The 72089-nt window shown below is 38.6% G+C and overlaps 3 protein-coding genes and 2 non-coding genes across 6 annotated transcripts; 3 read left to right on the forward strand and 2 right to left on the reverse strand.

Moving 5' to 3' along the window:
* Positions 1 to 2092: 2092 nt before the first annotated feature.
* On the forward strand, positions 2093 to 2164 carry TRNAC-GCA (transfer RNA cysteine (anticodon GCA)). The gene has a single exon. It is a non-coding gene; the product is annotated as a tRNA-Cys (tRNA).
* Positions 2165 to 2459: 295 nt separating this feature from the next.
* LOC107630796 (serine/threonine-protein kinase BSK7) lies at positions 2460 to 6774 on the reverse strand. 2 transcript variants are annotated; one of them, XM_088508389.1, is made up of 12 exons: positions 6619 to 6774; positions 6339 to 6510; positions 5921 to 6000; positions 5612 to 5832; positions 5008 to 5143; positions 4730 to 4863; positions 4390 to 4495; positions 4111 to 4196; positions 3836 to 4024; positions 3573 to 3725; positions 3273 to 3386; positions 2460 to 3126 (listed from the first exon to the last, which is right to left on the reverse strand). In XM_088508389.1, exons 3-12 carry the CDS (start codon positions 5991 to 5993, stop codon positions 2884 to 2886), a joined length of 1455 nt encoding a protein of 484 aa, XP_088364515.1. In that variant the 5' UTR covers positions 5994 to 6000; positions 6339 to 6510; positions 6619 to 6774; the 3' UTR covers positions 2460 to 2883. The 2 variants fall into 2 exon arrangements, with proteins under 2 accessions (XP_088364515.1, XP_088364516.1); XM_088508390.1 differs by having other exon boundaries at positions 5921 to 6008; positions 6619 to 6745.
* Positions 6775 to 18192: 11418 nt separating this feature from the next.
* Positions 18193 to 18299, forward strand: LOC148572164 (small nucleolar RNA R71). Its single transcript, XR_015908282.1, has one exon. It is a non-coding gene; the product is annotated as a small nucleolar RNA R71 (small nucleolar RNA).
* Positions 18300 to 45463: 27164 nt separating this feature from the next.
* On the forward strand, positions 45464 to 46613 carry LOC148572165 (uncharacterized). The gene is made up of 2 exons (XM_088507388.1): positions 45464 to 45845; positions 46522 to 46613. Exons 1-2 carry the CDS (start codon positions 45464 to 45466, stop codon positions 46611 to 46613), a joined length of 474 nt encoding a protein of 157 aa, XP_088363514.1.
* A 6210-nt stretch (positions 46614 to 52823) lies between these two features.
* On the reverse strand, positions 52824 to 55531 carry LOC148572166 (uncharacterized). Its single transcript, XM_088507389.1, has 4 exons — positions 55410 to 55531; positions 54257 to 55036; positions 53281 to 53964; positions 52824 to 52998 (listed from the first exon to the last, which is right to left on the reverse strand). Exons 1-4 carry the CDS (start codon positions 55529 to 55531, stop codon positions 52824 to 52826), a joined length of 1761 nt encoding a protein of 586 aa, XP_088363515.1.
* Positions 55532 to 72089: the final 16558 nt, after the last annotated feature.

Genomic DNA, 72089 nt, shown 5'->3' on the forward strand with positions numbered 1-72089 from the left:
GGCCAGCTTTTCTATCACATTTTTAAGGTCGTAACAGTCGTTTGTGGAGTGCCCATATATCTTATGGTACTCACAGTAATCACCGCGGCTCCCCCCTCTTTTATTTTTAATGGGCCTGGGGGGAGGCAGCCTTTCAGTATTGCAAATTTCTCTGTATACATCCACTACAGGAACTTTTAGAGGAGTATAAGAGTGATATTTTCTTGGCCTATCGAGGCCGAGTTCTTCCTTCTTCTTGGCTTCCCTCTTCCTCTCTTTTGTCGAGGGAGGATGACCAGGTCGCCCACTCAGGTCTCTTAGCTTAGCATTTTCTTCCATATTGATGTACTTTTCAGCTCTTTCCTGTACATCACTTAAAGAGGCGGGGTGTCTTTTTGATATGGACTGTGAGAAGGGACCTTCTCTAAGACCATTGACTAGCCCCATGATGACTGCCTCGGTGGGCAGGTCTTGAATCTCCAAACATGCTTTGTTGAACCTTTCCATATAGGCTCGTAAGGACTCCCCGACCTCCTGTTTTATTCCCAGGAGACTCGGTGCGTGTTTTACTTTGTCTTTCTGGATGGAGAACCTCATCAAGAACTTCCTTGAGAGGTCTTCAAAACTGGTAATCGACCTCGGAGGGAGGCTGTCGAACCACTTCATCGCTGCTTTTGACAAGGTTGTCGGAAAAGCTTTGCATCACGTAGCATCAGAAGCGTCAGCCAGATACATCCGACTTTTAAAGTTGCTCAGATGATGCTTTGGATCAGTGGTTCCGTCGTAGAGGTCCATATCGGGGCTTCTAAAGTTTCTCGGAACTTTTGCCCTCATTATGTCCTCACTAAAAGGATCTTCCTCCCCTAAGGGCGAATCTTCTCTACCGTCGTGGGAGTTCTGACCTTTGAGGGAGGATTCTAACTTTAAGAGTTTTCTTTCTAACTCTTTTCGTCGCTCCATCTCCTCTTTTAGGTTCTTTTCTGTTTTCTTTTGTCGCTCCCGTTCCTGTTCTAGCTGCTCGAGGCGACTGTGGACTAATCCCATGAGCTCAATTGCGTGGGATGGTCCTTCTTTTTCTGATTCGCGCCCCTCCGAAGAATTTACCTTCGGGTTTTTGATTCCGGAGGTGCCTTCCCTGTGTTGATCATTGGCTTCCTGGTGAAGGGTCTGGTCTGCCTCATTGTTTCCAGTGTTCAGATTCTCTTGTTCAGAATCTGTCTCCACATGACCCTCTTCAGGGGATCTATCCGCCATCATTGGTTGATCTCTCGGGTCCCCGGCAACGGCGCCAATGTTACGATGGGTAACCGGAGATTAATGGGCTGGATGGCGTTGGTTGGCCCAAACGTATGAAGGAGGTGGCTTTTGAGTGAATCCGTTACTCGGTGTTCCTCCGTCCGACTTGTTCGTGTGAATGAATGGGGGGTGGTACCTGCAAAGACACTCCGATGCCTAAGTTAGCAAGAGTGTGAGCAGGTTAGAGAGTATTGGAACTTAGAGATACCTGAATGGTGTAAGTGTATTTATAGTGGTGAACCAATAACCACCGTTGAAGTAGTGCCACCTTTTTAGGTGGATAACCGTTCCCATATCTTAGGGAGGTTAAGATATGGCTCTATGAAGTGGTTAGAGAGTTTCTAGGGGCAGTTACTCATTCGAATGAGTGTTATCTGCCAGCTAACCCTCGTATCCGACTTCTTTGGAGCAGGTCGTGTTCAGTACCGACTTCTTGGGATGAAGGCTGATACTGGGTGAGGGCCAACCCTTTGGGTTGAGCTTCTTTGCTTGGATCCTGGGCCTTTATTATTGGGGCAGGGTATGAACAATTGTTATTTTATAAATATTATTTTAATAATATAGTTATAAACTATAGTTAGTCGAAAAAATATTATTCTTTCTCTTCCTTTTAAATAAATAAAAAAGGATTATTACTATGATTTGTTTAATTAGTAACTCAAAATAATTTATGATAGAGTAGCATTTAAAATTATTAGACATTTAATTAAATTTTCAATTTCTTATATATTGAAACATTTAATTGATTACGTTTAATGGTACTCACATAGTAGTGAATTGAAAACATATATCAAAAAACAAGAATTTAAAATAATATGGGTTCTTAGCTCAGTGGTAGAGCATTTGACTGCAGATCAAGAGGTCACCGGTTCGAACCCGGTAGGGCCCTTTTAAATTGCTCACTTTCCGGTTCGAACCCGGTAGGGCCCTTTTAAATTGCTCACTTTCCTTCTACATTTTACGTGGCCCCTATTTTCATTCTCCAGTTAACAGGTGCTACCATAAATAGAAAAGAACTAATGCCTTCAGCACAAGTGTTCCTTCAAAATCAGCCTAATAGATATTGTATCGCTATCATGACGATCCTTTATTCACATTTAATAATGCACGTTCAATAAAATAAGGAAGAAGCAAAGTATGAGATTCTCTAAGATAAGAAAGGTGCTATCATAGAGTTTATAAAGTAGAAACAAAGACAGTACTAATTTCTGATTAAATGTAACCGAATAAAGATTCAAAGAATATCTATATGCATATATTAGATACAAAAAGAGAGCCTATTTCATGTTGACACGATAGCCATGACCAATTGTTCTGTACATTAAATTACAAAAAAGCATATCAAATAGCATTTGCCAGTTACCCAACAAATGCCGACATAACTCACAGAGTTACTTCTAACCATGACTCTTTATAAACACCAAAATAACCCTAAAATGCAAATAGACACTATAATTCTGTGGTGACCCTTAAGCCTGTCTGTGCAAAAGAATGACGAACCAGTCATGTCATGTTGCCCAAACATTGAGAAACCAGCATGTGTACTATATGTAAGGAACCTATCATCAGTCACAGGGAAAACAACGGTTTTTAAGGGAACATTGTAAACTAGTTTGTGTTCTTTTTGGTTTCAATTGAAGAGGCCTCTTTAAGGGCTACTCGAGCCTCCGCTTCCCTGCCCAGCGCAAAGAGACAAGCAGCTTGTAGATAGGATGCTATGTGCCAAACAGGAGATATTGATTGTGCCTGTGATGCATCTTTAAGCGCCTCCTCCGGCATGCTGCTAATGAGATAGCACAGACTACGTCGTGCATAGACCGTTGGGGAAACCATGGTTCCAACATCAATGAACTGCATTACAGAACCAAACCATCAGCTTCTAATCTTAATTGCTCCAATGTGTATACATAGAGAGAATATTTAAAATATCCATACATCAATATATAAAATACATATTCTTCAGTGTAATAAACTTCAGAACCAAGCAACTTACTAACCTGTGTATAGCTATCAATTGCGGTTCTAAAATCCTTTTGCCGAAAAGCAGCATCACCCTTCTTCTTTGAGTTCAATGTTTCCTGCATCTGGTTGGTCCACATTTGAAACGAAAGCTAGTTGATAGAAAAACAAAATTAAGTTAGTGATGGAGAAAGTTGGAAAGTGGGCAACTCAGTCAATCAATCTAGCATCAAAAGTTAGATCAAGCACAATACATACGTGAAAAGCATAATGAAAACCAATACATTTCAAAGACCAGAAATGACGAGAATTGAATATCAAAAGACCAAAAGCTATACCTCAGTTGCTGCACCCTCGTCATCTTTATACCCAAGTTTCTCCAACACCTCATGTATGGCAGTCAGATCCATTCGCTGACATGCTTCACCAAGTGGAGTAAGGGGAAAGGCAGCAGCACCATCTGGTATGCCCATCAGCGCAAGAGAAGAAACCTAAAAAAATAAAAAAAAATCCAGGGCCAATTTCAGCTTACTAGAATAGGATCTCAGTTCTAAGTGCTGGAAAGGGGAAAAAAAGGCTTCTAAGACAATTGTCAACTTACCTCGGAATCTTTCTGTAGAGGTATTAAAGCAGCAACCAATGACTTTGGATTAGGTCGCTCTCGCGGTTCAGCTTGTAAACATCGAGAGGCTAGACGCACTAATTCCGTCCCCTCATCAGTTGAAAATTGTCCCACTAGACAAGAGTCTGTTAGTGTCGTAACATTCCGGTCCCTAATCAGATCAAGAGCCTGCAAAATTTAAAAAAAATTTGATGAACAAAAAATATCATAATCTATACTCACTGCTTCAGACTTTTGCAACATAAGAAACTTACATGGCTTGGAGGAATATGTTTTCCACTAAGAAGGTCAAGTAAAAGGGTCCCAAAGCTATAAGTTACACTCTCTGGAGTAACTCTACCTGTATAATCAAGGAAGCAGAAGGCAGACACAAAGTGAATACAATGACTGACAATGAATACTCTCTATTATATACATCGGTCATACTAAGCTAGATGATAAAACCGATAGGGTCATGACTATTAGTACCACCCAACAAGGTCACAGACATGATCAACATCCTGAAAAGTAGCATATTTTGTCAAAGAAAGTACCTGTCCTCAGATACTCAGGCGGCGTAAATGCCAAATTCGTACTATAACTTTTCCCATCTCGACTGTTTTTCATCAGACCAAAGCATGAAAGTTTAGGATTGTATTCCTGAAAAAGGGAAAAAAAAAAGGAACGTCAACAGAATTCATACTATTCTGGCTCGGAGAAAAGGGTTTTGGTCAGTTCCTTCCATCTTCCAGTTGTATACTTTATATATACTCTATATTGTATAAAAATAAAGCTTTAAATAGGATTACATTAATATGTGCATCTTTTAAGCACCATCCCCAACATCCCCTTAGCAATACCAATTGCAACACAAACAAAGGAAAATAAACTTACATCATCAAAAAGAACTCTGTAAGCATTTAGGTCATGATATAGTGCACGTCCCCTGCTGGTACAGTACTCCAAAGCTTGGGCAAGGTGAAAGGCAACTCTCAGTCGCATTGCCCATTTCATCGGCTGAGTTTCCCCTACATACATGCACAAACAATTGTCAAAAGAAAACTAGTTGCTTTTAGGTCACTACTTGGATGAGAATTGCATTTAGAATATAACCTAGGGCATGCTAAAGCTAATCCAGGCAAAAGTGAGTTGGTTGCTAGACAGTTACGTACAATGAAACAAGTGCTTTGCCAAAGTCTCATTGGGCATAAATTCTGCGACAAGCAACCTTTCATCACCGTCACAGCAACATCCAAGGAGATTTACCAATCTATGGTTCCTTAGCTGACCTACAGCTCTGGCCTCCCCCTGAAGGATATAAAGAAGGTTCTTTAGCAAACAAATAATTGAAAGCGCATTTCAGAAGGGGGAAAAACACATCATTCACCATGTGAAAAATATAAGTTTCGAACGCAAAATCTCTGGACAGGTTAATTTTGTTATTTTGATAGATCTTGTCTGTCACACAGGTCACATATAAAGTGTCTATGACAAATGAAAAATCACATGCATGCAAAAAAAAAAGTTTCATGGATGATAATTGTGGCACTGATTCATGTCTTATATTTATTTATCCAAGATAAAGAAACATTCCTAAGCAAAGACAACAAAAGCCTGTGTAGAAAGCAAACTAACAATTACCACCATTCTGCTGAAACCAGAAAGAGAAAATGTAACTTCGTTAAAATGCAAAAGGGTATCACTTATAACAATAACTTATTAAAAATCACACTTATTAAAAATCACATAGTGTAAGCACATAAAAGGACAGATTACCATAAATTGCTGTGCATCTGGCCAGGCTAATTTGTTGAACCGTTTGACAGCTATTCGCATTTGGTTTTCAAGTTTCCCTTTATAGACCACATTTGGTGCCTTTTCTCCATGCTCAGAAACTATATTTTCTACTGCAAATCCGGATGTAGCCTTCCTGAGCTGATCAATTGTGTACTCTCGAAACTGCGGCAAGTCACTGCCCTCAATTCTATCTTCATTTTCTGAGCAGGAAATACAAACTCAGAAATTACAATCACTCCTAAGAATAGCAAGAACGTTAAAAAGCAGAGACAAATGTAGATCACTTACGAACAATTTGTGCCTCTGGAACTTGATCATCTCGGGCGCCCCAGCAGCATGCTTTCGATATTTCACAGCCCATCCCAACCCTACAGCTCTTTAGCAAACATAATTAGCATCGACGAAGTCGAAGTTATCCTAAAATCCCCCATAACTCCATGAATTACAAATAAAAAGTAAAAACAGGTTTGCAGGGATTCAGTTACCAAAAGTATAATTTTTCAATACCCAATGAACCTTCACACCAATAAAACAAAATCCAATCAAAGTTAGGTTCCTGAAGATTCTCAGCAAGGCTTCACAAAATTGAACGCCCCTTGGAAGCTTGTTTCAGCTTGGTGGGAGCAAAACCATAGCAACCACGGAATAAAGCAATTACCGGAAATAAGAACTAATAATCAGCATTAACAGAACAACAAGACCAAACCTTTATTCAATTTTCTTTAATTTCAGTATTGAATCTGTGCAAGTGCTGGGTCAAACAACTTCAACGGTGCTTGCTGAATTGGTAAAACCAAGCAATCAAATCAGCTCCAAAACATTCATTCGCCCTCAAAAATTCAAGAATGCATCAAAATCAACAAGCAGAACCAACTCAACTGCAAAATCAACTAATCCAGGATCAGAAATAAAAGGAACAAGGGGAAGAGGAAGTGAATTGAGAAGGGAATAGGGAAGAAAGGGGAAGAGAAGGCATTGAAGAAGACCTGAAGAAGCGCAGGGAATGGTCGTCGTCGTCCTCGTAAACAGTCAAAACTCAAAAGGCACACCACACGGTTTGGAAAGTGAAAGGACTTTGGTTTCTTGTTCTGATTTTTCTTCCTTCCTTGCCTTATTATGTTCGATTTATACGCTATTATTTTAATATTAAATTAATCATATGTTAAGATGTAATAATAATAATAATAGAGTAACAAGATGAAAAATTAAATGAAAGTCGCATATGGGAAAACGGAAGTTACAAAATTGAGGGCTGGTTCAATTTCAATGGTCATCGCCTTCTAGTGCTTCCATGCCGAACCAGAAAATTTAAGCCTTTTAAAAATTATTAAAAATAATAATAAAGATGACATCTTACCAGGACACAATCTGTGTAATGTAATAATCTTCCAAGGTTGTATTAAAAATTTTAATTTAATCTGATTAAATAATCTGTGTTTTCATTTTTGCATTAATTATAGATTTGTAGTAATCAAATGAAATTTAATTGAAACACCAATGCCAAGGGTAATAATTAAAAGGGCTTTTTCTCACATGTGTCATAAGATTACCAAACCTCTATTTGAAAGCTGTAAAAATAATTTTTTTGAGCTATTGATTTATAAAAAATAATAATATTAATATTTGGTATAATTTTTAAAATTAAATTATAATTTTTTAAGAAGTTATTTAAAAGTTTATAGAGAAGTTTAAAAAAATAAATTCTCTCACAATACTATTATTTTTTATTACATTTCTATAAAATAAATACTTTTAGAACTAAAAATTCAAATACAAAATAACTTATTTATAAGCTATTTTTAATATAGTCATTATTGTTTAAGCTATTTTTTAAAAAAGAACTTAATTAAGCTCTTTACCCAAACTGAGCCTAATAATATAAGTTATTAATTTTTTTATCATAAATATAAAATAAATATGTTAAAAATTTAAATTTTTTAAATTTTTAATAAAAATTTTCTTAATTTAATATTACATGTGTCTTCGGAATACAAATTAGATAAACCCTAATTAAAAGCACACATGAAAATAAAGCACAATTTTATACATTTTTAAAAATATTTAGGTTAAAAAAATTTAACTATATTATATTCTAAAGATATAATTTATAAGAAGATAAAATAATTTTTTTTAAGAGAAAAACTTTTAAATGGTCCTTAATAATTATCCTAAAAGAGAACGAAGTCGTCAATAAAAAAATTTTTTTTTAGGTCCTTGATATTTACTCTCGTGAGACTGGTTAGCTTCTCTGTCCTCAGAGCCTTCAACTTTTCTTTCTTTCCCCCTTCTTACTTAATCATGGATTTGTGACTTTTGCTTCTTCAAGATTCTAAACAATTTGTACAAATTTCATAAAGTTTTTCCAGCATAAAATCTCAAACAATTATGTTCAAATGTGATGAGCAAAATAGTTATTTTAGTCTCCCAATACTCTTATAACCATGCTAATTTCTTCTTTCTTTAATCTGTGTTTGTTTTCATTTTTTGTTCATGATTCCTGCTTGCCTTGACTCACAAATTTTAATATAGTAATTATGATGAAATAGCAACATGATACAACTCACAATAAGACTTCTAATGTACTCATACTAGAAAGAAAAATCATACATATATACACTAGAAATAGAAGACAATCATGCATGCAATTGAAAGTAAAGGAAATAAATAAGAGGAAAAAGAACTTAACCACCTTTTGAATTACTCATCATCATTGTTATTGTTATTTTTCTCATTATTTTCTTCTCCAACACTAAACTTAGAATGGTTAATTGTACTCAAGCAACAAATAAAAATAGTGGTGATAAAATTATGATTAATCATGAATGTCTTCAAAAAATGATGTAAGTAATGCATACAGCAGGAAAAATTAAAGACAAAATAACAAAATAAAAGAAATAGATAATGTGATTGCATAAAAAAGTGGGTTGTGCATGCTACATTGCATGAAGAATACGTGACAACACCAAATTTGGTGTAACACTTCCATCTTGAAATTGTGCTAAGTACCTCAGTGAAGATTAAAATTCATATTGTTGTATGACAACACTAAACTTGTTCTATGCAATCATATACCAAATTATTTGAAAGTTAAACAAGTATAGCAAGAGATTCAGTTACCAATTGTTGAGTTACCTCCCAACAAGCGCTCTTCATTAGCTTGGTGGTTGATCCTTACTAAGTTGGGGATGTATCATAATGCTTTACTCGTCCCCTTTTACTGCAAACTTCCATTCAATGTCCTTACTGATGATCTTATCTCCTGGTGAGAAGTCACTTGTAGGAATTGTCTTATCCCTCCAATTTCTGGGCTTCTTTAGATTCTTCTCTGCCTCCTTTGGTGGTGGTTCACATTTAATACCAAACTTTGGCTCAATGTTAGGAGAGCTCTTGTTGGTTGCCAAAAATGGAGGCTTAGGTTGTAAATTCTTGTTAACTCCTTTGGTGCCTTCAACTTTTTGTACCACTTCTATTTCTTCTTTTACTTTCAAACATGGAAGTGGAGTTTCTGGAGATAGTTCATTAGGTGCTTCTTTTAAGTTTGGATCCATGCACTCAACCTTCATGCAATTATTCTTTCCACTTGAATGGTGTATAGTTTTGAAAACATGAAACACTAAGTGTTTCTCATGCACTCTCAACATTAATTCACCCTTCCCACATCAATTGAAGCTCTATTGGTAACTAAGAAGGGTCCCCAAGAATGATGGAGGCATTGTCATCTTTCTTCATATCAAGGATGACAAAATCAGCTGGAAGGAAGAACTTTTCTACTTTTACCAAGACATTATCCACCACTCCTTGTGCATGTTTCACGGATTTATCAGCCAATTGTAGAACTATTTTCGTGGATCTCATCTCATGAATTTGTAACTTCTTCATCATAGAGAGAGGCATTAGATTGATGCTTAACCCTAAATCACACAATGCTCTTTCAAAGATTGTGTGTCCAATGGTGCAGGAAATTTGGAAGCTCCATGGGTTCTTCTTCTTTCTTGGCAAATTCCTTTGAATTATGGCACTACACTCTTTAGTCATAACCATAGTTTGACCTCCCTTCAAGGATCTTTTCTTGGAATAACAATTCCTTCATAAACTTAGCATATATTGGCATTTATTCAAGTGCTTCTATGAATGGAATGTTGATGTGGAGTGTCTTGAATACTTGCAAAAATTTGGAGTATTACTTCTCCTTGATCTCCCCCTTGAGCCTCTGAGGGTATGGGATTCTTGGCTTGTATGCCTCCACTACTTCCTTCTTCATTGGAATTTCACTTAGTACAGAGGTCTCTTGATCTTGCTCTTGCACTTCTAACTCCGCCTTTGTAGCCTTAGTTTAATCTTTAGTCTTCTTGCTAAGCACTCTTCCACTCCTCAAACTTATGGCCTTGCATTCTTCTCTTAAATTGATCTCAGTATCACTTGAGAATGTGTTAGGGGATTTTACTAATTGTTAAGCAATTTGGCTTACTTGCACCTCCAAATTTCTAATTAAAGCCTCTTGATTCTGAAGGTTGGCTCTTGTTTCATCCACGAAATTTTTAGTTTGTTGCATGAAGTCAGAGGTCTGTTTCATAAAGGTATTTGTGTTTTGATAGAGTTGTAGAATTCACAGTGGGGGTGAGGATGCTACTGCCACAATTTTTAGAATTTGGGGTGATATATGAGCCTAGTGTTCTCTTGGCAGGTTGAGCGTTGTTACCACTAACATTGATGTTGTGATTATGATTAGGATCCTCAACCATATTATGTTCAGATTATTCTTCACTTTTCTCAACAATTCTCTTGTTCATGGCTTGTTTTCTTAGCCTACAAAGAGTTTGCTCGATTTCTGGATCGAAGAGGAGAGATTCCTTTTCTCTACTTTCTTGCATAAAAAAAAGGAAGATTGAAATTCCTTCCATCAAAGTGAAAGAAACTTCAAGTGAGGCAATAACACAAACAGTTAAGTGACTAAAGAAAAGAAAGAATTTTAAAAGCAAATGACTAGAACAAGAAAAAAAAGTGTCTAATCTAGGTAATCAATCAACTGGTAGTTTGTTAATCATAATTAATCACCGACAATGGCTCTAAAAACTTGATAGCATGAAGTTAGATTTCTATGCTTAACTCATTGGCAAGTGTACCGAGTCACATCAAGTAATACCACAGTGAGTGAGTTATCGTTCCCACGAGAATTAATGGATTAAGCAAGCAATGATCAATTGATTATTTTAGTTAGACGATTCAAATTTGCATGATGATTAAGAGTAAACTGAAACTTAAATGACTTGATAAAGAAGTAAATGAAAGCAATAAATGACTAGTATGTAAATGACAGGAATGTAAACGACTGAAACTTAAATTGCAAAAATGTAAATAGCTGGAATGTAAATGGCAAGAATTAAAAGCAATAATAAAGTGCAAAGAAAAGAATCAACATAAATACATCAATTAAAAGTAATTCTAAAGCAAGATAAGAAGATAATGATGGGAAGAATGTTGGGGTAGAGAGATGTTGAGTTCTTAGGATCAATATCTCTCATCTCCACTTCAATAATGTAATCATTGATCTCTTGGCAAATCATAAGTAATTGAATCCCAATTCCTTGGTAATTCAATTTCTCTTGACTTGATCAATTGCCAATTCCTTGATCAATTACTCATGAGAAGAGATGAAGCACATTTTCTGACTTAACACCACACCATTTTTCAAGATCTAGATAGGATTGATTCAATATCACATATCAAATCCAAATCCATAATCATGAGAATTGAGAGAAAGAGTTTTCAAGTTTGATTTCATGAATCTACTTTTACAAGTGATTATAAAATCCAATTTGGGTCTGAATTATCTTCCGATATATTTAGATCTTTGATAAAGAACGAATACTCTTTCTAAAGAAACAATTGAAATTAATTAAAGTTGAAGAATTAATCACATTAATCTATTAAAATTCAACAGAGCTCTCTTTTCTCAATGAAAAGAAGATTAGCTACTCATAACTCAATAATTACAAAATGGGTATAGAAAGTGAAGTGAGGAAAAAAAAAATGAGGATGAGCCCTGGTGCACGAAATCGTGATCGTTCATTCCTTGGTAACGGCGCCAAAAACTTGGTACGCACGTTCATAATCTTAGTTCTTTTTCACAACTTCGCACAACTAACTAGCAAGTGCACTGGGTCGTCCAAGTAATAAACCTTACGTGAGTAAGGGTCGATCCCATAGAGATTGTCGGCTTGAAGAAAGCTATGGTCACCTTGTAAATCTCAGTCAGGCGGATTCAATTGGTTATGGAGATTTGATAATTAAAATATAATTAAAATATAAAATAGGATAGAAATACTTATGTAATTCATTGGTGAGAATTTCAGATAAGCGTATGGAGATGCTTTTGTTCCTTCTAAACCTCTGCTTTCCTACTGCTTTCATCCAATCACTCATACTCCTTTCCATGGCAAGCTGTATATTAGGCATCACCGTTGTCAATGTCTACATCCCGTCCTCTCAGTGAAAATGATCCAAATGCACTGTCACTGCACAGCTAATCATCTGTCGGTTCTCGATCATGCTAAAATAGGATTCAGTAATCCTTTTGCATTTGTCACTACGCCCAGTACTCGCGAGTTTGAAGCTCGTCACAGCCATCCCTTTCCAGATCCTACTCGAAATACCATAGACAAGGTTTAGACTTTCCGGATCTCAAGAATGGCTGCCAATAATTCTAGCCTATACCACGAAGACTCTGATCGTAGATCAGGATGCTAAGAGATATGCATTCAAGCTTGCTTTCATGTAGAACGGAAGTGTTTGTCAGGCACGCGTTCATAAGTGAGAATGGTGATGAGCGTCACATAATCATCACATTCATCATGTTCTTGTGTGCGAATGAATATCTTAGAGAAGAAATAGGCTTAAGGTGAATAGAAAAACAATAGCACTTTGCATTAATTCATGAGGAACAGCAGAACTCCACACCTTAATCTATGGTGTGTAGAAACTCTACCATTGAAAATACATAAGAACAAGGTCCAGGCATGGCCGAATGGCCAGCCCCCTAAACATGATCTCAGAACATAAAATTAGTCAAAGACTAACCAGAGATGTAAATACAATAGTAAAAAGTCCTATTTATACTAAACTAGTTACTAGAGTTTACAGAAATAAGTAAATGATGCAGAAATCCACTTTCGGGCCCACTTGGTGTGTGCTTGGGCTGAGCGTTGAAGCTTTCACGTGTAGAGGTCTTCCTTGGAGTTGAACGCCAGTTTGTAACTTGTTTCTGGCGTTTAACTCTGCTTTGCAACTTGTTTCTGACGTTTAACGCCAGAATAGGGCAAAAAGCTGGCGTTGAACGCCAGTTTGCGTCATCTAAACTTGGGCAAAGTATGGACTATTATATATTGCTGGAAAGCTCTGGATGTCTACTGTCCAACAAAATTGAGAGCGCGCCATTTAGGTTTCTGTAGCTCCAGAAAATCTACTTTGAGTGCAGGGAGGTCAGAATCCAATAGCATCTGCAGTCCTTCTTCAGCCTCTGAATCAGATTTTTGCTCAAGTCCCTCAATTTCAGTCAGAAATTACCTGAAGTCACAGAAAAACACACAAACTCCTAGTAAAGTCTAGAAATATGATTTTTAATTAAAAACTAATAAAAATATACTAAAAACTAATCAAATCATACTAAAAACTATGTAAAAACAATGCCAAAAAGCGTATAAATTATCCGCTCATCACAACACCAAACTTAAATTGTTGCTTGTCCCCAAGCAACTGAAAATCAAATAGGATAAAAAGAAGAGAATATACTATAAACTCCAAACATCAATGAAACTTAGCTCCAATTAGATGAGCGGGACTAGTAACTTTTTGCCTCTGAACAGTTTTGGCATCTCACTTTATCCTTTGAAGTTCAGAATGATTGGCATCTATGGGAACTCAGAATTCAGATAGTGTTATTGATTCTCCTAGTTCAGTATGTTGATTCTTGAACACAGCTACTTTATGAGTCTTGGCCGTGGCCCTAAGCACTTTGTTTTCCAGTATTACCACCGGATACATAAATACCACAGACACATAATTGGGTGAACCTTTTCAGATTGTGACTCAGCTTTGCTAAAGTCCCCAATTAGAGGTGCCCAGGGTTCTTAAGCACACTCTCTTTTTGCTTTGAACCTCGACTTTAACCGCTCAGTCTCAAGCTTTTCACTTGACACCTTCATGTCACAAGCACATGGTTAGGGACAGTTTGGTTTAGCCGCTTAGGCCAGGATTTTATTCCTTTTGGCCCTCCTATCCACTGATGCACAAAGCCTTGGATCCCTTTTACCCTTGCCTTTTGGTTTTAAGGGCTATTGGCTTTTTCTGCTTGCTTTTTTCTTTTTCTTTCTTTTTTTTGCCTTCTTTATTTTTACGCAAGCTTTTCTCTATTCACTATTTTTTCTTGCTTCAAAAATCATTTTTATGATTTTTCAGATCATCAAATAACATTTCTCCTTTTTCATCATTCTTTCAAGAGCCAACAATTTTAACATTCATAAACAACAAATTCAAAAGACATATGCACGGTTCAAGCATTCATTCAGAAAATAAAAAGTATTCTCACCACATCAAAATAATTAAACTAGTTTCAAGGATAAATTCAAAATCATGTACTTCTTGTTCTTTTGTGATTAAAAGCATTTTTAATTTAAGAGAGGTGATGGATTCATAGGACATTCATAGCTTTAAGACATAGACACTTAAACACTAATGATCATATAGTAAAGACACAAACATAAATAAAACATAAGGCTCAAGAACCGAAAAACAGGAAAATAAGAACAAGGAGATTAAGGAACGGGTCCACCTTAGTGAGGGTGGCGTCTTCCTCTTCTTGAAGAACCAATGGTGCTCTTGAGCTCCTCTATGTCTCTTCCTTGTCTTTGTTGCTCCTCCCTCATAGCTCTTTGATCTTCTCTAATCTCATGGAGAATGATGGAGTGCTCTTGGTATTCCATCCTTAGTTATCCCATGTTGGAACTTAATTCTCCTAGGGAGGTGTTGATTTGCTCCCAATAGTTTTGTGGAGGAAAGTGCATCCCTTGAGGCATCTTAGGGATTTCATGGTGAGGAGTTTCCTCATGCTCTTGTTGAGGTCTATGATCTCTTGTTTGCTCCATCCTTTTCTTAGTGATGGGCTTGTCCTCATCAATGAGGATATCTCTCTCTATGTCAATTCCAGCCGAATTGTAGAGGTGGCAAATGAGGTGAGGAAAGGCTAACCTTGCCAAAGTGGATGACTTGTCAGCCACCTTGTAGAATTCTTGAGGTATAATCTCATGAACTTCCACTTCCTCCCCAATCATGATACTATGGATCATGATGGCCCGGTCTACAGTATCTTCAGACCGGTTGCTAGTAGGAATAATTGAGTGTTGGATGAACTCCAACCATCCTCTAGCTACAGGCTTAAGGTCCGGTCTTCTCAATTGAACCGGCTTGTCTCTTGAGTCAACTTTCCATTGAGCTCCTTCTACACATATGTCCATGAGGACTTGGTCCAACCTTTGATCAAAGTTGACCCTTCTAGTGTAGGGGTGTGCGTTTTCTTGCATCATTGGCAAGTTGAACGCCAACCTTACATTTTTCGGACTAAAATCTAAGTATTTCCCCCGAACCATTGTAAGCCAATTCTTTGGATTCGGGTTCCTACTTTGATCATGGTTCCTAGTGATCCATGCGTTTGCATAGAACTCTTGAACCATTAAGATCCTCACTTGTTGAATAGGATTAGAGAGAACTTCCCATCCTCTTCTTCTAATCTCTTGTCGGATCTCCGGATATTCGCTCTTTTTGAGCTTAAAAGGGACCTCAGGGATCACCTTTTTCTTGGCTACAACTTCATAGAAGTGGTCTTGATGGACCTTTGAGATGAATCTGTCCATCTTCCATGACTCAGAGGTAGAAGCAATTACCTTCCCTTTCCTCTTTCTTGAGGTTTCTCTGGCCTTAGGTGCCATTAATGGTTATGGAAAAATAAAAAGCAATGCTTTTACCATACCAAACTTAAAAGGTTTGCTCGTCCTCAAGCAAAAGAAGAAAGGAAGTAGTAAAAGAAGAAAAAAATAGAGGAGATGGAGGGAGAAGGTGTATTCGGCCAAGGGGGAGAAGTGGTGGTTGTAATGTGTGAAAATGGAGTAGTGTTGAGGGGTTTATATAGGGGTGGGGTGGAGGGTAGGTTTCGGCCATTAGGGTTGGGTTTGGGAGGGAAAAAATTGAATTTTGGAGGTAGGTGGGGTTTATGGGGAAGAGTGGATGGATGTGAGTGGTTAAGGGTATTTAGGGAAGAGGTATGGAGGTGATTGGTGAAGGGTATTTGGGGAAGAGAGGTATGAAAAAGTGTGAAGAGGAGAGAAGAAGAGGTGGGGTAGGTGGGGATCTTGTGGGATCCACAGATCCAGAGGGGTCAAGAACTTAACATTCCTGCTTCATTTAGGCGTGCAAACGCCCTTAGAATGCATGTCTGGCGTTAAACGCCAGCTTGCTGCTTGTTTCTAGCGTTTAATGCCAATTCCATGCTCTGTTCTGGCGTTAAACGCAAGTCTGGTGCTTGTTTCTGGCATTTAACGCCAGCTTGATGCTTCTTTCTGGTGTTAAACGCCAGTTTGATGCTTCTTACTGGCGTTTAAACGCCAGTAAGCTCTTTCTCTAGGGTGAGCTATTTTTAATGCTGTTTTTCATTCTGTTTTTTATTTTTCAGTAGTTTTTGTGACTTCACATGATCATCAACCTAAAGAAAACATAAAATAGCAATGGAAAATAAATAGATATAATTAAATAACATTGGATTACCTCCCAACAAGTGCTTCTTTAATGTCAATAGCTTGACAGTGAGCTCTCATGGAGCCTCACAGATGTTCAGAGCATTGTTGAGACTTCCCAACACCAAACTTAGAGTTTGAATGTGGGGGTTCAACACCAAACTTAGAGTTTAGTTGTGGCCTCCCAACACCAAACTTAAAGTTTGACTATGGGGACTTTGGTTGACTCTGCAGTGAGAGAAGCTTTTCATGCTTCCTCTCCATGGTTATAGAAGGAGAATCTTGAGTCTTAAATACAAGGTAGTCCTCAGTCAGTTGAAGGACCAACTCTCCTCTGTCCACATCAATCACAGCTTTTGCTGTGGCTAGGAAGGGTCTTCCAAGGATGATGGATTCATCCTCATCCTTCCCAGTGTCTAGGATTATGAAATCAGTAGGGATGTAAAGGCCTTCAACCTTTACTAACAAGTCCTCTACTAATCCATAAGCCTGTTTCATTGATTTGTCTGTCATCTCTAGTGAGATTCTTGCAGCTTGTACCTCATAGATTCTCAGTTTCTCTATTACAGAGAGTGGCATGAGGTATATCCTTGACCCAAGGTCACACAGAGCCTTCTCAAAGGTCATAGTGCCTATGGTACAAGGTATGAAGAACTTTTCGAGATCCGATTTCTTCTGAGGCAATGTCTGCCTTATCAATACACTTAGTTCATTGGTAAACAAGGGGGGTTCATCCTCCCAAGTATCATTACCAAATAAACTGGTGTTCAACTTCATGATGGCTCCTAGATATTTAGCAACCTGCTCTTCAATGATGTCTTCATCCTCTTCAGAGGAAGAATAGTCATCAGAGCTCATGAATGGTAAAAGGAGGTTCAATGGAATCTCTATGGTCTCTAGATGAGCCTCAGATTCCTTTGGTTCCTCAAAGGAAAACTCCTTATTGGTCAGTGAACGTCCCAGGAGGTCTTCCTCACTAGGATTCACGTCCTTCTCCTCCTCTCTGGGTTCGGCCACACCAAGTAAGGTTATGGCCTTGCACTCTCTTTTTGGATTCTCTTCTGTATTGCTTGGGAGAGTACTAGGAGGAGTTTCAGTGACTCTTTTACTCAGCTGGCCCACTTGTGCCTCCAAATTTCTAATGGAGGATCTTGTTTCATTCATGAAGCTTAGAGTGGCCTTAGATAGATCAGAGACTATATTTGCTAAGCTAGATGGATTCTGCTCAGAATTCTCTGTCTGTTGTTGAGAGGATGATGGAAAAGGCTTGCTATTGCTAAACCTATTTTTTTCACCATTATTAAAGCCTTGTTGAGGCTTTTGTTGATCCTTCCATGAGAAATTTGGATGATTTCTCCATAAGGGATTATAGGTGTTTCCATAGGGTTCTCCCATGTAATTCACCTCTACTATTGCAGGGTTTTCAGGATCATAAGCTTCTTCTTCAGAAGATGCTTCTTTAGTATTGTTGGATGCAGCTTGCAATCCATTTAGACTTTGAGAAATTATATTGACTTGCTGAGTCAATATTTTATTCTGATCCAATATGGCATTCAGCGTATCAATTTCAAGAACTCTCTTCCTCTGAGGCGTCCCATTACTCACAGGATTCCTTTCAGAAGTGTACATGAACTGGTTATTTGCAACTATGTCAATGAGTTCCTGAGCTTCTGCAGGCGTTTTCTTTAGGTGAATGGATCCACCTGCAGAATGGTCAAATGACATCTTTGATAATTCAGACAGACCATCATAGAATATATCCAGGATGGTCCATTCTGAAAGCATGTCAGAAGGACACTTTTTGGTCAGTTGCTTGTATCTCTCCCAAGCTTCATAGAGGGATTCACCTTCTTTCTGTTTGGAGTTTGAACATCCACTCTAAGCTTGCTAAGCTTTTGAGGAGGAAAGAACTTGGCTAAGAAAGTCGTGACCAGCTTATCCCAAGAGTTCAGGCTATCTTTAGGTTGAGAGTCCAACCATATTCTAGCTCTGTCTCTTACAGCAAACGGGAAAAGCATAAGCCTATAGACTTCGGAATCAACCCTATTGGTCTTAACAGTATCACAGATTTGCAAGAATTCAGTTAAGAACTAAAAAGAATCTTTTGATGGAAGTCCATGAAACTTGCAATTCTGTTGCATCAGAGAAACTAATTGAGGCTTTAGCTCAAAATTGTTTGCTCCAATGACAGGGATTGAGATGCTTCTTCCATGTAAATTAAAATTTGGTGCAGTAAAGTCACCAAGCATCTTCCTTGCATCTCCACCATTGGTATTATTTTCGGCCATGTCTCATTCATTTTCAAAAATTTCTGTCAGATTTTCTCCAGAGAGTTGTGCTTTAGCTTCCTCTTCAGAGTCCTTTCAGGTTTAGGATCGGCTTCAACAAGAATGTTTTTATCCTTGTTCCTGCTCATATGAAAAAGAAGAGAACAGAAAAAAATATGGAATCCTCTATGTCATAGTATAGAGATTCCTTATATGAGTATAAGAAGAGAAGAATGGAAGAAGGAAAAGATAAGAATTCGAACATAGAGGAGAAGAGTGGGTTCGAATTTTTGAGTTAAAAAGGGGTGTTAGTAGATAAATAAATAAATAGAAGGAGATGAGAGAGGGGGGGGGAGAAAATTCGAATTTAATTTAAACTAAAAGGAAAATATTTTTGTTTTTATTTTAAAATTTAGTTAGAATTCAAAAATTAAAAAGAGAAATAAAATTAAAATTAAAATTTGAAACAATTAGTTAATTAAAAAGAATTTTGAAAAAGTGGATAGGAGTTTTCAAAAATTAGAGAGAGAAAATTAGTTAGGTGGTTTTGAAAAAGATATGATTGAAATAGAAAACTTTTAAAAATAAACCAAAAAGTCAAGTAGTTAATTGAAAAAGATTTGAAAATCAAATTTGAAAGGGTGAGAAGTTAGAAAAGATTTTGAAATTGATTTTAAAAAAGTTATGATTGAAATTGAAAAAGATTTGAATTGGAAATTAAAAAGATTTGATTTTGAAAATTGAAATTGATTACTTGACTAACAAGAAACTAAAAGATATGATTCTAAAATTTAAAGATTGAATCTTTCTTAATAGACAAGTAACAAACTCAAATTTTTTTTGAATCAATCACATTAATTGTTAGTAAAGATTTTGAAAAATATGGAATAAAATAAGAAAAATATTTTTGAAAATCAATTTGAATTTTCGAAAATATGAAAGAAAAATGAAAAAGATTTGATTTTTAAAAAAAGATTTGAAAAAGATAGAATTTTTAAATTGAAAATTTGATTTGACTCATAAAAAACAACTAAATTTTGAAAATTTTTTGAAAAAGTCAACTCAAATATTCGAAATTTATGAGAAGAAAAAGGGAAAGATATTTTTTTATTTTTGAAATTTTAATGAGGAGAGAGAAAAACATAAAAATGATGCAAAACATAAAAATTCAAGATCAAAACACATGATGCATGCAAGAACACTTTGAATGTCAAGATGAACACCAAGAACACTTTGGAGATCAAGATGAACATCAAGACTTATTTTTGAAAATTTTTAAGAAAAGAAAAACGTGCAAGACACCAAACTTAGGAATTTTTAATGTTTAGACACTAACAAATTAAAAATGCATATGAAAAACAAGAAAAGACACAAAACATGAAAATGCAAAGATCAAACAAAGAAGATCATCAAGAATAACTTGAAGATCATGAAGAACACCATGCATGAGTTTCGAAAATTTTTAGGAAATTAAAAAAAATGCAATTGACACCAAACTTACAATTTGACACTAGACTCAAACAATAAACACAAAATTATTTTTGGTTTTATGATTTTATTAATTTTTTTTATTTTTCGAAAATTAATTGGAAAAAGAAAAATAAGGATTTCAAAATTTCTAATGAGAATTCCAGGAATCATGCGATGTTAGTCTAAAACTCCGGTCCAGGAATTAGACATGACTTACTAGTCAGCCAAGCTTTCAGTGAAAGCTCTGGTCCAAAACACTAGACATGGCGAATGGCCAGCCAAGCTTTAGCAAATCATTACATACAAAAGCTAAATTGCTGAGAAAGACAAAGAATCTCTTCTAAGGATAGTTGAAACCTCGGTCCAAAAGATTAGACATGGCTTAACAGCCAGCCATGATTCAACATATCTCATGAAACTCTAGAATTCATTCTTAAAAATTTTGAAGAACATGGGATAATTTATTTATTTTTTTTTGAAAATTTCTCAAAAATAAAAATAACAAAAACAAAAAGCTTAAAATTAAAATAAAATTACCTAATCTGAGCAACAAGATAAACCGTCAGTTGTCCAAACTCGAACAATCCCCGGCAACGGTGCCAAAAACTTGGTGCAAGAAATCGTGATCGTTCATTCCTTGGTAACAGCGCCAAAAACTTGGTACGCACGTTCATAATCTTAGTTCTTTTTCACAACTTCGCACAACTAACCAGTAAGTGCACTGGGTCGTCCAAGTAATAAACCTTACGTGAGTAAGGGTCAATCCCACGGAGATTGTCGGCTTGAAGCAAGCTATGGTCACCTTGTAAATCTCAGTCAGGCGGATTCAATTGGTTATGGAGATTTGATAATTAAAATATAATTAAATATAAAATAGGATAAAAATACTTATGTAATTCATTGGTGAGAATTTCAGATAAGCGTATGGAGATGCTTTTGTTCCTTCTGAACATCTGCTTTCCTACTGCTTTCATCCAATCACTCATACTCCTTTCCATGGCAAGCTGTATATTGGGCATCACCGTTGTCAATGGCTACATCCCGTCCTCTCAGTGAAAATGGTCCAAATGCGTTGTCACCGCAAGGCTAATCATCTGTCGGTTCTCGATCATGCTAGAATAGGATTCAGTAATCCTTTTGCATTTGTCACTACGCCCAGCACTCGCGAGTTTGAAGCTCGTCACAGCCATCCCTTCCTAGATCCAACTCGAAATACCACAGACAAGGTTTAGACTTTCCGGATCTCAAGAATGGCCGCCAATAATTCTAGCCTATACCACGAAGACTCTGATCATAGATCAGGATGCTAAGAGATATGCATTCAAGCTTGCTTTCATGTAAAACGGAAGTGTTTGTCAGGCACGCATTCATAAGTGAGAATGGTGATGAGCGTCACATAATTATCACATTCATCATGTTCTTGTGTGCGAATGAATATCTTAGAGAAGAAATAGACTTAAGTTGAATAGAAAAATAATAGTACTTTGTATTAATTCATGAGGAACAGCAGAGCTCTACACCTTAATCTATGGTGTATAGAAACTCTACCGTTGAAAATATATAAGAAGAAGGTCCAGGCATGGCTGAATGGCCAGCCCCCTAAACATGATCTCAGAACATAAAATTAGTCAAAGACTAACCAGAGATGTAAATACAATAGTAAAAAGTCCTATTTATACTAAACTAGTTATTAGGGTTTACAGAAATGAGTAAATGATGCAGAAATCCACTTTCGGGCCCACCTGGTGTGTGCTTGGACTGAACGTTGAAGCTTTCACATGTAGAGGTCTTTCTTGGAGTTGAACGCCAGTTTGTAACTTGTTTCTAGCATTTAACTCTGCTTTGCAACTTGTTTTTGGTGTTTAACGCCATAATAGGGCAGAAAGCTTGCTTTGAATGCCAGTTTGGGTCATTTAAACTTGGGCAAAGTATGAACTATTATATATTGCTGGAAAGTCCTGGATGTCTACTGTCCAACACAATTGAGAGCGTACTATTTAGGTTTCTGTAGCTCCATAAAATCCACTTTGAGTGCAGGGAGGTCAGAATCCAATAGCATCTACAGTCCTTCTTCAGCCTCTGAATCAGATTTTTGCTCAAGTCCCTCAATTTCAGTCAGAAATTACCTGAAATCACAGAAAAATACACAAACTCTTAGTAAAGTCCAGAAATGTGATTTTTAATTAAAAACTAATAAAAATATACTAAAAACTAATCAAATCATACTAAAAACTATGTAAAAACAATGCCAAAAAGCGTATAAATTATCCGCTCATCAAGCCCCCTTAAAGGTTCCCTGTATCTCTATTTATAAGCTATCATAAATTACAAATTCAAATAAAATTCAAATTGCACTTTCTAACTAACTATCATTGGTGATCTTCCTTGCTCTCTTTGGATCCTGAGCCTTGTGAGTTTGATGGTTGTGGGCTTGATTAGTTGGGTTTGAGGAGCATTAGATGTGCTCAATGATTTGTCAATTTCAAGCACCAATTGTGGCATGCCATATGCTTTACCAAAGGCCAAAATAAAACTCAAAGTGTGGCCTTCGAAGTATGCTTTAAGGGTGGAATGTGAGGCTCCATTTCAAGCCTTATTTTAGCTGAAACTTTGAAGGTGTACATGAAGGGAAATAGCTTCAATATGGTGTCTAAGACGCCACATTGTTGGTCCTTGGGAGTGTAATTTCATGGCATTGGAGATGCCATTCTTCCCCATGAAAAGTGGCATTGGAGACACCGCTATCCCTCCATGTAAGGTGGCATTGGAGACACCACAAATGAAGCCTCTAAAGTGGCATTGGAGAAGCCATACATAGAGCTTCCAAGAGGTGCTTGAAGTGCTTCTTCTATTAGTACTTTTGTTGCTTCTTTTTCTACATTTTCTACAAATTTATTAACTCAAAACAATCAAAGTAGTATTCAAATTAAGCACTAGAACACTTTATAAATGAGCATAGTTCATTGACTTTCTATATGAAATAACCAAGAAAAACAACTCATGATGCACATGCATCATATATCTTGGGAACCCAAACGCTAGCACAACGATGATGAAAGGAGATGCCGAAGAGATTCCAAACGAAGAAAGAGAGAACACATGATAATGGGAGCTGCCCCTTTCACTAAGAGGATCCTAAAATCCAAGCTACCAAAGGGTTTTGACAAACAAAGTACGACAGCACCAAAGATCCACAGGAACACCTAATTGCCTTTGAGGCCAGGATAAACTAGAAGGAGCGGCCGACACAGTTCGGTGTAGGGCTTTCCCGGTAACCCTAGCCTATCCAGAAATTAAGTGCTTTAATGCCCTGCCAAATGGTTCTGTGTCTTGTTTTGATGATATCTCCAAGAAATTCATGGCATAATTCACTACCAGGATTGCAAAGGCAAAGCATCCAATTACCCTACTCGAAATTACACAATGACTAGATGAACCCACAAGGAAGTACTTCGATAGGTTTAACGACAAATGCCTAATGGTCGATGGGCTCATAAACTCTGTGGCCAGTCTGTGCTTGACCAATGGGCTCATGAATGAAGATTTACGTAAGCATCTTACAACCAAACCAGTCTGGACTATGCATGAAATCCAGAACATTACAAGGGAGTACATAAACGACGAGGAAGTGAGCCAAGTTATGGTAGCTAATAAATGGCACCACGGCACCTCAAAGCAACCCATCGCCCAAAGAAACCCTAAAAGAGCATTTTAAATCTACCACCCCCAACCGGCCGCTTAGGGTGGAGAAGTTCACGAACTACACCCCCTACCAGCTTTGATCACAGAGATCTATCACCAGATAGCATATCAAGGCACTCTCTCGAAGGCCAGACAATTGAAGAACGAACAGGTGATAGCAAAAGCCTGTACTGCAACTATCACAGAGGATACGAACATAAAACTTAAGACTGCTTCGAGGATGCTCTCGAACAAGCCATTCGAGAAGACAAACTCCTTGAGTTTGCCAAAATTATTCGAGAGCCTAGAAAAGTCGAATGGGAGAGATCGCTAGAGCGGGAAGGACAAAATCCTAGAATGATGAGACAGGCACACCAGGAGAGCTCGAAAACTGGCCCAACAATCATAGTAAATGTCATCACCAGGAAAGATGTGCCCGAAAATCCAAATCGGCATTAAAAAAGGATCTTTGGGTGGTAGTCGTAAAAGTTGAAAAAAGAACCTCTTCCCTTCCAACAACGATAACATTCTCCCCTGATGATTGCCAAAATGGCACTTCGGCGGAAGACACCCCCTTCGTCATCTCGGTCAGGGTCAGAACCGGTTTAGTAAAATGTATACTAGTAAACACCGGAGCCAATGCCAACATCCTCTTCAAAGGAGCCTTCAACAAGCTAGGATTTCGAAATGGAAACGTACAAAGTCACCGTAATAGAGTAATTGGACTCAGAGACAAATTTCTCAAACCGGAGGATTCCATAGTGTTACCTGTCACCATTGAAACCAGAAGCCAAAAGAAAACTATACTCTATGAGTTTGTGGTTCTAAAGGACTCTATGACCTATAACATCATCCTGGGTAGAAAGACAATTAAGGACCTTTCCATTGCCATATTTTCCAAGTTCCTAATCATGAAGTGACAAGCAGACGACGGGACCATAAGAACAATACATGGTGACCAGGAGGTCGCAGTGGGGTGCGACAACGCTAGCCTAGCCCTCCGAAAGTGGTCCCGGAATGTGGCAGAAATCTTCCTAGCCGACCTGGGCACATGACAAGACGATCAACCCAGATCAGAGTCAGAAGGAGACATGGAAAAACTACAAATAGAGAAAACCAAGGACGAGTTCAAGTTCATCAACAAAAACTTGCCTTTTAACCTTAAAGGCAAACTTGTGGGACTTCTAAGGAAAATAGAGACTTTTTCGCCTTTACTCCCACCGACATGCCGGGAATAGACCCATACTTGATGTCTCACCGGCTAACTGTAGACCCTAAATCCAGGTCGGTAGCCTAGAGGAGGAGGAAAATGTCTACTGACCGAGCAATCGAAGTTAGGAAGCAAGTCAAAAGCTTGCTCAAAGCCAGTTTTATCTGAGAACTACCTTACACGACTTGGCTAGCCAATGTCATATTGGTAAAAATGGTGAATGTGCATCGACTATACGGACTTGAACAAGGCTTGTCTGAAAAACACATTTCCACTACTGAACATCGATGGACTGGTGGACGCCGTTTTGGGGCTCTAGTACCTCAGTTTCATGGACGTACACTCAAAATATAACCAGATACCCATGCATGGGCTAGATGAGGAGAAAATGGCATTTATGACCCCAAAGGTACATACTGCTACACAGTCATGCCCTTCGAGCTAAAGAACGTCGGGGCCACCTACTAAAGGCTCATCGTGAAGAACTTCAAAGACCTCTCAGGGACCAAGCTAGAGGTTTATATTGATGACATGATAGCCAAAACAAAAATAGGTGACGATCTTATTAATGACCTTAAACTCATATTGAGCACCCTGAGAAAGCACCGAATGCGCCTCAATCCGATGAAATGCGCATTTCGAATAGAGGCTGGAAAATTCCTGGGCTTCATGATCACGCAACAAAGAGTAGAGGCGAATCCAAAAAAATGCAAGGCCATCCTCGAGATGAGTACCCTACAAACCTCAAGGATGTCCAAAGGCTGACTTGGCAACTTGCCGCCCTCTTGCGCTTCCTCGGCGCCTTGGCTCAAAAAGCTATTCCATTCTTCAAGCTCATGAAAAAGGGTATAAGTTTCAAATGGGAACTTGAACGCGAAGAGGCCTTCTAACACTTCAAAAAAGTGTTAACGGAACCTCTCTTACTCTCAAAACTCAGAGCGGGAGAGACTTTGTAGCTTTACTTATCCATAAAGGACGAAGCGCTAGCAACGGCGCTAATCCGAAAAGACGAACAAAAAACACAAGGTCCTGTATACTTCATCAGTAAGGTTCTCCAAAATGCTGAGATGCGGTACTCCAGACTTGAGAAGCTCGCCTATTGTAAAACCCAGTTAAATAATAAATAATAAATTAATTATGAGTGAAAAAAGTTAAAAAATCTAACATTTATAATTAGGAGAGATAAAAATATTTAGAACATGAATTAAAACACTTATCTTAAAGGTTTTGATCTAAGATTGGGCTAAAGAGCCAAAACCACAAATGGCCCCATGTCGGGCCCAAGCCCAAGGCTTATAAGATAGAAGAGAGGAAGGGAGGAAGAGAGTGGTACCCTAAGGTCACTATTCACATTCACACAGATTCTCATAACTTTTAATCCGTAGCTCCAATCGAAGACCTGTTTGTGGCCACGCATCGCCCTTATCACACTCTTCGATTCTATCTTATATGTGGTAAGAAATTTCGAAATTCTTGCCCTATTTTCGATTTCTCTTCATTTTCGCATTTTTTGTTTGGGTGGTGAGAAAATTTCGATTTTTTAATGATTAGGGGAGGTTCAATCTTGAGTTTTGATGGAGTTTCAACCCAAGGTTATGTGAGATAAGGTAAGGAAGCTCAATCCCCACATTATCCCAAATTTTGAGTAAAAACCCTAGTATGAATGTTGAATAAATTATTGTGATTAGATTATATGGATTCACTTAGATTGTTTGGTTGAATTGGTGCAGTTAGAGTACGTGGTGTGATTGTGGTATAATTGGGAGAGGCTTGGAGGAGTTGGTTGAGGCTTGATTCCGAGAGGAGAGGAAATTCAAGTGTTGGGAATACTGTCGTCGATAAGGTACGGGTCTTAGTTTTGAGTAGGCATTATGTAGAGCTATGTAAAAATCTAGGTAATTATACCTAGGATAGGAATGAAAGAAATTGATTATTGTGATAATTATTTGGTTGGAGGATAGCTTGAATTATGATGTAAATATGTGTGTGTGTGTGTGTGTGTGTGTGTGTGTGTGTGTGTGTGTGATGGAAATGGTAATTGATATGAAAATTGTACCAGAGGCCGTGATAGGATGAGGAATTCCCTATTTAGTAAGTTGAGGTGAGTGGTGTGAATTGTTATATGAGAATGAGATGATTGATGTTTGGTTGGTTGTGAATTTGGATGTGTGAGTGTTGTGTGTTGTTGTTGTGAATGGATATAGTTGATGAGAGGTGCTAAATGAGTTAGAATTGGGTTGGTTAGGCTTGAAATATTTGGGAATTGATGAATGAGTTTTTGAAATATTTAGAAATGGTATTGGAGTGGTTTGAACTAAATTGGATTGAGAATTGGTGAAAATAGGCAATAGTGTGGATTTGGGTTAAAACAGAATTTTAACCAACTTTGACGGACCATAACTTGGTGCTCGGAATTTAATGAAATTTGTCTTAAATTAAAGATAATGATGAGCGCTTTAAAATGGTTTAAGAATGAATGAAAACGAAATTTTATAGAGGAAATTATGAATGATTGAAAATTGATGTTTTAAACTAAATTCTGAGATTGCAGAAAAACTAGAGTTGTGGCTTGTGTGCACATGTACGGGGTTGTGTGCATGCACTAGTCAGGACAAGTGTGAATACTCATGCATATGCATGAGGCTGATGCGTACGCACGGGAGGGAGTTTTCAAGTTGTGCGTACGCAAACTGGTCATGCGTAAGCACAAGTTGGGAAGCATTTCTGATTGGTGCGTATGCACAAGGATAATGCATACGCACAGGGCCTGTTTTCTCAAAATTTCTCTGTTTTTGACTATTTAACTTTTCCGACAAGCTTGTAAATCCCTGTATATGGTCAGATAACTAGTTTTAGACTTCAGAATGAGTGTGGGGATATGGAATGGATTAAATTGGTATAATGAATGGGATTGTGGATTAAAGGATCGGTGATATTGATGAAAGCTTATGGTTAATGAACCTACTGAGTATAACACTGATTAAAGGCTTTATTGTGAATTGTTTGAGATATGAATTACTGCAATGGAAGGATTGTGGTAAATTTTGCTTGCGCATTGATTGATCTCTATTCCTGACAAGGAAGTTGGTTAATCCCACTTGTTCCAAGTACCCGGTAAGGACTTTGGTTAATCACGCTTACTCATGGAATAATTTGGATGGCAAGGACGGTGATAAATCCCGCTTGTATAGTTGATGAACATTCCGGAAAAGGACAGTTTGGTAAATTTTGCTTGCTTTTATGGAACCTAAGGGTAAGGACAATTGGTTAATCCTGCTTACCCGAGTCAGGTCTGACAACATAACCAACATGTGAGCTCATGGCCAGTAAGACAGGCATGCATTATGTGCATCTATGTGTAATTGCTTGAGTGTGTATCTTTTGTTTGGTTTGCCTAAGTGAATATATCTGTTTAACTACTAATTACTATATATGATGTGATTGCTTTTGATTATGTTTGCACCTTATTACTAGTGTTTGCTACTGCTTAATAAGCTACTGAACCATATACTGATATGATGTGATACTAAGAAGGAAGTTGTTAAGATGTGTTATGAAGGATGGAGGATAAGGACCACTGAGACAGATGAGGACTTAATATGTTTACCCTGCTTGGTTTAATAAACCCTAGGCTTGAATCTTGGGTGTTGAAGTTTAGGATTGTCTAGTGGGTTCGTGTATTTTTACATCATCTCCATTTAAAACTGTTACCCTACTAGGAATCTTCGAATTCTCACCCATTATGGATTTTGTTATTTTTTAGATACAGGACGTGACGCACCTCGCTGAGTATACTGGATCCTCTTGGACAGCGAAGACTCCCTTATATTTTTTATTTTGTGCTTAGAGTTGTTTATTTCTCCGCTTTTGTATATATGTTTGTATATCCCTTTTAGAGGTTGATTTTCAGAGAAACTGGATTATGTTTTGATTACACTTCTGATTCTGTAATATACTTTCTAGCTTGTCTTTTTTTCGCAAGTCGAAACTAGTATTTGCTATGTATATGTATATGTCTTTCGTTTCTGTATATCGACGCTTTTACCTTTAATGCTACATGTGCGATAATGATTTCTCGCTTTTGTTTTATTCTTCCTTTACAGGCTCTGAATTAAATTATATTCTTTCAAATACTATATATGTACTTTTTCGTTTTAGAGGTCATAATACCTCACCACCTCTGATTTACGACTATAGCATAAGGCTTTGTGTGATAGGGTATTACATTATGGTATCAGAGTAGTTCATTCTTGTAGAGCCTAAGGGACGGACAGACTATGCTTCTGAGCATTCTCTGGATTGTGTTTATATGCTATTTAGGATGTTTGTCTGACAAGTATAGCATAATTATTCATGAGCATGCTTTTGAAATTTTGAAGCACTAGACTTGAGATATTGAGACTGATCACCTTAATATCGATTTTTTGGTATGGACAGGACCCAAATGGCATCTCGTGGACATAGACAAGGTCGAGGACAAGGATGGAGAGGTAATAAGAAAACCGTACCGGTAAGTAGTATGACTGAATTCATAGGTGCAATGGAGACTATGGCTACGACTATTAATGATGCTACTACTGCGACCAACCGAGCGGTGGATAGGATAGAATAACAAGCTGGAAGTGGCAATGAAGGTGGTAATGGACATGGTCGTGGAGGTGATATTCTGAGTATCGTAGTACCAATGGAGATAGGGATCTTTTTGGAGTTGGTCAACAAGAGTCAAGTGGCAGAAGAGTGCTCGAGGAAGACTACTTTGGCTAAAAGTGATAGCCAAGAATCTTACAAAAAGAGGCAAGGTAGGAGCTTTACACCAAGAAGCCAGAATTTTAAATGGAATGGCTACGTCCCTCCACATCCTCAGGGTCAGAACAATTATCGAAGGAAGGACAACCATCGCGAAAATGAAAAAGGAAAGTAGGAGATGACATATTCAGATGAGTTAAGGTGTTTCAAGTGCGGGTTACCAGGGCATAAGGCTATAGATTGTCCTCATAGGAGGGCTCAAGATACCGGTCAAGCTCAACAATAGGACTAAGTTAATGCTGCTAGATCCGACTCTCGGATTCAAGGTATTGGTGAATTGATGAAATAACTGGTTCTTATTAGATGTTGAGGATTTTGGAATACCTGGTATGATATATTGGTTAGATTCGAGGAAAATTTTAGTGGTGGTTAAGCCTAATTTTAGGAGAGAATTATGTCAATGAATCTTTGTGACTTGATCTACTTTTTTTTGAAACTTGCATTGAAGTTTTTGTCTTAGATTTCTTCTTGAAAAATGATTTGATCATCTTTCTAATCCTATTCTTTACTCGCATATATCCATGCATGAATCTTGTACCTTTCGAGCTGATACTGAGCTTGTTTTGGTACAATCAAGTGGTCCTTGAATCCTTGAAAACTTGCTGTTAAGTTGAGTTGCCTTCCTTCGCGAACTTGTATTTCATTAAAATCAGCATAGACTTATTTGATTTGATATGCCTTGTTCTCTCTATCTAGGATTCTTGACTTAGATTCCTTTTTTGGGATGCACTTTAATTCTCTTTTTGGTACATTTTGTTGTTTTTCTACAACATCGCTTGATCGCAATACGAGGTATCATTTTGATTTTTTGCGAATACCATTCATGTTGTTTGTTCTCTTTTGAGCTTAGTATCCTTTTGAAATAAATTTGAGCCTATTTCGGCATCGCGTACGATTCCTAGATGTAACCATTGAGACGTTAGTTCCTTAGAACATGACTTATGGACGCGAAAGACGAACTTGTAAGTATGCGACATCATGAGAAGTTGTGAAGCTTTGATTCTCACAAAATGCATTGCTGATGACTAAGTTGACCCGTAAGGATACTCCTTTTGTGTGGACATTTGACTATGAGGAGAGTTTTCCAAACTCTAAAAGAGAGATTACCTATAGCTCCAGTACTTGTGTCGCCTGAATCCCATGAGCCATTTGAGGTTTACTATGATGCTTCATTGAAAGGCATCAAAATGTTGTGGCTTATGCTTCGCGACAGCTAAGGCCCCATGAAGTAAACTATTTGACTCATGACTTGGAACTTGCTGCGGTTGTGTTTGCCTTGAAGGTATGGAGACACTACCTCTATGGAGTGAAATTTCACATTTTCTCTAAACATAAGAGCCTGAAGTACAGAAGAAACTTAATATGTGACAAAAGAGGTGGATGAAGTTGCTGAAAGATTATAATTTCGAGTTGAATTATCACCTAGGTAAAGCTAATGTGGTGGCGGATGCATTGAGCAAAAAATCTCTAAGCGTTGCTTGGATAATGATTAAAGAAGAAGAGTTGTTGAGTAAGTTTGTGGATCTTGGGTGTTGGAGAGGCAGTTGAGGGTGTATGCTTGAACCAGCTGCATATCTCTAGAAACTTCAAGGCTGAAATTCAGAAAGCTCAGTAGGATGATCAGGAGTAGCAAAAAATGCTGCAAGTGATTGGACAGAAGAAGCAACGAGAGGTTGCCCAAGATAGAGAGGAAGTTTGGAGATACAAAGAGAGGATCTGTGTGTTGAATTTAGGAGATCTGAAATAGAAAGTGTTGACAAAGGCTCATAAGAGCTAGTTCTCGATTCACCCTGGAACCACAAAAATGTATCACGACTTGAAAGTGATGTTCTGGTAGCCCGGAATGAAGAACGACATGGAAGAGCACGTATCCAAGTGTTTGACGTGCTAGAAGATGAAGATTGAGCATCAAATGCCATCTAGGATGTTGCAACCTCTTGAGATTCCACAATGGAAGTGGAACAGTGTAAACCCCGAGTAATTAGTGAATAATTAGCCAATAAATTAATTATTAATCTAAGAAATTAAAAAATTTAATTTTATAGTTTATTGAGGTAGAATTAATTAAAACATAAATTTTGACACTAATTTTGAAAGATTTGGCCCAAAGTTGGGTCAAACGGGCCGAACTGAGCGAATCGGACCCAAGGGCCCAACCCAACTATTTTGGAGGTTACCTGAAACATGGATTTGGGCTTGAACGTGAGGTCTAGATCCCTTTGTGTGGCAGCATCTGACTTATTGATACCGAGGTGTCGCCTGTCTGAGTTTCTCGTGAGGAGGTGGGGGGTGGTACCTGCAAGAGACTCTGATGTTTAAGTCAGCAAGGGCTTTAGGCAGGTTATTAGTAGATTAGAATGTGTGTTATACTTGGAGAGTGCCAGTGTATTTATAGTAGAACTGCTAACCACCTTTTATTGGAGTAATCTTATCTTTTATGGTAGATAAGCGTTCCCTTTATCTTGGAAGTTTGTTGAGATTCACCTTTTAGATGCGTTTCCTTTATCGAGTAGGGCTTTTGCCCTAAAGAAGTCGGTGTCAGACCTCCTAAAAGAGATCGGGCTTACCCTGAGGTCCACCTTTATTGGTGGGCCTTTTAGTGTTATTGGGCCCGACTTTCATTTATTGGGGCAGGGTATGAACAGTGCCTCCTGCTTGAGCTCATTTCTTTTATAGGTCGGGCTCGAGCATTCTGTGGCTTCCGTTATGCAAGTCGGGTTTGATCTGTTCGGTATCACCCAACTTATTTTGAATTTTTGAACGTTGAGAGAGCTTTAATGACCGTCGAATGACGTGCAGTAGTTATTCCTGGGGATTTGCGCGTGCTTAAACTAGGGGGAAGAGTCATTTCGACCCCTTTATGCCTTATAAATAGTCCCTTGAGCTCTTTTTCCCTTTATTTGCTTCTGAAAGATTGCTTTACTTTCTTCTTTATTGAAAGTACTCTTTTGTGTCATTTCGAGCATCTCTGTTGCCTCGCGTTTTCCCAATCTTGGCATTTTGGAAAGTCGATTGCTTTTGCCGGCATGAAGGGGATCGTTCGAGTGTTTACCGTTTCTTGTTGTGTTCTTCCCAATCTCCTTCCAGGTTGGTTCTGGCATTCCTTTTCCTCATCTCTCCTTTGAGACTTGCTAGCTTTTTGCTTTGATGTCTTTGCATTTTCCTTTTTGGAAGAAATCTGCTTTCGATTTTCTTGCTGGCTTGGTGTGAAGTGCTGGAGAAGTAGAAAGCGTTTGTCAAGAATTTTGAAAGACTTTTCTTTTTTTCTTTGAAAGAATCTTTGCTTGTGATTTGTGTTGTTGTTGTCTTTTGTACACCGTACTGCCCCTAATGGTGTCGTTTTTGACGTAATGTTGTGTCGAAGAGGCTCCATTTGGTGCTGTGTAAAAGAGATTTTGAGTAGCTTTCTTTTAATTTGGTAGCTGTTACCCAACTTCTTTTTAAAATGACGTCCGACCTGTTTGGTGACAATCTTCTTTTATTTTCGCTTGTAGATGTAGCGTTTATGTCTCGCAAAGTTATCTTGAACATGTCGACTAAGGTTCTCCCAGCTCTTTGGGTTTGGGTAGATAGCACTGTTTTAATGTGTGTCCTGGTAACCGACAAAGAGTATTATGACATGTTTCCTAGATACCATAACATTTGTGAGAATAGGGAGGATGAGAGAAACTATGTTTTAAAATTATCTGATCCTGAGGAGAGAGTCTGCTTTCCTCCTATAGTAGAGTCCGAGCAGCCCTTCTTTTATGCCTATAATTGTTTCTTTACTAGGCTTGGTGTTCGACTTCCTTTTACCGACTTTGGGATGGAGGTCTTGTGATCTTCCAATCTTGCCCCTTCTCACCTGCACCCGAATTCTTGTGCCTTTATGAAAATGTTCCAACTCTTGTGTCGAGGATTGGACATTCAGCCCTTTGAATGTTTTCTTCTACCTTTTTATAGCCCCCAAATCGTACAGTTCAACTAAGAAGTCGGGGTGGATATCCTTCCGAGCTGTACAAGGTCGGAAGGCATTTTCCATGTTTGACGACTCCTTTCATGATTTTAAAAACCACTTCTTTAAGATCAAGGGTGTGGTGGGTGTCCGACCTTTCTTATTGTCCGAGAATCAGGAAAGCTTGTTCCCTTTGTACTGGCTGGACACCCTTGAAATTGTTAAGCGTGATCTCTCTGACTTAGATGATTTAGAGAGGGGGGTAGTAGACTTCATTCTTGGTACCTAGGGCCAAGCTTCTCATTTGGACACAAAGAGGTATTTGGGAGATCCTAGCCTTTTGAAGTCAGACCTTGGTAGTGCTTCTTCCCTTACTCTTTGGTTTATTCTTGTTTATTAAATGTTGATTCGAATTGTATCATGTTTTGTCATTGCAAAGGCTATGGCTCCTAAATCTGCTATGAAGTTTCTTCAGAATACCAAGAAGATGATGGTAGCTCGGAACCTTCAGCGGCAAAAGGAGGTCGGGGAGGGTCTTTCACAGTAGGAGGTCGTTAAGCTTGCCCGATTTTCACCGTGAAAGAGGTCGGGATTGGATCCTTCTGATATGAAAGTTGTTATCCTAACTCCCCTCTCCCGACTTATCTCTTCAGACTCTGCACCTTCGTCTCCTTCATCCACTTAACCGCCTCCCAAAAAATAGAAACCTGATGAAGAAGAGAGCACGACACCAAGAATTTTGATGCTCTGGCCTAGGGAGAGAAGAACCTTGTCCATCATCATCGCGTGAGTATGGATGATGTAGTGATCTCAACTTTCTAGAATCATCTGCAGACTCTGGCTCATGGGGTCTTCGTCTTGTTGGGGTGTGCTCTCAACTTTCTAGGAAGCTGAAGAGTTCTCCTATTCAAGCTACTGCTGGGGCTTTGGTGGCTACTGGAGTCGATGCGGAGAGGCTGAGTGAGATTAAGGTGGAGTTGGAGAAAGAGAGGGACACCTTGAAGGCCGACTCGGAAAGATCTCGGGAGAGGACGAACAAGTCGGAAGTGACTGCAGCCCTGGCTGAGGAGAAGGCCAAGAAATACCAGGAGAGCTATACTAGAGTCTTCGGGGAAAGGCTAGCTTGCGAGGAAGAGCTGGAGAAATTGAAGGAGGAGTTGGCTGGGTTCCAGGAAATAGCTGCCCTAGGCATGGACAAGATGTTTGAGAACCTGGAAGCTCAGGTTAAGGTCTTGGCTCCTGACCTTGATTTGTCTCTCTTTAGTATGGACAATATAGTTTTGGATAGGAAGATTGTTAATTTCCTTTGATAGGCTGGACTTTACGTAGTCGGTCTTTACTGAGTTACTCTTGCAACTCCATTTTTGTTCTGACTTGTTTTGTGGTTGCTTCGTACGAGTTGCTTATATAACTTCTTACATTAACCTGTACCTCGTTGCTTTATCTTGCTGGCCACTTTTGGATCGGGTAATGATTTTTGTGGTTTATTGAGCTTAAGTCAATGCGTTTGAGATGGGAAACTTAAAAAGAAATTAAAAAAAAAAATAGTCCAAGAGTCTTTTATTAATGTTTAAGAAATTCCCTTACATAGCTATCTACTAAAGGCTTGGGTGCCTCTAGCCCTTGTACTGTGCCTCATTAAAAAAACCCTTTCTTTTTGAAAAAAAGAGTGCACATAGGTACAAGACTTTTAGCTGTAGTATCTTTTTAGGTTACAAGCGTGCCAAGACCTTGGGAGCTCCCGTCCTTGGAGGTCGGACACCTTACAAGAACCTTTACTTAGAACCTCTATTATCTTATAGGGTCCTTTCTAGTTGGTAGCTAGCTTTCCTCCACTCGACTTCTGTGTTCTGATGCCATTCTCAATCAGGACGAGGTAGGTGGTGGTGAAGTTTCTATGGGAATTATTGCTTCCATTCTGTATGAAGTCAGAAGGGTGACTCTCCCGTCGTGGAATGTGGAGTGGTTCGGTAAGCCCAAGCTCCTTTTTCATCCTGCAATCGGTGCTTTAGTCCGACTAATATGACTTTGTTTGCAGCTTCAGCCTATCCATTGGCCTGGGGGGTGATGCCAGGGCATCTTGGCCAGTTTTACTGACCTTTTCTTTACTATTTTTAGGGTAGTTTCATGCATTTCTTTAGGAAATAAGCTAGTTTTGGGTAGATATTCACCTACACCTTGATTCAAGCATACATTGTGCATTTTACATTATTTCATGAGGATTTTGCATGAATTTAGTGACAAATTGTATGCTGCATTATCCATGACTTGGACTAGAACTTTGATGCACTCTGTTGCTTGATTTCAGGACCAAAGGAAGCAAGGAAAGGGAGGTAACTTGCAAGGTTAATGAGAAAAGTGATTGCCAATAACACTCTCAAAGCCATCATTGCCCACGTTAAGAGTCACGTTAACTAAGTTAACGTGAACTCTAACGTGGAGAAGGGAAGTTGAGCCAACGTTAGTGACACTTAACATTGTCACTAACGTTGGTAAACACTCATGAGTGGCCACGTTAGAGCCCACGTTAACCTAGTTAACGTGGCCTCTAACGATAAAGGGGGGAAGAGAAGCCAACGTTAGTGACATTCAACATTGTCACTAACGTTGGCCTAAGGATGCAACACACCACGTTAACTCCCACGTTAACTTGGTTAACGTGGGAGCTAACGTAAGAGGTGAGAGTTGTCGACAACGTTAGTGACACTCAACATAGTCACTAACGTTGGAAGCAACCACACAACCCCCCAAGGAGCCACGTTAACTTCCACGTTAACTTAGTTAACGTGGAAGCTAACGATGAGGAATGAATGATGAGCCAACGTTAGTGACACTCAACATTGTCACTAACGTTGGGATGGATAAGAATGGCCACGTTAGAAGCCACGTTAACCTAGTTAACATGGACTCTAACGTGAGATCCAGGGGCACATTGGAACGTTAGTGACAATGTTGAGTGTCACTAACGTTCTTGAAGAGTGGCAAGGCCACGTTAGAAGCCACGTTAACCTAGTTAACGTGGGCTTTAATGTGAAGCAAAAAGGGGCACACTGGAACGTTAGTGACAATGTTGAGTGTCACTAACGTTTTCGAAGGTTGGCAAGGCCACGCTAGAAGCCACGTTAACCTAGTTAACGTGGGCTCTAACGTGAGGCAAAGGGGTACATTGGAACGTTAGTGAAAATGTTAAGTGTCACTAATGTTCTCAAACTTATACTTTCACTAAATGTTAACACCCCTAACGCCCTGAGCTAAAGTCTCTGCCCACTTAGCACTTTCTCTCTGCAAGTAAAGCCAAGCCCAAATGAAGAAAAGAACTGCTTCAAACTCAAGATCCAAAGGCCCAAGACTTGAAGAGCCAACTAGAAGCTGAGAGAAGTAGTATATATAGGAGTAGCTTTGAATTGAGAAAGGAGTTCTGGAGGCTAGAAAAAGGAGAACTACTCTCTGTATTTTACTTTCTTTGCATTTTCTAGTTTTATGATGTATTCTCCATCTTTGTTTTCATTTTCAAGAGCTATGAACAACTAAACCCCTTTCATTGGGTTAGGGAGATCTGTTGTAATTTGATGGATCAATACTAATTTTCATTATTCTTCTTCTATCTTTTCTCTTGATTTTACTTGAAAGCTTTCGATCTTCATCCAATTGAGTAGTTATATTGGAAGAGAAGCTATTCAAACTTGGATCTCTTTTGAACCTTGAAAGAGGAATGAAGAGATCAAGCTAGAAATGCTTTCTCATGCTGGACCAAATTGGGTTTGGATGGGTATGTGACTATAACCCTCTCAATATTTGATTTGGGAAATGCATGTGGTATAATCAGTGACCATACTTCATCTCTTCTCATGAGCAATTGACCAAGGAATTGGCTATTGATCAAGATTTGAGAGATTGAATTGCAAGAAATTGTAATTCAATCACTTAAGATTGCCAATGAGATCAATGAGTGCATTGATTGAGGAAGAGATGAAAATGAACTTGATCCGGAGAATTGCAACATCTCCTAAGCCCAATGAACTCCCCATCTCTGATCTTACCCATTCTCTTTAATTTCTGCCATTTACTTTTATGAGCAAATCCCTCATTCCCATTTACAATTCTGCAATTTATTTTCAGTCATTTACTTCCAGTCCTTTAATTCTAGCAATTACTTTTCTGTTATTTACATTCCCGCCATTTTATTTTCTGCAACTCTCAACCCAAATTCTGGATTCGCTCAACTAGAACATTCTTCTAATTAAAGTTGCTTGATCAATCAATCCTTGTGGGATTCGACCTCACTCTATTGTGATTTTTTACTTGACGACAAATTCGGTACACTTGCCGAAGGGAGATTTATTGAGAGACAAGTTTTTCGCGCATCAGGGGGCAGTCCGTCAAACCATTTCATGGAAGCTTTTGTTAAAGTGGTCGGGAAGGCTTTGCAACAAGTTGCGTTAGAAGTGTCAGCCAGATACGTTCTGCTTCTGAAATTGCTGAGATGGTGACTCAGATTGGACATTCTGTCGTAGAGATCCATGTCAGGTGATTTGAAGTTCTGAGGAACCCTAGCCCTCATGATCTCTTCTATGAACAGGTCGCGTCCTCCCAACGGACTATCGTTACGCTCCGTCCGATTAGTCCTTCTTTGTACGCCAGCTTCTAACTTCTGTAACTTGTCTTCTAATTCCTTTCGTTGCCTTACTTCCTTTTGCAGTTCCCGTTCTGCCTCCCGCTATCATTTGGCCTCGTGTTCGAGCTACTGGAGCCGATTTCCTTAACCGTGAATGAGGTCCAGGATCTTAATCGCATAAGGTGGATCCTATGCCTCGAGATGATGAACCTCAGACAGAATCCTCCTGTTTGAGGATTCCCAGAGGTCCCTTTCCTGTGGGGGCCATGATGTGATGGCAGAGGAGGAAGGAAGAGGGTTTGATCTTCTAGCTGGTCTTCTAGTTCAGATTCAGATGCCATATAGCCGTCTCTGAGCTTGTGGTCCACCATTGGTCAGAGGGTGAATTCTAGGTCCCCGACAATGGCACCAATATTACGGGGGTTACCTGAAACGTAGATTTGGGCCTGAACGTGAGGTCTAGATCCCTTTGTGTGGCAGCGTCCGACTTATTGATGCTGAGGTACTGTCTGTCCGAGTTCTTCATGAGGAGGTAGCGGGTGGTATCTGCAAGAGACTCCGATGCTTAAATCAGCAAGGACTTTAGGCAGGTTTTTAGTAGATTAGAACGTGTGTTATACCTAGGGGGTGCTAGTGTATTTATACTAGAACTGCTAACCACCTTTTGTTGGAGTAATCTTATCTTTTCTGGTAGATAAGCGTTCCTTTTATCTTGGGAGTTTGTTAAGATTCACCTTCTAGATACAGTGGAGGTTTTAGGGAGCAGTTTATCTGCTTTGAGTGAGTAGGGCTTTCGCCCTTAAGAAGTCGGTGTCCGACCTTGATAAACCACTATTTTATGGTTTATCTTGTGCTAATTTGAGTGGTTTTTTATCAATTCTTTACTCACTTATTCATATAATTTGCATGGTTTTACAATTCCTTCCTAATTCTGTGATATAGTTGAAAACATGTTTCCTGGGCCTTTAAACTATCAATTTTAATTATCTTTTATTACCATTCGATGCCGTGATCTGTGTGTTGAGTACTTTCAGGATTTATAGGGCAGGAATGGCTTAGAGGATAGAAAGGAAACGTGCAAAAGTGGAAGGAACGCGAAAAATGAAGTTTTGAGAAGCTGGCAGCGACGCGCACGCATGAGTGACGCGTACGCGTGACTAGCGCAAAAGACAAGCGACGCGTACGCGTGACTGACGTGTATGCGTGACAAGAAATTTCGCCAAACGATGCATATGCGTGACCTACGCATACGCGTGATATGCGCCACGTGCAGAAAGTTGCAGAAAGCTATGGGGGCGATTTCTAGGCTCCTTTTTGGCCCAATTCCAAGCCCGAGAACACAGAATAGATGCTGCAAAATGGGGGAATCATGAGAGGAATCATTCATTCATTCATTCATCAATTCACAAAAATTTAGGTTTTTAGATGTAGTTTCTAGAGAGAGAGGCTCTCTCCTCTCTCTAGGTTTTAGGATTTCTCTTAGTTTTAGGTTTATTTCTTCTCAATTCCAGGTTCAATGTTCCTTTAATTTAATTCTCTTCTACTCTTGATTGTTCTAGTCCTTTAGTTTATCTATTTCTCTTGTTGATTCATTTATTTTCCTAATTTAGTTTATGAATTCCCATGTTAGACGTGATTTTCTATTTAATGCAATTTGAGGTATTTCAGATTTATGATTGCTTTCTTCAATTTATGTTATTGATGCTTACAATTGGTTGTTTAGATTTTATTGTCTCTTATTGCTTTTCTATATTTTTATGTTATGCCTTCCAAGTGTTTGGTAAAATACTTGGGAGGGCCTTAAGTTAGATTGTTATGATTCTTGGCTTTGGTTGAATAATTGGAGACGCTCGAGTTATCAAACTCCTTTGTTGATTGATGATTGAAAGTTGCTGGTTGATTTGGATCCCTCTAAAGCTAGTCTTTCCTTAGGAGTTAACTAGGACTTGAGGAATCAAATTGATTAGTCCACTTGACTTTCCTCCATAGTTAGAGGTTAACTAAGTGGGAGCAATGAACAATTCTCATCACAATTGATAAGGATAACTATGATAGGACGTCCAGTTCTCATACCTTGCCAAGAGTTTTCTTAGTTATTAATTTAATTTCTTGCGATTTTATTTCCTTACTCCTTATTTCAAAAACCCAAAAAGATACTTTTCCACAACCAATAATAACCACACCTCCCTGCAATTCCTTGAGAGATGACCCGAGATTTAAATACTTCGGTTTAATTTATTGGGTTTGCTTTAGTGACAAACAAGTTTTTGTATGAAAGAATTCTTTGTTGGTATAGAAACTATACTAGTAACGAGAACTTATTTGTGAATTCTCTACTAGCAAAGATCCGTTCGTCAGACCTCCTAAAATAGGTCGGGCTTACCTTGAGGTCTATCTTTATTGGTAGGGCTTTTAGTGTTATTGAGTTCGGCTTTCATTTATTGGGCTAGGGTATGAACACCAGCGAATACTATATGAAGAGCATTAGCTCTTCTCCTTCTCCAAGCAATGAAACACATTGCTGGTTGCATGAGGAGAAGGAAGAAAACTCCATAACTCTAACCTCTCATTTAAATCCCTATAACTTTCGATTCGGAACTTTGATTGGCGAGTCGTCAGTCGTCACGCATTCGTCTCGGAATCCTCTACAAGACCACTAACAATTTGTTAAGAAATCTGAGTTTTCACACCCAGATCTTCTCATCTCAGTTTCAAAAATTTGGAGTTTTGGGTATTGAAGAATTGAATAATTTTGATGATTTAGGTGAACTCTGGCAATGGAAAATTATTGGATTTTACTCAATATCTCGTGGGTAATGGTAAAGAACTCATAACCCTTGTGAATCCTTTAATTATATGAGATTGGATAGTAAAATTAGTGGTTGTGTATGTAATTGTGTGAAATTATGTTGTGTAAATGTGAATTGAAACAATAATGATAATGTTGGAGGCTTGGAAACATATTCAGAGCTTGAAACTCACTTGGTGAAGGTTTGGAGCTTGTGTATCGAGGGCTTGCGGTGCCTTGTGACTTAGGGAGAAATCGGCCAAGATATGGTTTCGGTTTCTCGTAACTAAAATATAATGTGTCATGAAAACTTAGGTTTGTTAACCGTAAGATAGGATTTAATTGTTGATGTTGTTGATCATTGATATTTGTTGGTTATTGAATTAAATTGTTGATTGGAATGTGTTGAGGATAATTATTGAATTGGTGTTATGGAGTTGTTTAAGTGAATTATGAGGTGTTGAATGTTAAGTTTGTCTATGAGAATGCATTGCTTGTCTATGAGTTTGTCTATGGATAATTTTTGACTATTTAGTAAAAGTGAATTTTTGACCAACTTCGACAAGTCATAACTCGGCTTCCGGGCCCCCAATTTGTGTCAAACTTGTTTCAAACAAAAATTGGATCCGTAAAGTTTATGCCGTTCGAAGAACGGATGAAACTATTTTTGGGCTTGACTGGCAAGGATTATGGTGGTTTACCGCTTGTCCAATGTCGACATGTCTGTGGGGATCGTGGTGATTTACCGCCTACGGGTTATAAAATTGTGATTCATGCACCTGACAAGGATTGTGGTAGTGTACCACTTGTCAAGGATTGCAGTTGAGGTAGGGATCGTGGTTATTTACCACCCACAGGTTGTTCCTTTCCAATTGAAAAATGTCTGTGGTAATCAAGGTGGTTTACCATTTGCAGATAGTGAGAATCATGGTGGTTTATCGTTCACGAGGTGAGGATCGTGGTACTATATCGCTCACCAGTTTTCAAGAGGACGATGCCCAGGTTAGTTACCGGACATGTCGGGTTGGCTTTGTAACTGACAGATGAGGCTCATCAACCATATGGCATGCATGCATCATGGACATTTGTATGTTTTATTTGAGTGGGTATTGTCTTGGCTTGCTTAATTGTTTATTCATGTTAATTACTAATTGTCTACTTGTTATATGTGCTTTCTTTGTCTGTTTTGCTTGTGTTTACAACTGAGAGATCTCTCATACTGGCAGAGGAGATGCTGATGACGGTTCCACTGGCAATGGGGAGGTTAGAAGGAATCAGAAAGGATTTAGTTAGTTTAAAATGAGAATCCTTTAGTTAGTTGCTATGTTTTTCAGGTTTAAGTTATGAATTTAAGTTAAATTTAAATACTGGAAGTTCTAAGGTTGCCTCTGCTTTTTCCGAGACCTTATATGTTAGTTATGTGGGCACCATTACCATACTGAGAATCTTTGGTTCTCATTCTATACAAATGTTGTTGTTTTCAGATGCAGGTCGAGAGGCACCTCGCTGAGCGTCTGATGTTTCTAAGGAAGCAAAGTCTAGCTTTTGGGATGTTATATTTTGAGCTGTTGTTCTATATTTATGTTTATAGACTCTTCTATGTATTTATATAACTTATGTTTTGTCCCTCTTAGAGGTTGACTGGGAGAAACAAGTGTTATAAACGGTCTTTTTGGGTTCTTGGGGGGTACTTATGTATATATATATATATGCTCTGACTGGCCTTCCCTTCGCAGGCCATCTTTTTCGCGCGATCTTATCTACCTTTCTGCGTTTATGCGCTCATGAGTAATGCGCTTTTCTTTTCGCGGTTTTTGCTTAAACCTTTCTTCAAGGCTCCTAGTTACAAATTTCTTCAAGTATATCTGTGTATAATTTTATTTTTAGGGGTCGTAATACCTCACCACATCTGTTTTACGACTTAAGTGTAAAGTTCTGTGTGATAGGGTATTACAAACGGTATTGCTATGGACTTTGTGTCAGGATTGCCAAGGAGTAGAGTAGGATTTGATGCAGTGTGGATGATTGTTGATCGATTGACGAAATTCGCTCATTTCTTGCCTATCTGTATGACTTATTCTTTTGAGAAATCGGTGAGGTTGTACATTAAGGAGATTGTAAGATTGCCTAGTGTGTCTACAACTGATAAGCGGATAATTTATACGCTTTTTGGCATTGTTTTTAGTATGTTTTTAGTATATTTTAGTTAGTTTTTATTATATTTTTATTAGTTTTTATTTAAAATTCACTTTTTTGGACTTTACTATGAGTTTGTGTATTTTTCTGTGATTTCAGGTATTTTCTGGCTGAAATTGAGGGACTTGAGCAAAAATCTGATTCAGAGGCTGAAAAAGGATTGCAGATACTGTTGGATTCTGACCTCCCAACACTCGAAGTGGATTTTCTGGAGCTATAAAAGCCCAATTGGTGCGCTCTCAATTACGTTGGAAAGTAGACATCCTGAACTTTCCAAAAATATATAATAGTCCATACTTTGCCCAATATTTGATGGCCCAAACCGGCATTTCAAGTCAGCATAGAAATTATGGCGTCAAAACGCCAGAACTGGCATAAAAGCTGGAGTTAAACGCCCAAACTGGCACAAAAGCTAGCGTTTAACTCCAAGAAAAGTCTCTACACATGGAAGCTTCAATGCTCCGTCCAAGCACACACCAAGTGGGCCCGGAAGAAGATTTCTGCATTAATTACCTATTTCTGTAACCCTAGGCTACTAGTTTTCTATAAATAGGACCTTTTGCTATTGTATTTAGAGACTTTTACACACAGACTTTCATATACCTTTTGATCTTTATGTTTGGGGAGGCTGGCCATTCGGCCATGCCTAGACCCTGTACTTATGTATTTTCAACGGTGGAGTTTCTACACACCATAGATTAAGGTGTGGAGCTCTGCTGTTCTTCATGAATTAATACAATTACTATTATTTTTCTATTCAATTCATGCCTACTTCTTCTCTAAGATATTCATTCGTTCTTCAACTTGATGAATGTGATGATCTGTGACACTCATCATCATTCTCACCTATGAGCATGTGCCTGACAACCACCTCTGTTCTACTAGCAATGGCTTGAATGCGTATCTCTTGGGTTTCTAATCTAAGATTGGAACCTTCGTGGTATAGGCTAGAATCAATTGGCGGCCATTCCTGAGATCCGAAAAGTCTAAACCTTGTCTGTGGTATTCCGAGTAGGATCTGGGAAGCGATGACTGTGACGAGCTTCAAACTCGCGAGTGTTGGGCGTGTGACAGACGCAAAAGGATCAATGGATCCTATTCCAACATGATCGAGAACCGACAGATGATTAGCCGTGCGGTGACAGCGCATTTAGAACATTTTCACTGAGAGGACGGAAAGTAGCCATTGACAACGGTGATGCCCAACATAAAGCTTGCCATGGAAGGGAGTATGAATGATTGGAAGAAGGCAATAGGAAAGCAGAGGTTCAGAAGGAACAAAGCATCTTCATACGCTTATTTGAAATTCCTACCAATGAATTACATAAGTATTTTTATCTTTATTTTATGTTTTATTTATCTTTTAATTATCAATTCTCCATAACCATTTGAATCCACCTGACTGAGATTTACAAGATGACCATAGCTTGCTTCAAGCCGACAGTCTCCGTGGGATCGACCCTTACTCACGTAAGGTATTACTTGGACGACCCAGTGCACTTGCTGGTTAGTTGTGCGGAATTGTGACAAAGTGTGATTCATGTTTGAGAGCTCCAAGTCTTTGGCGCCATTGTTGATGATCACAATTTCGTACACCAACAACCATAGTGTTAGATAGAGATCATTGATTCACTTTAAAATTTTGGGGAGCTTTCTAGAAAGTATTCAGAACTTAATTGTGCTTAAGCACGGTGTACCATCCTCAAACCAATGGCTAATCAAAGAAAACGATTCAGACTCTAGAAGATTCATTGAGAGTATATGTGTTGGACCAACTGGCGAGTTGGGATCGCTATATGTCGTTGGTGGAGTTTACGTACAATAACAATTACCATGCAAGCATCGAAATGGCTTCGTATGAGGCTCTGTATGGGAGAAAGTGTCGATGTCCATTATGTTAGTATGGGCCAGAGAGGAACGTTTGTTGGGGTCTGAATTGGTGGCTAAGACGACTGAACATATTAAGAGGATTCGAGCCAGAATTCTTATTGCTCAGAGTCGTCAGAAAAACTATGCTGATCGAAGATGGAAGCCTTTGGAATTTGAAGAGGGAGATCATGTATTCTAAAATATTACTCCGACTATGGGAGTGGGTAGAGCAATAAAAATGAAGAAGTTGGATCCCTATTACATTGGTCCATTTCAAATTCTTAAGAGGTTTGGGCCAGTGGCATATCAAATGGCTTCACTGCCATATCTTTCAAACCTGCACGACGTATTTCATGTTTCTCAGTTTTGGAAGTACACATCTGATGTAACACACATGTTAGTGCTCGAATTGGTTCAGCTGAAGGAAAATCTTACATTTCAAGTGGCTCCGGTGAGAATTGATGATGTCAGCATCAAGAAACTACGCGAAAAAGAAGTTCTATTGGTGAAGGTTACTTGGAGTCGAGTGGGAATGGAAGAGCATACATGGGAGCTCGAATATGACATGCGGAAGAATTACCCTCACATATTTGAAGGTAATTGTAATTAAATTTTGAGAGCAAAATTTATAATTAGGTGGGTAGGATGTAAAACACAATTAAATAATAAATAATAAATTAATTATGAGTGAAGAAGGTTAAAAATCTAACAATTATAATTGGGAGAGATAAATAATTTAGAATATGAATTAAAACACTTATCTTAAAGGTTTTGGCCCAAGGTTGGGCCAAACAAGACAAAAACCACAAACAGACTCATGTTAGGCCTAAGCCCATAGCTTATAAGCCTTTCTCCCTTCATATTTTAGCACTCTCCCCCTCATTAACACAAACACATTTAGCATAAAGAGAGAAGAGAGGAAGAGAGTGGTGCTCTAAGGTCATTATTCACACTCACACAAAAATCCTCATAACTTTCAATCCGAAGCTCCGATCGAAGATCCGTTTGTGATCATACGTCGCTCTCACCATGTTCTTCGATTCTATCTAAGTATTTTCCATTTCTCTTCAATTTCTCATTTTTGGTTTGGGTGTTGAGAAAATTTTGATTTTTCAATGATTAGGGGAGGTTTAATCTTGAGTTTTGATGGAGTTTCAACCCAAGGTTACGTGAGATAAAGTAAGGAAGCTTAATTTTCTGAATTTTACATTTTGAGTAAAAACCCTAGTATGAATATTGAATAAATTATTGTGATTAGATTATATGGATTAGCTTGTCTTGTTTGGTTGAATTGGTGCGGTTGGAGTACGTGGTATGATTTTGGAACAATTGGCAGAGGCTTGGAGGAGTTGGTTGAGGCTTGATTCAGGTAGGGAAGGAAATTCAAGTGTTGGAAAAATCATCATCGGTAAGGTACGGGTCTAAGTTTTAAGTAGGCATTATATAAACTATGTGAAAACCTAGGCTAATTGTCCCTAGGATAGGATTGAATAAAATTGATTGTTGTGGTGATTATTTGGTTTTATAATAGCTTGAATTATGATGTGAATATATGTGTGTGAGTGTGTGTGTGTGTGTGTGTGTGTGTGTGTGTGTGATGGAAATAGTAATTGATAAGAAAATTGGGCCAGAGGCTGTGATAGGGTGAAGAATTTCCTATTTGGTAAGTTGAGGTAAGTGGTGTAGATTTTTATATGACAATGAGAAGACTGATGTTTAGTTGGTTGTGAATTTGGATGTATGAATGTTGTGTATTGTTGTGAATGGATATAGTTGATGAGACATGCTAAATGAGTTAGTATTGAGTTGGTTAGGCTTGAAATAGTTGAAAATTGATGAATGAGTGTTTGGAATATTTAGAAATGGTATTGGAGTAGTTTGAACTAAATTGCGTTGAGAATTAGTGAAAATAGGCAATAGTGTGGATTTGGGTAAAAATAGAATTTTAACCAACTTAAACGGGTCATAACTTGGCGCTCGGAGTTTGAAATTTAATGAAATTTGTCTTAAATTAATAGTAATGATGAGAGCTTTAAAATGATTTAAGAATGAATGAAAACAAAATTTTGTAGGGAAAGTTATGAACAATTGAAAATGATATTTTAAACTAAATTATGAGATGTTGCAGAAAAATTAGAGTTTTGGGCTATGTGCGCACGCACAGGGTTATGTGCAATGTAACACCCTAATTAGCATAAGCTTTACCTCGCGTCGTAAAGCAAAGATTAATCAGAGATTACGACAGTTCTAAGCTCATACATAATATATATATATATATATATATATATATATATATATATATATATATATATATATATATATATATATATATATATATATATATATATATATATATAGAAAGAATAGTATAATCTAGAAGCCCGATGAATGATATTGCTCAAAAACCCGATTTAAAAAGCGCAAAACGTACTAACGGGGCTTCTAACTTAAAACACAAGGTACAGATAAGATATATCAAAAGGTAGTATAATATCATAAGAATCTAGCCACGGCTCGTGGAGTTTAAGCCGGCTAGCCATATACAGACTATGCAGAAACCAGACAGTAAAAAAATAGCTTATACAAGTTTTGTTCTCTCAATACATGCCTTTAGGCTAAAACAAAATACAAAAATGAGAGATGTATAACAAAATAAACAAAAGACTCCAAAAGGTATCCAGATCCTCCGCTTCTGTCACCATCCAAGCAACTCACCAAGGTGGTTGCGACCTGCATCTGAAAAACACAACAGAAATATGGTATGAGAACCGGAGGTTCTCAGTATGGTAACAGTATCCAATGATGTAGGATATAAGACCCCGGGACGCCAAAGGCAATCCTAGACTTCATATCCATTATAAGATTCATCTTAGGCATACTAACACAATAAAGCATAATAATATAAATCTTAACATAAATAAACAGGGTACTCTATCTTAGGGGATTTCTAATCTAACCAACACCGTTGTCCCACAGCCTTCACCAACCTATCCTCCATGCAATCCCATCGCCACGGCCTTCCGAACCTCCTCAATCCCAGCAGAAATCACAAATAATTGCAATGCAAATAAATCACAAGTATAAGCATATAAGAAGAGTAGTCAAGTAAGCAAATAGGCATGTTATTCAATTAGGCATACAATTTTAAGTCGACAAAGCAAACAAACATATAGAAAATGCACATGATGAATGCCTGCCTTACTGGCTGTGATATCACATTGTCGGTTCAACTGCCAACCCGACACATCTCCATGGAGATGTCGCCCTTCGGAATCATCGTTGGGAACCCCCGAGATATAGTGCTCGGATCACTGTCCAGGGTTTTGAGCATGCACGCTCTATGGATCTGAAGGGATGTGAGTGGGATACTCTTGCCTCAGACCTCACATCTCAATGTAAGCGAGATTAACCACCGTCCTTACGATATCCTCACTGTCCTTAGCATCTCATAATCTCAGTACGAATCAGTACTTCAGTGGTCTTTCAGAAAATATTTTCAGTATACATGGATCCATCATCTCATTTAGAGTCCTCGACTCATCTTAACCACCATAAATTCACATTTCAGTTCCGAACTCAATAGTTCCTCATTTCTCATCTCATATACCAATCATCCTTCACATACCATCAAACCATCCTCAGTACACCCGAGACCTAATCCTTCATTCTCTAATTTTTCATAAAAATAATCAACTAAAACCCTTAGATTATTTCCCATGTTTTCATACTCAAAATTAAGCCCAAAAATCTCAAAATGGTGTCATAAAAGCTTACAATCATGTTGAGAAGGTGAAATAGTTGAAAACAAAATTAAATTTGAGAAATAGGGCGTGTGCGTCCGCACAGGGGTGTGCGTGCGCACGCCCAGAAAGATTTTTAAAAGTGTGTGTACGCACAGAGTAGGGCTGGAAATGAGCCGAGCTGAGCCGAGCTAGACCAAGCTCAAGCTCAGCTCACAAAAATTGAGCTTGGGTCACGACTCGACTCATTAACAATCGAGCTTATTTTTTAAGCTCAAGCTCGGCTCACCAAAAGCTCACGAGCTGGCTCAAATAAGAGAAACATAGATACATAATCTATAATTTTATATCAATAAATTATAACTTATATATTTTTAAAAATATTTGAAAAGATCAATTTTATATATTGTTTATCTATCAATAAATTATAAATTTTTTATTTATGTCCTATATTAAAATTATATGTAAAAAATAAATATAAATATTAAATAATTAAGATTGTTATAATATATATATATATATATATAATCGAGTCAGCTCACGAGCTAATGAGCTGAGCTTATCCAAGCTCAAACTCGACTCATTTAATTTATGAGCTCAATTTCAGGCTCAAACTTGGCTCACCAGCTCACGAGCTTAGCTTATCGAGCTGTTAACGAGTCGAGCTCGAGCTGGCTCATGAGCTGGCTCATGAGCTTCCAGCCCTAGCACAGGGGGTGCGTACGCACAGGTACGAAAATTTTCAAGTCTGTTCACCCGCACAAGCTGTGCTAGCGCCCCCAACAGACTGACCTTCCCAACATGTGCGTGCGCACAGAGCCGTGCATACGCACAGGTTGTAATTTCTTATTCGTGTGTGCGTGCACAAGCTGTACTAGCACTGCAACCAGGGAGCCTTCCCCTGCTTGTGCGGACGCACAGGTCTGTGCGTGTGCACATGTTAAAATGTTCGCAGGGCTGTGCGTGCGCACATACCAGAAATCATAAAATTCTATAACTTAGCAGAATTTCAGATTTTTACACCAATCTTTGAATAATCATAACTTCCTCTACGAAAACCCAAATTTTACAAACTTTATATCTATTTGAACGGTTTTTAATAAGCTTTAATCTCCAACAAATTTCAATAAATTTTGAAAACCGAGGCAAAAATTATGATCAGACAAATTTTACCAAAAACCCATTTTTACCAAATTTCACCATTTTCACAATTGTTGAAAAAAACACAACCAAAACCATACCAAACCATTCCAAACTTTATTTTCATCAAAATCTATCCTTTGTATCATATTACACCATAGTATCACATTTTCCTTCACATTTCATTATTCTCAACCTCAATTATCACATATACAACATATTCACCAATCATCATTATATCACTATCAATTCTCATCGTCAACTCAACCATGATTCATATTAGTAATCAACAATACTCATTCATCCAAGTCCATCATATTTCAACTTCATCATTTAACCATAACAACAACATCAATTCGTTATACATCATCAACACAAACAATCATCAACAGCATATAAATTTCCAAACCTATCTTATGGGTCACTAGCCTAAGTGTCCATGAATATTATATACTACATAGAGGAAACTGAAACCATACCTTGGCCGATTCCCAATATACCAAAACTCAAAATTGAGCACACAATAGTCACCAAAAAGCTTTCCAATACAATCCAAGCTTCCAACAATCACCAACAAGCTCCAATAATATCCAACAATCACAACTTCAAGCTATAACACACATAAACTATAACTAATCAACCTAGTGCTCATAAAAATTGAAATTTCACAAGGGTTCAAGAGTAACTCACCTTACTCAAAAGTTTTGGAAGCCAAAACCACAAGCAATCAAGTACTAGAGTGTACCTAAACACCCAAAACACAAGATTTCACTCAACCAAATCCTACAACTCGAATTTCTCAAGAACACAAAAACCGGGCAGAGAAACTCGAGAAACTTACCATAATGCTTAGATAGATGTGACGGGCTCGGCGAGAGATTCGCGTAGCCGCTGACGGCACGCGAATCAGAGTATCGTAGCTCGAGATATCGTGGATTGAAGCGAAGAGTGAATAGTGTTTCTCTCTTCTCCTTTCCCACTTCTTTTCTGCTGAGTGTGTGTTAATGAGGTGAAGGGTTCATTAAATGAACCTTTATATATGTTGGACTTGGGCCGATCCAACCCGTTAGCATTTTTTAGCCCGTTTGGCCCAACTTTGGGCCAAACCTTTAAAATTAACGCCCGGTTTTCCATTTATAACATTTTCCTAAGGTTTTTGACTATTCTCACTTTTTCTCGCGCAGTACCAGGCAGATTTGAAACGCTTGATTTGCGGTTTTTCACGGTTTTTCGCAAAAAACACATTTTCTGCCTTAGAAAGACCCACTGAGTCCAAAAATCACATTTAAATCCTCAAATTCTCATTCTAACTTTTCGGAATCTAATTTAGACAATATTAATTACTTAATTAACCGGTTGATTAATTGTAGTTCTTACATTTCTCCCCACTAAATAAGAAATTTTGCCCTCAAAATTTAATGATTACCTGAGAAAAGCTCGGGGTAATCTTTTTGCATCTTGGATTCCAATTCTCAAGTATGCTCTTCAACTCCCGCTCACTCCCAAGCTACTTTAACTAACTGAACTTCCTTTCCTCGCAGCTTCTTCACACTAGTATCGTTAATACGCACCGGGGTTACTTGGAAGGTTAAGTTCTCCCTCAACTCGACTGACTCAGGCTCCAACACATGTGCCGCATCCGACGTGTACTTGCGGAGCTGTGACATGTGGAATACGTCATGTAAGTTAGACAGATGAAGCGGCAAAGCTACTTGATATGCCACCGGCCCGAATCGTCTCAGAATCTCAAACGGTCCAATGAACCTCGGATTCAACTTCTTGGTCTTAATGGCTCTTTCGATCCCAATTGTCGGTGTAACCCTTAGAAATACATGTTCTCCCACTTCAAACTCTAACGGTTTCCTTCTCTGATTTGGATAACTCTTCTGTCAGCTCTGGACAGTTAAAATTCTCTCCCGAATCTTCTTAATCTTCTCAGTAGTCTCAGCTACCAAATCGGGATCTAAAACACTTACTTCACCCGATTCATACCAACAAAGTGGAGATTGGCACTTCCGTCCATACAAGGCCTCATACGAAGCCATCCCAATGCTCGCATGAAAGCTATTGTTGTACGCAAACTCCACCAATGGCATGTAGCGATCCCAACTTCCGGGTTGATCCAACACACATGCCCTCAGTATATCTTCTAATGTCTGAATAGTCCTCTCTGACTGTCCATCTGTTTGTGGATGATATGCAGTACTGAGACATAGTTTTGTACCGAAAGCTTTTTGGAAAGCTCTCCAAAATCTTGATGTGAATCGGGGATCACGGTCCAACACTATGCTCGATGCACACCATGCAACCTTACTATCTCCTTGATAAACAACCTCGCTACCTCTTCCATTGAACAACTTATTCGGATAGGTAGAAAATGAGTGGATTTGGTTACGCGATCCACAATCACCCAAACCGTGTCAAATCCCGACCTAGTCCTCGGTAAACCGGTCATAAAATCCATTGCAATTCCTTCCCATTTCCACTGAGGAATCTCAAGAGGCTGTAGCATCCCTGACAACTTCTGATGCTCTATCTCCACCTTCTGACACGTCAGGCACTTGGATACCACTGTTGCTACATCACCCTTCATCCTAGACCACCAGAACATCTTCTTTAAGTCATAATACATCTTCGTATTTCCGGGATGAATAGAAAACCCACTGTTGTGAGTTTCTAACAACAAATTTTGTCTCAAACTCCCAACATCCGGTATGCAAATCCTTCCCTTGTATCTCCATAATCATTCACTATCTTTAGTGAATTCTTCACGCCTCTTATCACCAACTGGTTGAAATAATCGTTGAAGTTGTTGCTCATCTTCCTAGGCCTTCTGAATCTCTGTTTTAAAGGTACTCGAGATCTGCAACTGATTCAAACAAACTCTTTTAGCAACTTCACCAATATCCAGCTTAAGATCTACGAACTTATCTACTAGCTCTTCTTCCTTGATTCTCATCCAAGCTATGGTTAACGATTTTTGGCACAATGCATCTGCTACCACATTCGCCTTTCCAGGGTGATAACTCAACTCAAAATCATAGTCCTTTAACAATTCCATCCACCTCCTCTGTCACATATTTAGCTCTTTCTGATCAAAGATGTACTTGAGACTCTTATGATAAAAAAAATGCTAAATCTCACTCCATACAAGTAGTGTCTCCAAATCTTTAAGGCAAACACAATTGCCGCTAATTCCAAATCATGAGTGGGGTAATTCACTTCATGCGGTCTCAGCTGACGTGATGCGTAAGCCACCACATTTCGGTGTTGTATCAACACGTAACCCAAACCCTTCAGTAACGCATCACAATATACTTCAAACGGTTCCTGCGATTCTGGCAAGATTAAAACAGGTGCTGAAGTTAACTTTTGCTTCAAAGTTTGAAAACTCTCTTCACACTCCGATGTCCACACAAACGGTACCTCTTTCCTTGTCAATTTAGTCATCGGTAGTGTAATCCAGGAGAATCCTTCAATGAATCTCCGGTAATATCCAGCTAATCCTAAGAAACTTCTGACTTTCGTTACCGTTGTTGGCCTTTCCCATTCCATCACTGCTTTTACCTTAGAAGGATCTACTGTTATTCCTCCTTTGCTCACCACGTGACCTAGGAACTTCACTTCCTCCTTCCAAAACTCACACTTTGACAACTTAGCATATAATTTCTGCTCTTTTAAGATTTGCAACACAATCCTCAAGTGTTCCTCATGCTCCTTTACCGTATTAGAGTAAACTAAGATATCGTCTATGAAAATCACCATGAATTTGTCCAAATAGGAACGAAATACTCTGTTCATGTAGCCCATGAAAATAGCAGGTGCAATCGTTAACCTAAAGGACATTACGCAAACTCGTAGTGTCCATAGCGTGTCCTAAACGTAGTCTTAGGGATATCATCCTCTTTCACCCTTATTTGATGGTAACCGGATCTCAAATTGATCTTGGAAAACACTCCAGATCCTTACAATTGATCCATCAAGTCATCTATCCTTGGCAGCGGGTACTTGTTCTTCACAGTCACTTTGTTCAACTGTCGATAGTCCACACACACTAGCATTCCTCCATCCTTCTTTTTCACCAATAAAACTGGCACTCCCACGGTGATACACTTGGTCGAATGAACCTCTTATTCAGAAGCTCTTCCAACTGAGTCTTTAACTCTGCCAGCTCTATCGAAGCCATTCTATACGGCGCAATCGATACTGGTCCGGTTCCCAGCACCAATTCAATTGCAAATTTAATCTCCCTTTGAGGTGGAAACTCAGGGATATCTTTCAGGAACACCTCCGGAAAGTCTCTAACCACTGGCATCTGATCTAAGTTCTGAGCATCACCCAACGCATTAGCAGTGAACATGATATAACCCTGACACTCTTTCCCACTACAATGTACCATTACAGAGTTCAGGTAATACCCCGCAGCTACCACTACTCCATTTTCTCCTTCCAGCATAAATTGAATTGTCCGTTCAAAGCAATCCAATAAAATTCGGTTCTTTGACAACGAATCAAATCCCAATATCATCTCCAACCCAACCATTGGTAAACAGATCAAGTCATGCACAAAGTCTCTACCCTCAAGCTTGAAACCTACTTGCCTACACCCTGACCTAGTCATCACCGTCTGATGCGGAGTATGTACATGCAGATCAAATACTAACTCTGATACTTTCAAGCCTAGTTCCTCAACTTTAGCAAACGAAATAAACGAATGCGATACTCCAGTATCATACAATGCAACTAAGGATTTATCACTAACTAGACATATACCTCTCATCAACGGATCTACCTTGAAAGCATCCTTGGCGTTCACAGCAAAGACTCGGCCTTGATGCTGACTCTGGCCCGCATTTTGGTTCCTTCCATGAGTGTAATCCCTCGCAATGTGGCCAGGCAACCCACAACTGAAGTAACCACCTAAACCAATCTTGCATGAGTCATAAGGATGAAAACACCCACAACGTACACATATCAAATCCAGAGAATTCTTACTCTAATTTTCTTTCCCTTTAGCATACTGAAACTGAGTCTGAGTGTTCTTCCTGAAGCCTCTTTGACCTTGTGTCGCATATCCTCCTCTTTTGATGCTTTGACCCCTCGGATGAAAATACTTGCCACGTCCCTTGCTAGTGTTTCCTCCATGAGTTTCCTTGGACGAAGCTACCGTCTTGGCATACTCTTTCCACCACCCTTGCTTTGTTCACCAAGTCGGAGAAGACATGGATCTCCATAGGAGCCACAGCAGTCATTATGTTGTCCTTTAAGCCTCTCTAGTACTTGATACACTTCCAGCTCTCATAGGTCTCCGGGACACCCTGACATATCCTAGAAAACCTACAAAGCTCCTCAAACTTGTTGGTGTAGTCCGCCACAAATAGGGAACCTTGCTTCAGCTGCATCAGTTCCTTCTACTTTGCTTCCCTTGCAGACTCAGGAAAATACTTCTTGTAGAAGGCCGTCTGAAATATGTCCCATGAAACATCGGCGTTCTGAAGCTGTAGCAAGCGGCACTCTGCTTGCCACCAGTGTTGGGCCTCTCCCGCAAGCTAATAAGCAGCAAACTCCACATATTGATTATTCGGAACGTGCTGCACCTGTAAAGCACGCTCCATAGCCTGGAACCAGTTGTCCGCTTCAGTAGGATTAGTTGATCCTCGGAAAATTGGCGGATGAACCTTGAGAAACGTCGCCAAGGTCATCGGAACACCACCCGTGTTATCACCATTTCCCTCAGCATTGTCATTCACATTTCCTTCACCATTTTCGTTTCCGTTTCCGGTCGGTTGGTCCAATCTCTACACAGCTTGCAGAGTCGCAGAAACATTAGCCTCCATGGTATTAGCGAGATTCACCATTGCCGCTATGAATTCGGCATGGTTCTCAACTGGTTGCTCATTCCTACTTTCTCGTGAATGCGCTCGACTTCATCTGCAAGTGGCCATTAGGGTTCCTGTCTACACTAAACAATCGATATCAAGGTGATTAGTCTTAATATCAAAAGCCTAGTACTTCAATTATCCTAATAGGCACTCACAAATAAGCATGCTATGCAATATCAAACAGATAACCTAATAGCATCAAAGAAAAGACACACAGAGTATGCAATAAAGCACAATCGGTCCATCCCTCAGGCTCACGAGGACGAACCGCTCTGATACCACTAAATGTAACACCCTAATTAGCCTAAGCTTTACCTCGCGTCGTAAAGCAAAGATTAATCAGAGATATAGAAAGAATAGTATAATCTAGAAGCCCGATGAAGGATATTGCTCAAAAACCCCATTTGAAAAGCACAAAACGTACTAACAGAGCTTCTAACATAAAACACAAGGTACAGATAAGATATATCAAAAGATAGTAGTATAATATCATAAGAATCTAGCCACGGTTCATGGAGTTTAAGCCGGCTAGCCATATACAGACTATGCAGAAACCAGACAGTAAAAAAACAGCTTATACAAGTTTTGTTCTCTCAATACATGCCTCTAGGCTAAAATAAAATACAAAAATGAGAGATGTATAACAAAATAAACAAAAGACTCCAAAAGGTATCCGGATCCTCCGCTTCTGTCACCATCCAAGCAACTCACTGAGGTGGGTTGCGACTTGCATTTGAAAAATATAACAGAAATATGTATGAGAACCGGATGTTCTCAGTATGGTAACAGTACCCAGTGATGTAGGATATAAGACCCCGGGACGCCAAAGGCAATCCTAGACTTCATATCAATCACAAGATTCATCTTAGGCATACTAAAACAATAAAGCATAATAATATAAATCTTAACATAAATAAACAGGGTACTCTATCTTAGGGAATTTCTAATCTAACTAACACCGCTGTCCCACAGACTTCACCAACCTATCCTCTATGCGATCCCATCGTCACCGCCTTCCGAACCTCCTCCTCCCAGTAGAAATCACAAATAATTGCAATGCAAATAAATCACAAGTATAAGCATATAAGAAAAGTAGTCAAGTAAGCAAATAGGCATGTTATTCAATTAGGCATACAATTTTAAGTCGAGAAAGCAAACAACAACAACAACAACAACAACAACAATAACAACAACAACAAAGCCTTGTCCCACTAAGTGTGGTCGACTACATGAATCAAACGACGCCATTGTGCTCTGTCATGTGTCATGTCTACAGAGAGACTATTTACATGTAGATCTCGTTTGACCACCTCATAGATGGTCTTCTTAGGTCTTCCTCTACCTTTCGCCCATCTTCCATCTCATCTACCCTCCTGACTGAATGTTCTATCGGTCTTCTTCTCACATGTCCAAATCACCTAAGACGCGATTCAACCATCTTTTCCACAATGGGTGCTACTCCAACTCTCTCCCTTATATCTTCATTCCTTATTTTATCTAATCGCGTATGACCACTCATCCCTCTCAACATCTTCATCTCTGCCACACTCAGCTTATGTTCGTGCTCCCCTTTAGCCGCCCAACACTCCGTACCATAAAGGTAGAAAATGCACATGATGAATGCCTGCACTACTGGCTGTGATATCACATTGTCAGTTCAACTGCCAACCCGACACATCTCCATGGAGATGTCGCCCTTCGGAATCATTGTTGGGAACCCCTGAGATATAGTGCTCAGATCACTGTCCAGAATTTTGCACCTGCACGCTCTATAGATCTGAAGGGATGCGAGCGGGATACTCTTGCCTCAGACCTCACATCTCAATGTAAGCGGGATTAACCCCAGTCCTTACGCCGCTACCGCTACCTCGATAGGCGTGATTAACCACCGTCCCTACCGAGCACATAACGTCTCAAAATCTCAGTACGAATCAGTACTTTAGTAGTTTTTCAGAAAATATTTTCAGTATACATGGATCCATCATCTCATTCAGAGTCCTCGACTCATCTTAACCATTGTAAATTCACATTTCAGTTCTGAACTCAATAGTTCCTTATTTCTCATCTCATATATCAATCATCCTTCACATACCATCAAACCATCCTCAGTACACCCAAGACCTAATCCTCCGTTCTCTAATTTTTCATAAAAATCATCAACTAAAACCCTTAGATTATTTCCCATGTTCTCATACTCAAAATTAAGCCCAAAAATCTCAAAATGGTGTATAGAAGCTTACAATCTTATTGAGAAGGTGAAATAATTGAAAACAAAATTAAATTTGAGAAACAGGGCGTGTGCGTCCGCACGCCCAGGAAGATTTTTAAAAGTGTGCTTACGCACAGAGGTGTGCGTACGCACAGGTACGAAAATTCACAAGTCTGTTCACCTGTACAAGATGTGCTAGCGCCCCCAACAGACTGACCTTCCCAACATGTGTGTGCTCACAGAGCCGTGCGTACGCACAAGTTGTAATTTCTTATTGGTGTGTGCGCGTACAAGCTGTGCTAGTGCTGCAACCAGGGAGCCTACCCCTGCATGTACGGATGCACAGGTCTGTGCGTGCGCACATGTTAAATGTTTGCAGGGTTGTGCGTGTGCACAAGGCTGTACGTCCGCACATACCAGAAATCATAAAATTCTGTAACTTAGCAGAATTTTAGATTTTTACACCAATCTTTGAATGATCATAACTTCCTCTACAAAAACCCAAATTTTACAAACTTTATATCGATTTGAAGGGTTTTCAATAAGCTTTAATCTTTAACAAATTTCAATAAATTTTGAAAACCGAGACAAAAGTTATGATCAGACAAATTTCACCAAAAACCCATTTTTACAGAATTTCACCATTTCCACAATTGCTGAAAAAAACACAACCAAAACCATACCAAACCATTCCAAACTCCATTTTTCATCAAAATCTACCCTTTGTATCATATTACACCAATCCTATCACATTTTCCTTCACATTTCATTATTCTCAACCTCAATTATCACATATACAACATATCCACCAATCGTCATTATATCACTATCAATTCTCATCGTCAACTCAACCATGACGGCACGCGAATCAGAGCACCGTAGCTCGAGATATCGTGGATTGAAGTGAAGAGTGAATAGTATTTCTCTCTTCTCCTTTCCCTCTTCTTCTTTTCTACTGAGTGTGTGTTAATGAGGTGAAGGGTTCATTAAATGAACCTTTATATATGTTGGGCTTGGGCCCGTCCAACCCGTTAGTATTTTTTAACCCGTTTGGCCCAACTTTGGGCCAAACCTTTAAAATTAACGCCCATTTTTTTATTTCTAATATTTTTCTAAGGTTTTTGACTATTCTCACTTTTTCTCACGCAACACCAGGCAGACTTGAACCGGTTGAATCGATTCAATTGCTGGTTTACGATTTTTCGTAGAAAACACATTTTCTACCTCAGAAAGACCCACTGAGTCTAAAAATCACATTTAAATCCTCAAATTTTCATTCTAACTTTTCAGAATCTAATTTGGACAATATTATTTACATAATTAACCGGTTGATTAATTACGGTTCTTTCATGCACGCACTAGTCAGGATGAGTGTGAAGACTCGTGTGTACATAAGAAGGTGATGCATACGCACGAGAGGGAGTTTTCAAGTTGTGCATACACACAACTAGTCATGTGTATGCACAAGCTTGGAAGCATTTCTGATCGGTGCGTACGCACAAGGGTGATGCGTATGCACAGGTCCTGTTTTCTCAAAATTTCTCTATTTTTGACTATTTGGCTTTCCCGATAAGCTTGTAACCCTTGTATATGGTTTGATAATTAGTTTTTAGGCTCCGGAATGAATGTGGGGATATGGAATGGATTAAATTGGTATAATGATTGAGATTATGGATTGAAGGGTCAGAGATATTGCTGAAAGCTTATGGTTAATGAACCTACTGAATATAACATTGATTAAAGATTTTACTGTGAACTGTTTGAGATATAAATTACTGCAATGGCAAGGACGACGGTAAATCCCGCTTGCGCATTCATTGGTATCTGTTCTGGATAAGTACGATGTTTAATCTCGTTTGTTCGAGGTACCCAGTAAAGACAGTGGTTAATCCCGCTTACTTGTGGACTAATTTGGCTGCCAAAGACGGTGGTAAATCCCACTTGTGCAATTGATAAACGTTCTGGGCAAGGATAGTTTGGTAAATCCCGCTAGCTTTTATGGAACCTAAGGGTAAGGACAGTTGGTTAATCCCGCTTACCCGAGTCGGGTCTGGCAACATAACCGACACATGAGCTCATGGCCAGTAGGATAGGCATGTATCATGTACATCTATGTACAATTGCTTGAGTGTGCATCTTGTGTTTGGTTTGCCTAAGTGAATATATCTATTTAACTGCTAATTGTTGTGATTACTTTTAATTGTGTTTGCACCTTATTACTTGTGTTTGTTACTGTTGAATAAACTACTGAACCATATACTAACTTGATGTGATACTAAAAAGGAAGTTGTTGAGATGTGTTGTGAAGGACAGAGGATAAGGAGCACTGAGATAGATGTGGACTTAGTATGTTTACCCTGTTTAGTTTAGTAAATCCTAGGCTTGAATCTTGGGTGTTGAAGTTTAAGATTGCCTAGCGGGTTCGTGTATTTTTACATCGTCTCTATTTGGAACTGTTACCCTACTCAGAACCTTCGGATTCTCACCCGTTGTGGATTTTATTATTTTTCGGATACAGTACGTGACGCACCTCGCTGAGCATGTTGGATCATCTTGGACAGCGGAGACTCCTTTATATTTTGTATTTTTTGCTTAGAGATGTTTATTTCTCCACTTGTGTATATATATATGCAGTGGTGATATTTAACTATGTACATATGCATCTAAAACCAAAATAAAACCCCAAACGGGTAGAGTTCTTCGCTTGTAGAAAGCTTCCAGCATGCATCTACGAGGTGCCTCATGTCATGCATCTAAAAACCACAAAATATGTAAGGAATGAGAACTGGAGGTTCTCAGCATGGTAATGGTGCCCACATAACAAACATATAATGTCTCGGAAAAGCCAGAGGCGATCCTAGAACTTCCGACAATAGATTCAAACTTAAAACTAAAATTGAAAACCATAAACAGGGTAGGCTATCTAAGGTTCTTATTTCTAATTCCTTTGTAACTTAAGCCCTAATTTCTACCTTCCTCCAATCCTCCAATCCTCTAAAGCTCCGGTGCACAAACAAGCAGTACTGACAAAGCAAACACAAGTAGGATACAGATACAGCAAATAGGTCATATATCAGTTAAGCATGAATATCAATTACGCAAACCCAAGAATGCAAAACCAAACAAGACACAAATGCATATGATGCATGCCTTTCCTACTGGCCGTGAGTTCACGTGTCGGTTACTTTGCCAGAACTCGACACATCCGGTAACTAACCCAGATATCGTCCTCTTGAAAACCGGTGGGCGGTACACCACCACGAACCCCACCATTGCCAGCGGTACACCACCACGAACTTCGCAAGATCCTCAATTGGAAAAACAATACACACATGGGTGGTAAACAACCACGATCCCCAGCTTCTGTGAGCAGTAAACCACCACGATCCTTACAGACATTTTGACACTGGACAAGTGGTAAACCACCACGATCCTTGCCAGGTCAAAGCCCAAAATAATTTTATTTTTCAAATTCGTCATAAACCATTCATAATCATTCATTATGGCCATATTCATCATATACATATCACATTTCTGCACTTCTCATTCATAATTCATTATGTCTCAAGCTTTCTTCACTTCTAAGTTACTCCCTTTTTCTTAGCTTAACCTCTTCACTAAACTTAAATCTAATATTTAAGTTCTAAAGGAGTAAAAGTAGAGTTTTAGCGGTTTAAAATCATGTTAAAATCACAAAAATATAGTTTTGCTGAAAACAGGGTCCCACATACGCATGCCATGTTGCGCGTATGCGGGGGTGTCAATTTTCCCATCCCGCGTCCATGACCCTGGTCCGCGTATGCGTACGCACCCCGCCTTTTTTTCTCAAAAGCTGTTAAATTATAAAAATCAGTTTTATACACCTAACTTTCGACGTTCATAAATTCCTCTACAAAACTCTGATTTTCACAATCTTTAAAACGTTTTGAAACTCTTGAAATTATCTTTAATTTGAAATAAACTTTATTCAAATCCAAAAATCTGAGGCTCAAGTTATGATCTGCCGAAGTTGGTCAAAAGTTCACTTTACAACAAAAAACACCAAACCTCCTTCTTTTCAAAGTCTCACTTCCAAACCAATATTCACTCTTTAAAACAACTCAAAGGTATTCCAAACAATTTCATAACTATTCTCCCTAAACCCAAAACATTCCAAGACTCAATTTTCATCAATTCCAACCCACACAATTCAAAAACAAAACAACATAACTCATATATATACATACATATTCATCAACGTAACAATTCACAATATTCATCATCCTCGTCACTTATTATCACAAGCTCATAACAAATTCAATATTCCACCAAACTACTCACATTAACAAGTTCACAACATTCAACATAATAATCATTAATAATGGCACAATCTTATCATCATTTACCCATTGATGAACGGATTTTTGCTAGTAAAGAATTCACAAAAGTAATCACGTAGTAGGTATAGTTTCTAAACCAACAAAGAATCCTTTCGTACAAAAACTTGTTTGTCACTTAAGCAAACCCAATAAAAATAATAATCAAAGTATTTAAACCTCGGGTCGTCTCTCAAGGAATTGCAAGGAGGTGTATTTATTATTGGTTATGGAATATTATCTTTTTGGGGTTTTTGAATAATGAACAAGAAAAGTAAATTGCAAGAAAGTAAGTTAATAATTAAGAAAACTCTTGGCAAGGTATGAGAATTAGACATCATATCCTAGTTATCCTTATCAATTGTGATGAGAATTGTTCATTGCTCTCACATAGTTAACCCTTACTAAATAAAGGAAAGTCAAGTGGACTAATCAATTTGATTCCTCAAGTCCTAGTCAACTCCTAAGGAAAGACTAGCTTTAGAGGGATCCAAACCAACCAGCAACTATCAATTATCAATCAACAAGGAGTTTGATAACTCAAGTGTCTCTAATTACTCAACCAAAGCCAAGAATCATAACAATCTAACTTAAAATCGTCCCAGGTATTTTATCAAACACTTGGAAGGCATAACATAAAAATATAGGGAACTAATTGGGAATGTAAAATCTAAAACGAACAATTGCAAGCATCAATGATAACAATTAAAGCAAGAAGAAATAAATCTAAAATACCTCAAATTGCATTAAATAGAAAATCAAGTCGAACATAAAGAGTTCATAAATTCAATTGGGAAGATAAATAAACTAGAATGCTAGAACAAATAAAAGTAGAAGAAAAAATAAATTAAAGGGACATTGAACCTGGAATTGAGAAGAAATAAACCTAAACTAAGAGAAATCCTAAAACCTAGAGAGAGGAGAGAGCCCTCTCTCTAGAAACTACATCTAAAACCATAAATTGTGTATATTGGGAAATATGAATGACTCCCCCACTCTGTAGCTTCTAATCTGTATTTTCTGGGCTAAAAACTAGGTCAAAATAGTCCAGAAATCGCCCCCAGTGTTTTCTGATGCATCCAGCATGTGGCTCTGTCACGCGTACGCATCGTCCACGCGTACGCGTGGATTGAATTTTTGCCAAGTCATGCGTACGTGTGATCTACACGTGCACATCTCCTAACAGCATGGAAACTATAGGAAATTATATATCATTTCGAAGCGTCGGATGTTAACTTTCCAACGCAACTAGAACCGCCTCATTTGGACCTCTGTAGCTCAAGTTATGGTCAGTTAAGTACAAAGAGGTCAGGCTAGATAGCTTAACAATTCCTTCAATTTCTTGTATTCCTTCCACTTTTGCATGCTTCCTTTCCATCCTCTAAGTCATTCCTGCCCTATAAACCCTAAAAACACTTAATACACATATCAAGACATCGAATGGTAATAAGAGGGGATTAAACATAGCAAATTTAAGGCCAAAGAAGCATGTTTTCAATCATATCACCAAATTAGGAAGGAAAATGTAAAACATGCGAATTATATGAATAAGTGTGAGTTTAGTAGATAAAATCCACTCAATTAAGCATAAAATGTAGCATAAAATAGTGGTACATCAAATCTCCCCACACTTAAATATTAGCATGTCCTCATGTTAAGCTCTAGAGAAGCTATAAAGGAGTGAAGAGGAATGGTAAAACTTATGAAATGCAACCTATCTATATGAATGTAACTAAATACAAAAATACTTCTACCTACTTGGTTAAAAGTAAACAAATTCTCCAAGACAAACATAAATCAGATTCCACTAATTCAAATCATACAATAAGAGACAAGTAAACTTGTAAGAAGATAGCCCATGAAAGCAGGGAACATAAAATCAAGCATTGAACCCTCACTGGTAGTGTATATGCACTCTAATCTCTCAAGTGTCTAGGGTTAATCACTCTACTCTTCTCTAGTCATGCTTTCTAGACTTTGTTCTTCATCTAACCAATCAACAAAAATTTAGTACACCAATGCAAATATCATGAGATCTTTTCAAGGTTGTATGGGGCTAAGGTAAGGGTGATGATATATGTATGGCCAAGTGAACTATAATATGAATCTTTGACTAACCTAAGCTCTCACCTAACACACACACACACTCTATGTAACTCTAAAAGCATGCCTAGCTACCCATAATTCCCACTTTTGTATTACATACTCATGTACCAAATATTTCTTTCGTTTCACCACATGTGCGTTGATCTTTTATTAAACTTAGCATTGGGGTAATTTTGTCCTCTTATTTATCTATTTACTTAATTATTTGAATATTTTTGGTCTTTTTTTTTTGAATCATAAAAACAAACATAACATATCAATGCACATGAGTTTTTAGTTTTTCTGGTCTCATATGAGTATGCACCCAAATTCCCAATACTTTTGTCAATAAAACACAGCACACTTCCATCAACCCAAGTTCCCATAGTTCCCCACACTTAATTGATACACAATCTCTAACTTAAGCTAACCAAAGATTCACTTGGGGTAATTAATTTATTTTTCCGCTTAAGGCTAGTGATGTGGTAAAATATAGAACAAAAGGAGATTAAAAGGCTCAAAGTGGCAAACAAAGGTAATTGAAAAGGGTAGGCTATTTGGGATAAGTGAGCTAATAACATAATGGCCTCAATCATATGCAAGCATGTAAATACACTAAACAATGGACATATAGAATGGAACAAAATATAGATTACAATCATAGAGAAGGGAACACACAAGAATAAAAATCATGGTTAAATAATGTAACCATATAATTGGTGCACAGAATTATGATCACACTTTTCACAACTCCGGTACAACTAACCAGCAAGTGCACTGGGTCGTCCAAGTAATAAAACCTTACGCGAGTAAGGGTCGATCCCACAGAGATTGCCGGCTTGAAGCAAGCTATGGTCATCCTGTAAATCTTAGTCAGGCGGATTCAATTGGTTATGAGTTTTGATAATTGAAAGATAAATAAAACGTAAATTAAAATAAAGATACTTACGTAATTCATTGGTGGGAATTTCAGATAAGCGTTCAGAGATGCTTTGTTGCTTCTGAACCTCTGCTTTCCTATTGTCTTCATCCAATCATGCCTGCTCCCTTCCATGGCAAGCTATATGTTGGTGGATCACCATTATCAATGGCTACCATCCATTCTCTCAGTGAAAATGGTCTAGGTACGGTTTCTGTATGGCTAATCAACTGTCGGATCTCTCGTCTCGGATGAAAAATACCAGGCACAGCTACCGCACAGCTAATCATCTGTCGGTTCTCACTTGTGTCAGAATAGGATCTCTCTATCCTTTTGCATACTGTCACTGCGCCCAACATTTGTGATTTTAAAGCTCGTCACAGTCATCCCGTCCCAGATCCTACTCGGAATACCTTATACAAGGTTTAGACTTTCCGGATCTCGGGAATGCTGCCAATTGGTTCTAGCCTCTACCACGAAGGTTCTAATCTCACGGATTCAAATACTCTGTTGTCAGGAGAGGCAAGTCAAATCCATGGATCAGAAACCCAAGAGACTATACTCTGGCTATCGTCCAATGATTACGTTGAACATCATATAGACCGCTTGTGGTTGTCAGGCACGCAGATCTTGGCTAAGCGAGTAACGAAGATAGTGGGTGATTGTCACGGGTCACCTCTTTATTCTGACTTAACTGAATTAAGAACGAGAGTATATCTTAGAGAAGAAGTAAGCGTGAATTGAAAGAGAAACAATAGTACTTGCATTAATTCATGAAGAACAGCAGAGCTCCGCACCTTAATCTATGAGGTGTAGAAACTCCAGCGTAGAAAATATATAAGAGAAAAAGGTCTAGGCATGGCCATGTGGCCAGCTTCCAAAATGTGAAAAATGGCATAAGCCCCTCATACAAATATAATAGTAAAAAGTGTTATTTATACTAAACTAGTTACTAAGGATTACAGAAAATAAGTAACTAAGTGCAGATAGTGCAAAAATCACTTCTGGGGCCCACTTGGTGTGTGCTTGGACTGAGCATTGAGCTTTACATGTGCATAGGCCTTTTCAGGAGTTAAACGTCAGGTTGGATGCCAGTTTGGGCGTTTAACTCCAGTTCTGGTGCCAGTTTTGGCATTTTACGCCAAAAAAGGGTCTCTGGCTGGCGTTGAATGCCAGTTTGGGCTATCAAATATCGAGCAAAGTATGGACTATTATATATTTCTGGAAAGCCCAAGATGTCTACTTTCCAACGCAATTGAGAGCGTACCAATTGGGCTTCTGTAGCTTCAGAAAATCCACTTCGAGTGCAGGAGGGTCAGAATCCAACAGCATCTGCAGTCCTTTCTCAGCCTCTGAATCAGACTTTTGCTCAGGTCCCTCAATTTCAGCTAGAAAATATCTGAAATTATAGAAAAATACACAAACTCGTAGTAAAGTCTAGAAATGTGATTTTTGCATAAAAACTAATAAAAATATAATAAAAAGTAACTAAAATATACTAAAAACTACCTAAAAACAATGCCAAAAAGTGTATAAATTATCCGCTCAGCACAACACCAAACTTAAATTGTTGCTTGTCCCCAAGCAACTAAAAGCAAATAGGATAAAAAGAAGAGAAAATACAATAAATTTCAAAATACCAATGAAGCTTAGTTTCAATTAGATGAGCGGGACTAGTAGCTTTTTGCTTCTGAACAATTTTGGCATCTCAGTTTATCCTTTGAAGTTCAGAATGATTGGCGTCCATAGGAACTTAGAATTCAGATAGTGTTATTGATTCTCCTAGTTTAGTATGTTGATTCTTGAACACAGCTACTTTATGAGTCTTGGCTGTGACCCTTAGCATTTTGTTTTCCAGTATTACCACCGGATACATAAATGCCACGGACACATAACTGGGTGAACCTTTTCAGATTGTGACTCAGCTTTGCTAGAGTCCCCAGTTAGAGGTGCTCAGAGTTCTTAAGCACACTTTTTTTGCTTTGGATCACGACTTTTACCACTCAGTCTTAAGCTTTTCACTTGGTTAGGGACAACTTGATTTAGCCACTTAGGCCAGGATTTTATTCCTTTGGGCCCTCCTATCCATTAATACTCAAAGCCTTGAATCCCTTTTACCTTTGCCTTTTAGTTTAAAGGGATATTGGCTTTTTGCTCTTGCCTTTTGGTTTAAAGAGCTATTGGCTTTTTCTGCTTGCTTTTTCTTTTTCTTTCTTTTTCTTTATTTTTTGCCATTTTTTTTCGCAAGATTTTGTTTTTCACTGCTTTTTCTTGCTTCAAGAATCAATTTTATGATTTTTCAGATTATCAATAACATTTCTCTTTTTTCATTATTCCTTCAAGAGCCAACAATTTTAACATTCATAAACTTCACTATCAAAAATATGCACTGTTCAAGCATTCATTTAGAAAACAAAAAGTATTGCCACCACATCAAAATAATTAAACTATTTTCAAGATAGAATTCGAAATTTATGTACTTCTTTTTCTTTTTCAGAAAATATTTTTCATTTAAGAAAGGTGAAAGATTCATGGAACATTCATAGCTTTAAGACATAGACACTAAATACTAATGATCATGTAATGAAGACACAAACATAGTCAAAACATAAAGCATAAAAATCGAAAACAGAGAATTAAGAACAAGAAAATTAAAAAACGGGTCCACCTTAGTGACGGCGGCTAGTTCTTCCTCTTGAAGATCCTATGGAGTGCTTTAACTCCTTAGTGTCTCTTCCTTGACTTTGACGCTCCTCCCTCACGGCTCTTTGATCTTCTCTGATTTCATGGAGGATGATGGAGTGCTCTTGGTGCTCCAGTCTCAGTTGCTCCATGTTGGAACTCAAATCTCCTAAAGAGGTGTTGAGTTGCTCCCAATAGCTTTGTGGAGGAAAGTGTATCCCTTGAGGCATCTCAGGGATTTCTTGATGAAGAATTTCCTCATGCTCTTGTTGAGGTCCATGAGCGGGCTCTCTTGTTTGCTCCATCCTCTTTCTAGTGATGGGCTTTTGAGATGAATCTCTCCATCTCCCATGACTCGGAGTTGGAAGCAACTGCCTTCCCTTTCCTCTTCCTAGAGGTTTCTCCGGTCTTAGGTGCCATTAATGGTTATGGAAAAACAAAAATAAGAGCTTTTTCCCACACCAAACTTAAAAGGTTTTGCTTGTCCTCGAGCAAAAGAAGAAAGACAGGAGGAAAAGAAGAAGAAATGGAGGAGATAGAGGGGTGTTCTGAATTCGGCCAAGGGGCGTTTAAGTGTTTATGATGTGTGAAATTGAAGGTAGTAAGGAGGGGTATTTATAGGGTAAGAAAGAGAGGGAATTCGTGTAAGAAGGGGTTGGGTTTGGGAGGGAAATGTTTTGAATTTGAATGCTGAGGTAGGTGGGGTTTTATGATGGGTTTTTGGGGAATAGTGGAGGTGATTGATGGAGGTTATTTTGGGGAAGAGTGTTATGGAAAGGTGTGAAAAGGAAAGAGAGTGAGTTGGGGTAGGTGGGGATCCTGTGGGGTTCACAGATCCTGAGGTGTCAAGAAATTCTGGTCCCTGCACCTTTCTGGCATTTAAACGCCCTTGGTGTGCCATTTCTGGCATTTAACACCAGCTCTGCTGCCTTTCCTGGCGTTAAACGCCAGGCTGATGCCCCTTTCTGGCATTTAACGCCAGCCAGACACCCTTTTCTGACATTTAACGCTAGCCAGACACCCTTTTCTGGCGTTAAACGCCAGTCTGTCTGCCAATTCTGGCGTTTAATGCCAAGAATAAACGCAGTAAGCCTGTTCTCCAGGGTGTGCTATTTTTGGTGCTGTTTTTTATTCTTCTTTAATTCTGCAGCTGTTTTTGTGACTCCACATGATCATCAACCTAAAGAAAATATAAAATACAATGGAAAATGAAATGAAAAAGTAATTAACATAGATAAATAAGATTGGGTTGCCTCCCAATAAGCGCTTCTTTAATATCAATAGCTTGACAGTAAGCTCTTACAGAGCTTCACAGATACTCAGAGCATGATTGTGGCCTCCCAACACCAAACTTAGAGTTTGAATGTGGGGGCTCTGCTTGACTCTGTATGGAGAGAATTGGATGAAGCTTTTCATGCTTCTTTTCCATGTTTACAGAAGAAGATCCTTGAGCCTTAAACACAAGGTAGTCCTAATTCAATTGAAGGACTAACTCTCCTCTATCCACATCAATCACAACCCTTGCTGTGGCTAGGAAGGGTCTTCCAAGGATGATGGATTCATCCTCATCCTTCCCAGTGTCTAGGATTATGAAGTCAGCAGGGATGTAAAGGCCTTCAACCTTTACTAAGACATCCTCTACAAGTCCATAAGCCTGTTTCATTGATTTGTCTGCCATCTCTAATGAGATTCTTGCAGCTTGTACCTCAAAGATCCCTAGTTTCTCCATTACAAAGAGTGGCATGAGGATTATGCCTGACCCTAGGTCACATAGAGCCTTCTCAAAGGTCATGTTGCCTATAGTACAAGGTATTAAGAATCTTCCGAGATCCGGTTTCTTCTGAGGTAATTTCTGCTGAACCAAGGCATTCAGTTCATTGATGAGCAATGGAGGTTCATCCTCCCAAGTCTCATTACCAAATAACTTAGCATTTAGCTTCATGATTGCTCCTAGATACCGAGCAACTTGCTCTTCAACAATATCTTCATCCTCTTCAGAGGAAGAATACTCATCAGAGCTCATAAATGGTAACAGTAAGTTCAGTGGAATCTCTATGGTCTCTGTATGAGTCTCAGATTCCTTTGGTTCCTCATTAGGGAACTCCTTAGTAGTCAGTGGACGTCTATTGAGGTCTTCCTCACTAGAAATCACTGCCTTTTTACTCTCTCCAAGTTCGGCCACTTTGGATATAGTTATGGCCTTGCACTCTCTTTTGGGATTCTCTTCTGTATTGCTTGGGAGAGTACTAGGAGGAGTTTCAATAACTCTTTTACTCAGCTGACCCACTTGTGCCTCCAGATTTTTAATGGAGGACCTTGTTTCAGTCATGAAACTGAGAGTGGTCTTAGATAGATCAGAGACTATGGTTGCTAAGTCAGAGAGGCTCTGCTTAGAATTCTCTGTCTATTGCTGAGAAGATGATGGAAAAGGCTTGCTATTGCCAAACCTATTTCTCCCACCATTATTATTATTAAAGCCTTGTTGAGGCTTCTGTTGATCCTTCCATGAGAAATTTGGATGATTTCTCCATGAAGGATTATAGGTGTTTCCATGGGATTCTCCCATGTAATTCACCTCTTCCATTGCAGGATTCTCAGGGTCATAAGTTTTTCCTTCAGAGGAGGCTTCTTTAGTACTGCCGGATGTAGCTTGCATTCCAGTCAGATTCTGAGAAATCATATTGACTTGCTGAGTTAATATTTTATTCTGAGCCAATATGGCATTCAGAGTATCAATCTTAAGAACTCCTTTCTTCTGAGTCATCCCATTATTCACAGGATTTCTTTCAGAAGTATACATGAACTGGTTATTTGCAACAATTTCAATGAGTTCCTAGGCTTCTGCAGGTGTTTTCTTCAGATGAAGAGATCCACCAGCAGAGTGGTCCAATGACATCTTGGACAATTCAGACAGACCATCATAGAATATACATAAGATGCTCCATTCTGAAAGCATGTCAGAAGGACACCTTCTGATCAATTGCTTGTATCTTTCCCAAGCTTCATAGAGGGATTCACCTTCCTTCTGTCTGAAGGTTTGGACTTTCACTTTAAGCTTGCTCATCCTTTGAGGTGGAAAGAATTTGGCCAAGAAAGCATTGATCAACTTTTCCCAAGAGTTCAGGCTTTCTTTAGGTTGTGAGTCCAACCATTTCCTAGCTCTGTCTCTTACAGCAAAGGGGAAAAGCAGAAGTCTGTAGACCTCGGGATCAACCCCATTGGTCTTAACAATATCACAGATCTGTAAGAATTCAGCTAAAAACTGATGAGGATCTTCCAATGGAAGTCCATAAAACTTGCAATTCTGCTGCATTAGAGAAACTAATTGAGGCTTAAGCTCAAAGTTGTTTGCTCCAATTGCAGGAATTGAGATGTTTCTTCCATAGAAGTTGGAAGTTGGTGCAGTAAAGTCACCAAGTATCTTCCTTGCATCTCCACCATTGTTGTTGGGTTCGGCTGCCATGTCTGCTTTATTTCAAAATTTTCTGTAAGGTCCTCTCCGGAGTGTTGTGCTTTAGCTTCTCTTAGCTTTCTCTTCAGAGTCCTTTCAGGTTCAAGATCAGCTTCAACAAGAATGTCGTTAACCTTGTTCCTGCTCATATGAAAAAGAAGAGAACAAATAGAGAATAGGAATCCTCTATGTCACAGTATAGAGATTCCTTTATGTGAGTATAAGAATAGAAGAATAGAAGAATGAGAAGAGAGAGAGGAGAGTATTCGAATTTTTTTTAAGTAAAATAAAAGAAAAATATTTTTGTTTTTATTTTAATTATTTAGTTAGTGTTTGAAAATATTAAAAGAAATAAAATAAAATTAGAATTTAAAACA

Source organism: Arachis ipaensis, chromosome B3, assembly GCF_059453495.1.
Source record: "Arachis ipaensis isolate K30076 ecotype BB chromosome B3, ASM5945349v1, whole genome shotgun sequence".
Taxonomy (NCBI): domain Eukaryota; kingdom Viridiplantae; phylum Streptophyta; class Magnoliopsida; order Fabales; family Fabaceae; genus Arachis; species Arachis ipaensis.

Coding starts and splice junctions, on each gene's coding strand:
- LOC107630796 (XM_088508389.1), bottom strand. CDS start 5,993: ATGGGCTGTGAAATATCGAAAGCATGCTGCTGGGGCGCCCGAGATGAT. Junction 4,496..4,729: donor ACAGAGTTCTTTTTGATGAT/GTAAGTTTATTT, acceptor TCCCTTTTTCAG/GAATACAATCCTAAACTTTC. Junction 3,726..3,835: donor CTCTACAGAAAGATTCCGAG/GTAAGTTGACAA, acceptor TTATTTTTTTAG/GTTTCTTCTCTTGCGCTGAT.
- LOC148572165 (XM_088507388.1), top strand. CDS start 45,464: ATGGGAGTGGGTAGAGCAATAAAAATGAAGAAGTTGGATCCCTATTAC. Junction 45,846..46,521: donor TTACCCTCACATATTTGAAG/GTAATTGTAATT, acceptor TATATGGATTAG/CTTGTCTTGTTTGGTTGAAT.
- LOC148572166 (XM_088507389.1), bottom strand. CDS start 55,531: ATGCAGCTGAAGCAAGGTTCCCTATTTGTGGCGGACTACACCAACAAG. Junction 55,037..55,409: donor GAGAGCTGGAAGTGTATCAA/GTACTAGAGAGG, acceptor TGGTTACTTCAG/TTGTGGGTTGCCTGGCCACA. Junction 52,999..53,280: donor AAGATTTGGAGACACTACTT/GTATGGAGTGAG, acceptor TGTTTGAATCAG/TTGCAGATCTCGAGTACCTT.